Source organism: Lampetra fluviatilis, chromosome 49 (genome assembly GCF_964198595.1).
Source record: "Lampetra fluviatilis chromosome 49, kcLamFluv1.1, whole genome shotgun sequence".
Classification (NCBI taxonomy): domain Eukaryota; kingdom Metazoa; phylum Chordata; class Hyperoartia; order Petromyzontiformes; family Petromyzontidae; genus Lampetra; species Lampetra fluviatilis.
In genome coordinates this window covers 3,732,795-3,804,226 of record NC_136323.1, presented here as the reverse complement: position 1 = coordinate 3,804,226, position 71,432 = coordinate 3,732,795, and the positions used below count along the sequence as shown (strand labels likewise).

General features: G+C 54.5%; 4 protein-coding genes across 4 annotated transcripts in view; 3 read left to right on the top strand and 1 right to left on the bottom strand.

Annotated features, from left to right (window-relative positions):
• The first annotated feature begins 4,360 nt into the window (after positions 1-4,360).
• PPP6C (protein phosphatase 6 catalytic subunit) lies at positions 4,361-16,058 on the top strand. The gene is made up of 7 exons (XM_078877961.1): positions 4,361-4,498; positions 7,597-7,692; positions 8,134-8,199; positions 9,016-9,157; positions 11,859-11,938; positions 12,724-12,933; positions 13,827-16,058. Exons 1-7 carry the CDS (start codon positions 4,424-4,426, stop codon positions 14,073-14,075), a joined length of 918 nt encoding a protein of 305 aa, XP_078734087.1. The 5' UTR covers positions 4,361-4,423; the 3' UTR covers positions 14,076-16,058.
• Positions 16,059-23,657: 7,599 nt separating this feature from the next.
• Positions 23,658-37,888, top strand: LOC144948353 (ankyrin repeat domain-containing protein 22-like). Its single transcript, XM_078877781.1, has 6 exons — positions 23,658-23,918; positions 33,676-33,864; positions 35,606-35,710; positions 36,319-36,396; positions 36,765-36,863; positions 37,664-37,888. Exons 1-6 carry the CDS (start codon positions 23,898-23,900, stop codon positions 37,886-37,888), a joined length of 717 nt encoding a protein of 238 aa, XP_078733907.1. The 5' UTR covers positions 23,658-23,897.
• A 9,367-nt stretch (positions 37,889-47,255) lies between these two features.
• Positions 47,256-57,590, top strand: MRPL37 (mitochondrial ribosomal protein L37). Its single transcript, XM_078877960.1, has 7 exons — positions 47,256-48,207; positions 50,601-50,790; positions 51,906-52,021; positions 53,842-54,027; positions 54,799-54,953; positions 56,014-56,220; positions 56,946-57,590. Exons 1-7 carry the CDS (start codon positions 47,811-47,813, stop codon positions 57,021-57,023), a joined length of 1,329 nt encoding a protein of 442 aa, XP_078734086.1. The 5' UTR covers positions 47,256-47,810; the 3' UTR covers positions 57,024-57,590.
• Positions 57,591-60,861: 3,271 nt separating this feature from the next.
• Positions 60,862-71,432, bottom strand: part of LOC144948352 (uncharacterized) — a 17,254-nt gene continuing 6,683 nt past the window's right edge. Inside the window, exons 4-7 of the mRNA XM_078877780.1 lie at positions 69,595-69,790; positions 68,511-68,655; positions 68,039-68,123; positions 60,862-61,622 (exon numbers count right to left, since the gene is read on the bottom strand). Of these exons, the coding sequence (XP_078733906.1) occupies positions 61,208-61,622; positions 68,039-68,123; positions 68,511-68,655; positions 69,595-69,790 (841 nt within the window). The 3' untranslated portion in view covers positions 60,862-61,207. The remainder of the gene's footprint in view (positions 61,623-68,038; positions 68,124-68,510; positions 68,656-69,594; positions 69,791-71,432) is intronic.

Sequence of the window (71,432 nt, the reverse complement as noted above, 5' to 3'; positions counted from 1 at the left end):
CGCTGTCAGGAAATGAGTCTTTGTTGTGTAGAATGGTTGACTGAGCCTTTGTTATGTAGAGGTAGTGCGGCTGTTACCTCCGAAACGTCGTGATTTTTATTTTCTATTTTATTTTACTTTAATTAATTTTAATTTTTCACCTACGTAACTTTACCGAAAAAACCTAAGAATATGAATCCTTGCAGTCACGAAAGCTTCAAATCTAGAATTCGAACATGATTGTTATTCTTATCCGTTCGTTGTTGTTGTCTATTTAGCCGAACTCTCCCCACCCCTCCTCCCCCCACCACCACCACCTCGAAAGGATTCACGGAGAGGAATAGAAGGCACAGGGCTGACGGGCTACAATTGTAAATCACCCAGTGATGTCAGCGAGCAGCTTACGAAGTCCCTGCACGTGGATTGACCACGTGGTGGTGGTGGTGGTCTACCGCTCTGGGTGGCAGCAGCAGCAGTGAGGGTTGGTGGACCACACGCAGATGGGCTGTGAAACTCCTACGGGAGACTTTAACCTTGAACCCTATGATGTCCTGTAACATTGAACGCTATGGGAGACTTTCATATTGGATTAGCCATATTTGCTTGTTGTTGTACAGAGCTAACCTGATAACTTTAATCTACATTGTCTTATGGTTGTTATTGTTTGACTTGCATCCCACTGGGATTTTTGCACACAGCGTTGAACTGCGGTGCTTTTTCTGGAAGACTTTGCTGTTTTTCCAGGATGTTTCTGTTGCGCGTAGTCACTTTAACACATTGTCCTGCAGAGGGAGCTGGTAGGAACGGTGGATTGCTCGGTCAATGGCCAGGGTCAACGGCGGCGTGGTGTATTCCGAAAATATGTCCGACTGTGAGGGCGGGCACAAGCCGGCGTGAGTAGGTTAAACGTTGAGTTTTTATTAGGGCACCACGGGGTGACCAGCCCCTTCCCACCCAGCCCCTCCACACCCAGCCCCCACCCAGCCCCTCCCCACCCAGCCCCTCCCTGCACGACGGACACAATAATCCCCTGTGGGCTGGTGTAACCAGGAGGTTCCTACCAGTATGAACTGAAATGTTGAACCCCGTGACAGACTGTAACATTGAACGCTATGGGAGAATTTAACATTGAACGTTACCGATATCCCGTAACATATATCCAGTTACATATATCCTGTTACATAATTGTGGTAAAGCGTGCAAACAAATATGCTTTTGGTAATGTAAACGTCGTCCTTGAAACTCCCAGTCACTCGAATTAAGGTCGAGTCGACCTACAGGAGGCCGGTTCGGACATCACTCGCCACTGATGTTGGCCGTGAGCGACACTCGGGATCGGAGTCGCCGGGTTCCTATCGCAGTGCGCAAACTGCTGCGACGCCAAAGACAAAGATCCCCCAGGTAGCCTTGACAGACTGTTGGGGCAAGTGCTGTGAGCGAGTAGCACCTCATAAGGCGACCGGCACGGCACACGAGGGGGTAATCGGCCACCAGCACCACGCCCGGCCGCCTTTGTCTCCCCAGTGGGGATGTTACACACCGCACCAGGTACTCATTTGAGGCTGAGTCGACCTAGGGGGAGGCCCAGGACCGGTTTAAATAATCGTCGCTGGGTGTTGACCGCGAGCGGGAATCGAACTCGCGACGCCAGGTTCGTAGTGTAGCGTAGCGCTAACCGCTGCACCACCGCTCCCCACGACGCACTCACGCGTGGGGCTACACTGCCCCCTGTCGTGTGTTGTGTGTGGCGAGCATTGTACGTGCTCTGCGGAAGGGCCATTGCCCGAAACGTCACCGATTAAATATCTCTTCTTGGTTCTTTCGGTAAAGTCACGTAGAAGGGAAATAATCAAAAGAATAAAAATAAAACAGAAAAAAAATTATGTAAAATAAAAAAAATAAAAATAAGAAAAAATTTATTTTATGTTTTCTTATTTTATTATTTCCCTTCTACGTGACTTTACCGAAAGAACCAAGACGATGAATCCCTGCAGTCACGAAAGCTTTAAATCAAAGATTATATATCTATTTAAATGTATTGTGGTTTAGACTGCTTGCTTCTTATCCGCACCTGTGGTCTTGTCCAAGCTTGCATTTAGTGTTTTAAAACATGAGCAGGAATTAACTTATGCAATTCGTACTTAGGGGTCATCCATAAATGACGTCACGCGATTTTGGGCGATTTTGGACGATTTGTGACCCCCCCCCTCCTTCATCACACGACGTCACAAAAAATCAGCCCCCCCTCAAATATGACGTCACAAAGCTCTGCCCCCACCCCCAAAAAAAATATAAACTATTGTCATTGTAGTGCGTATTTAATGTGGCGTTGCACTCTGATGTTGTAGGAGAAAATATTTATTAAAAAGTCTATTTAATTAAGTAGAACGTGTTAAGTTGTGCATTTTGATGTGACGTCACATTTCTCACCCCCCCCTCCCCCGTCGTCACACATCGTCACAAATGTCTGACCCCCTCCCCAGGTGCGTGACGTCATTTATGGCCGGCCCCTTATATTGAGTACTTTATTTATGCTTATATGTGAATAGTATATTGCTTCCCCTTTTCTCTGCATTGCACAACTGTCGTTTGTTACTGTAACTTTCTGACCCGAAAAAGAGCTTCATTGCTCATCGGATTTCTCCAGCCTAAATTAAGATTCTGAGATATATAAAACCATTGCCTTATCTACTGTAGAAAATATATCACGACACTCTGATCCATATTAAGGAATATAAAACCCACTCCTAACCGCACTAGGGTATGTAAACCCCATTTCTATCTGCATGATGGTATGTGACCATCTTCTCTTATGCGCACTAGGTAATATAAAACCCCCCTACTCCTATCCGCACTAGGGAATATAAACCCACCTCCCATCCGCACTATGTAATATAACCCATACGCCTATCTGCATTATGGAATCCAACCTACTGCTCCTATCGGCACTAAGTAATATAAACCCTCGCTCCTATCCGCAATAGGGAATACAAATTCTAGATTTGAAGCTTTCGTGACTGCAAGGAATCATCTTCTTAGGTTTTTTCGGTAAAGTCACGTAGAAAGTAAAATAAAATAAAAACAAAAATCACGACGTTTCGGAGGCAACACAAGTCTCCGTCATCAGGTGGGACCGTCACAGCCAGATTAGCTGTATCAAGTGAGGCAATGATTCAAGATGTAATCCCTTAAAAGCGAGTTGAGGGGGGAGGGAGAGGGAGGGGGGAGCTCATCAGACTATGGTAGCCAATGAAAGGAACGTATCGGGAGGGAGGGGGGGCGAGGCCAAAAGGGTGGGCGATGGACGTGGAAGCGCTTGTGCGCAAGCGGCCAATTACTGCACACGCCAACACAATGGGCAGAGAGGAGGAGGGGAGGTCTAATACACATGATAGACAAAAGAACGAAAATGATTATGGGTACAAACTTAGGGGGAGCTCATCAGACTATGGTTCCATTCATTGGTTACCATAGTCTGATGAGCTCCCCCTAAGTTTGTACCCATAATCATTTTCGTTCTTTTTCGATTTAAAGCTTTCGTGACTGCAGGGATTCATCTTCTTGGTTCTTTCGGTAAAGTCACGTAGAAGGGAAGTGACTTTACCGAAAGAACCAAGAAGATTTCGTTCTTTTGTCTATCATGTGTATTAGACCTCCCCTCCTCCTCTCTGCCCATTGTGTTGGCGTGTGCAGTAATTGGCCGCTTGCGCACAAGCGCTTCCACGTCCATCGCCCACCCTTTTGGCCTCGCCCCCCCTCCCTCCCGATACGTTCCTTTCATTGGCTACCATAGTCTGATGAGCTCCCCCCTCCCTCTCCCTCCCCCCTCAACTCGCTTTTAAGGGATTACATCTTGAATCATTGCCTCACTTGATACAGCTAATCTGGCTGTGACGGTCCCACCTGATGACGGAGACTTGTGTTGCCTCCGAAACGTCGTGATTTTTGTTTTTATTTTATTTTACTTTCTACGTGACTTTACCGAAAAAACCTAAGAAGGGAATATAAACTCCCTACTCCTATCCGCACTGGGGAATATAAACTCCGCACTCCTATCCGCATTAGGCAATATAAACTCGCCACTCCTATCCGTACTGGGGAATATAAACCCCGTACTCCTATCCGCATTAGGCAATATAAGCTCCACACTCTTATCCGCACTGGGGAATACAATCCCCTCTTATCCACATTGGGGAATTTCACCCCATAATCCTATGTACATTATGGAATCCAACCTTTGCTCCCATCCGCACTAGGTAATATAACCTCCTACTCCTATCCGCACTACGTAATATAAACCGTCACTCTTATCCGCATTGGAAAAAATAAACCGCCACTCCTATCCGCACTGTGGAATATAAACCCCGCACTCTTATCCGCACTAGGGAATGCAACCCGGCAGCCGCGGCCTGTAGTCGGAGTAGTAGTAGGAGGAGGAGTGAAGATGGCGCCTCTGGACCTGGACAAGTACATCGACATCGCCAAGCAGTGCAAGTACCTGCCGGAGAACGACCTCAAGGTGAGAGGCGGCGGGTGGGACACGGAGAGGACACGCGGAGCGGGCAAGGAGACGCGAGCGTGTCCTCTCTGTCTGTGTGTGTGTGTCTCTGTGTGTTGTGGGGAGCGGTGGGGTAGAGGTTAGCGCGCCGCGCTACGAGCCGAGTTCGATTCCCGCTCACGGCCAACACCGGTGACCCCCTCTCCTCTAGGTTGACTCGGCCTCAAATGAGTACCCGGTGCGGTGTGTAAACATTCGCCGCGTTGGGGAGACAAAGGCGGCCGGGCGTGGTTGCTGGCCACCCCACCCCCTCGTGTGCCACAGTGCCGGTAGCCTTCATAGGTGCTGCTACTTGCTAACAGCACTTGCCCCGACAGTCTGCCACAGGCTACACGGGGGACCTTTGTCTTTGTGTGTGGGAGTTGGGGAGCGCGGCGAGCCGAGCTCGAGTGACGATTATCTTGAGGCGGTCCTGGGCCTCCCCTAGGTCGACTCGGCCTCAAATGAGTACGCGGTTGCGGTGTGTAAACATCGCCGGTGTGTAAACATCGCCGCTGTGTGGGGGGGGGGGAGACAAAGGCGGCCGGGCGTGGTGCTGCCCCCCCCCCTCTACGTGTGCCACAGTGCCGGCCTTCATAGGTGCAGCTACTCGCTAACAGCACTTGCCCCAACAGACTGTTGGAGGCTACACGGGGGGTCTTTGGCTTTACGTGTGAGAGATAAATATACTGTAGTCACTGGAGGAGATAAAGGTGGCCGATAGGGTTCGGTAGGTGGACCTGGTAGGGTTCGGTAGGTAGACCTGGTGGGGTTCGGTAGGTAGACCTGGTAGAGTTCGGTAGGTAGACCTGGTGGGGTTCGGTAGGTAGACCTGGTAGGGTTCGGTAGGTAGACCTGGTAGAGTTCGGTAGGTAGACCTGGTAGAGTTCGGTAGGTAGACCTGGTGGGGTTCGGTAGGTAGACCTGGTAGAGTTCGGTAGGTAGACCTGGTGGGGTTCGGTAGGTAGACCTGGTAGGGTTCGGTAGGTAGACCTGGTAGGGTTCGGTAGGTAGACCTGGTAGAGTTCGGTAGGTAGACCTGGTAGGGTTCGGTAGGTAGACCTGGTGGGGTTCGGTAGGTAGACCTGGTGGAGTTCGGTAGGTAGACCTGGTGGGGTTCGGTAGGTAGACCTGGTAGGGTTCGGTAGGTAGACCTGGTAGAGTTCGGTAGGTAGACCTGGTAGAGTTCGGTAGGTAGACCTGGTGGGGTTCGGTAGGTAGACCTGGTAGAGTTCGGTAGGTAGACCTGGTGGGGTTCGGTAGGTAGACCTGGTAGGGTTCGGTAGGTAGACCTGGTAGGGTTCGGTAGGTAGACCTGGTGGGGTTCGGTAGGTAGACCTGGTGGGGTGCGGTAGGTAGACCTGGTAGAGTTCGGTAGGTAGACCTGGTAGAGTTCGGTAGGTAGACCTGGTGGGGTTCGGTAGGTAGACCTGGTAGAGTTCGGTAGGTAGACCTGGTAGGGTTCGGTAGGTAGACCTGGTAGGGTTCGGTAGGTGGACCTGGTAGAGTTCGGTAGGTAGACCTGGTAGAGTTCGGTAGGTGGACCTGGTAGAGTTCGGTAGGTGGACCTGGTAGGGTTCGGTAGGTAGACCTGGTAGGGTTCGGTAGGTGGACCTGGTAGGGTTCGGTAGGTAGACCTGGTAGGGTTCGGTAGGTGGACCTGGTAGAGTTCGGTAGGTAGACCTGGTAGAGTTCGGTAGGTAGACCTGGTAGAGTTCGGTAGGTAGACCTGGTAGAGTTCGGTAGGTAGACCTGGTAGAGTTCGGTAGGTAGACCTGGTAGGGTTCGGTAGGTGGACCTGGTGGGGTTTGGTAGGTAGACCTGGTAGGGTTCGGTAGGTAGACCTGGTAGGGTTCGGTAGGTAGACCTGGTAGGGTTCGGTAGGTAGACCTGGTGGGGTTCGGTAGGTGGACCTGGTAGGGTTCGGTAGGTAGATCTGGTGGGGTGCGGTAGGTAGACCTGATAGGGTTCGGTAGGTGGACCTGGTAGGGTGCGGTAGGTAGACCTGGTGGGGTTTGGTAGGTAGACCTGGTGGGGTTCGGTAGGTGGACCTGGTAGGGTTCGGTAGGTAGATCTGGTGGGGTGCGGTAGGTAGACCTGGTAGGGTTCGGTAGGTAGACCTGGTAGGGTTCGATAGGTAGACCTGGTGGGGTTCGGTAGGTGGACCTGGTAGGGTTCGGTAGGTAGATCTGGTGGGGTGCGGTAGGTAGACCTGATAGGGTTCGGTAGGTGGACCTGGTAGGGTTCGGTAGGTGGACCTGGTAGGGTGCGGTAGGTAGACCTGGTGGGGTGTGGTAGGTAGGGCGGTACGAACCCGGCCACCCGAGTTCGATACCCGCTCAGGCCAACACCACCACCCGTGACGGATTATCTCAAACGATCCGGGGCCGACCTCAAATGAGCACCAACACCAGTAGTGATTATCTGAACCGGTCATGGGCCTTCCCTAGGTAGACTCAGCCTCAAATGAGTACCTGTGCGGTGTGTAAACATCGCCACTCGGGAGACAAAGGCGGCCGGGCGTGGTGCTGGCCGCACTCACCCCCTCGTGTGCCGTGCCGGTCTTCATAGGTGCTCGCTAACAGCAATTGCCCCCACAGTTTGTCTTTGTGTGTGTGTGACGCTGTGTGTGTGTGACGCTGTGTGTGTGTGACGCTGTGTGTGTGTGACGACGTGTGTGTGTGACGTTGTGTGTGTGTGTGTGAGACGCTGTGTGTGTGTGACGCTGTGTGTGTGTGACGCTGTGTGTGTGTGTGTGACGCTGTGTGTGTGTGACGCTCTGAGTGTGTGACGCTGTGTGTGTGTGTGTGTCGCAGCACCTCTGCGACTTTGTGTGTGACGCTGTGTGTGTGACGCTGTGTGTGTGTGACGCTGTGTGTGTGTGACGCTGTGTGTGTGTGATGCTGTGTGTTTGTGACGCTGTGTGTGTGTGTGACGCTGTGTGTGTGTGACGCTGTGTGTGTGTGACGCTGTGTGTGTGTGATGCTGTGTGTGCGTGTGTGTGAGGCTGTGTGTGTGTGTGACGCTGTGTGTGTGTGACGCTGTGTGTGTGACGCTGTGTGTGTGTGTGTGTGTCGCAGCGCCTCTGCGACTATGTGTGCGACCTCTTGCTGGAGGAGTCCAACGTGCAGCCCGTGTCCACTCCGGTCACGGTGTGCGGGGACATCCATGGACAGGTGCCTGCACGTCACGACGCGCCTCACGACACACGTCACATCACGACCCATGTGCACACTCACCGCAGTGTGAGGGGTCTCTTGCATCAAACCCACGCGCTGTGTGTGTGACTGTGTGTGGCTGTGTTGGTGGGGGGAGCGGTGGTGTAGCGGTTAGCGCGCCGCGCTACGAACCCGGCGATCCGAGTTCCATTCCCGCTCACGGCCAACACCGGTGACGATTTTCTGAACCGGTCCTGGGCCTCCCCTAGGTCGACTCAGCCTCAAATGAGTACCTGGTGTAATGTGTGAGCATCGTCACCAGGGAGACAAAGGCGGCCGGGTGTTGTGTTGGCCGTGCCGGTCTCTTCATAGGCACTAATCGCGAAAGTCTGCTGAGGCTGTCGTGGGGGATCTTTGTGTGTGTGTGCGACCCCTCCCCCCTCTCCTCTCCCCGTGTAGTTCTACGACCTGAAGGAGCTGTTCCGGACAGGGGGGGAGGTTCCCGACACCAACTACATCTTCATGGTGAGTCAATCGCGGTGGGGGGGGGGGGGGGAGTCAGCCCAGACCCCCCCGCGCCCTCCTCCCCCCAGCCCCCACCTCCCCCCAGCCCCCACCTCGCCGTGCCCACACCCAACATGGGCAGCACCCACAGCCGGAGCTCACGGACTCGGCCCACGGAGCTCGCAGGGATTGTTTTCCGTCGTAAGGAAACGGCCAGGGCGGACAGACAACAGGCCCGCAAACCCACGTCGAGAATACACGTTTTTTTGGGGTTAGATTGCGAAAATATATTTCCGCGATCGAACCCAGAAAAATCTGTATTATGGATGATATTGGTCGCGCAAAGCCTTCAAAACCCACGTCTGCCACGCAGCATTTTGGCCGTGCAGACGTCTTGACTCGTGTGTCTGGAGCTCACTTGCAGCACCTTGCTCCAACAGTCTGTTAAGGCTATACTGGGGGGGGAGGGGGGTAGATCTTTGTCTTCTGTGTGTACCTGCGTACGTATTTGCATGTATATCCGCGTTTGCGCGCGCATGTGTGTGTGTATCTGCTGGGGAGCGGTAGTGTAGCGGTTAGCGCGCTGCGCTACGAAGCCTGCGACCCGAGTTGGATTCCCGCTCACGGCCAACACCGCTGACGATTATCTGAACCGGTCCTGGGCCTCCCCTAGGTCGACCCGGCATCAAATGAGTACCCGGTGCGATGTGCAAACATTGCCGGGCGCGGTGTTGGCCCCCTCGTGTACCGTGCCGGCCTTCATAGGCGCTCGCTAACAGCCCTTGCCCCTACAGTCTGTCAAGGCTACACGGGGGATCTTTGTCCTTGTGCCTGCAGGGAGACTTTGTGGATCGAGGCTACTACAGTCTGGAGACGTTCACGTTCCTGCTGGCGCTCAAGGCGCGCTGGCCCGACCGCATCACCCTGCTGCGTGGGAACCACGAGTCCAGGCAGATCACGCAGGTCTACGGATTCTACGGTCAGTGTAGCCGCACACACTCACACACAGCGCCCCACTGACACACACACAGCGCCCCACTGACACACACACAGCGCCCCACTGACACACACACACGCAGCGCCCCACTAACACACACACACACACACGCAGCGCCCCACTGACACACACACACACGCAGCGCCCCACTGACACACACACACACGCAGCGCCCCACTAACACACACACAGCGCCCCACTAACACACACACAGTGCCCCACTAACACACAGCGCCCCACTAACACACACACACACAGCGCCCCACTAACACACAGCGCCCCACTGACACACACACACACACACGTCCCCCACTAACACACACACATAGCGCCCCACTAACACACACACAGCCCCCACTAACACACATACAGCGCCCCACTAACACACACACACACAGCGCCCCACTAACACACACACACACAGCGCCCCACTAACACACAGCGCCCCACTGACACACACACACACACATGGCCCCCACTAACACACACACAGCGCCCCACTAACACACACACAGCGCCCCACTAACACACACACACACAGCGCCCCACTAACACACACACACACAGCGCCCCACTAACACACACACACACACAGCGCCCCACTAACACACAGCGCCCCACTGATACACACACACACACGGCCCCCACTAACACACACACACACAGCGCCCACTAACACACACACGGCCCCCACTAACACACACACAGCGCCCCACTAACACACACACAGCGCCCCACTAACACACACGGCCCTACTAACACACACACAGCGCCCCACTAACACTCACACAGCGCCCCACTGACACACACACGGCCCTACTAACACACACACAGTACCCCACTAACACACAGCGCCCCACTAACACATGCACAGCGCCCCACTAACACACACACAGCGCCCCACTAACACACACACACAGCGCCCCACTGACACACACACGGCCCTACTAACACACACACAGCGCCCCACTAACACACACACAGCGCCCCACTAACACACACACGGCCCTACTAACACACACACAGCGCCCCACTAACACACTCACACAGCGCCCCACTGACACACACACGGCCCCACTAACACACACACAGCGCCCCACTAACACACACACACAGCGCCCCACTGACACACACACGGCCCTACTAACACACACACAGCGCCCCACTAACACACACACAGCGCCCCACTAACACACACACGGCCCTACTAACACACACACAGCGCCCCACTAACACACTCACACAGCGCCCCACTAACACACACACAGCGCCCCACTAACACACACACAGCGCCCTACTAACACACACACAGCGCCCCACTAACACACACACAGCGCCCCACTAACACACACACAGCGCCCCACTAACACACACACAGCGCCCCACTAACACACACACAGCGCCCCACTGACACACACACAGCGCCCCACTGACACACACACAGCGCCCTACTAACACACACACACACACAGCGCCCCACTAACACACACACAGCGCCCCACTAACACACACACAGCGCCCCACTAACACACACACAGCGCCCCACTAACACACACACAGCGCCCCACTAACACACACACAGCGCCCCACTAACACACACACAGCGCCCCACTGACACACACACAGCGCCCCACTGACACACACACAGCGCCCTACTAACACACACACACACACAGCGCCCCACTAACACACACACAGCGCCCCACTAACACACACACAGCGCCCCACTAACACACACACAGCGCCCCACTAACACACACACAGCGCCCCACTAACACACACACAGCGCTCCACTGACACACACACAGCGCCCCACTAACACACACACAGCGCCCCACTGACACACACACAGCGCCCCACTGACACACACACAGCGCCCCACTAACACAAACACGGCCCTACTAACACACACGCAGCGCCCCACTGACACATACGCAGCGCCCCACTGACACACAGCGCCCCACTGACACACACACAGCGCCCCACTGACACACACACAGCGCCCCACTGACACACACACAGCGCCCCACTGACACACACACAGCGCCCCACTAACACACACACAGCGCCCCACTAACACACACACACACACGGCCCCCACTAACACACACACAGCGCCCCACTAACACACACACATGGCTCCCCACTAACACACACACGGCGCCCCACTAACACACACACACAGCGCCCCACTAACACACACACAGCGCCCCACTAACACACACACAGCGCCCCACTAACACACACACAGCGCCCCACTAACACACACACAGCGCCCCACTAACACACACACAGCGCCCCACTAACACACACACACAGCGCCCCACTAACACACACACACAGCCCCCCACCAACACACACATGGCTCCCCACTAACACAAACACACAGCCCCCCACCAACACACAGTCTACCTAGGGGAGGGCCACCAGGACCGGTTTAAATATCCGTGCCGACCTTAATAGGTGCTACTGCTCGCTAACACTTGCCCCCACAGTCTTTGCGAGGCTACGCGGGGGATCTTTGTGTAAACATCGGCATGCGCACGGTGCCGGCCACACCCCCCCCCCCCCCCACCTCGTGCGCCGCGCCGGCCTTCTCCTCGCTAACGGCACTTGCCCCAGCAGCCTGTGTAGGCTACACGGGGAACCTTTGTCTGTGCGTGATCCCCGTGTCTCCACGCAGACGAGTGTCTCACCAAGTACGGCAACGCCAACGCGTGGCGCTACTGCACCAAGGTGTTCGACATGCTCACCGTGGCCGCGGTGAGTGCCCCGCTACCCACCCGCCTACTCACCTACCCACCTACCCACTCACTCACTCACCTACTCACCCACTCACCCACTCACCTACCGACCCACTCACCTACCGACCCACTCACCTACCCACCCACTCACTTATTCACTCACCCACTCACCTACCCACTCACTCACTCACCTACTCACCCACTCACCCACTCACCTAACCACCTACCCACCCACTCACCTACCCACCCACTCACCCATTCACCTACCGACCCACCCACCCACCCACTCGCCCACCCACCTACCCACCTACCCACCCACTCACCTACCCACCCACTCACCTACCCACCCACTCACCTACCGACCCACGCACCTACAGACCAACTCACCTGCTAACCCACTCGCCTACCGACCCATTCACCCCCCAACCAGTCCGTTGTCAGAAGCTGCCCCGGCAGCGCCGGCGGTGGCGGCGGTGAAGGGTGGCGGCGAGTGGTGGTGGTGGTGATGGTTGGCGAGTGGTGGTGGTGACGGTTGGCGGTGGGTGGTGGTGGTGGTGGTGGTGAAGGGTGGCGGCGAGTGGTGGTGGTGGTGGTGGTGGTTGGTGGGTGGTGGTGGTGGTGGTGACGGTTGGCGGTGGGTGGTGGTGGTGGTGGTGAAGGGTGGCGGCGAGTGGTGGTGGTGGTGATGGTTGGCGAGTGGTGGTGGTGGTGGTGACGGTTGGCGAGTGGTGGTGGTGGTGGTGACGGTTGGCGGCGGGTGGTGGTGGTGAACCTTTGCCTGTGTGCGCGGCGCGCCGCCCGCAGCTCATCGACGAGCAGGTGCTGTGTGTGCACGGGGGCCTCTCGCCCGACATCAAGACCCTGGACCAGATCCGCACCATCGAGCGCAACATCGAGATCCCGCACAAGGGCGCCTTCTGCGACCTCGTGTGGTCCGACCCCGAGGACGTGGACACGTGGGCCATCAGCCCCCGCGGCGCCGGCTGGCTGTTCGGGGCCAAGGTCACCAACGAGGTGAGTCGAGGAAGGGGGGGAGGGGAGGAGGAGGTGGTGAGTTGAGGGAGGAGTTAGGAGGAGGTTGGAGGTAGAGGGGATAGGAGGTGAGTCAAGGAGGGAGGAGGAAGGGAGGTAGGGGTAGGAGGAGGAGGTAGGAGGAGGAGGAGGTGAGTCGAGGTCGAGGGAGGGGAGTGTGTGGAGGTGGAGCGGGCGACTCGCTGTTAAAGGGAATCTACCCGAGCCTCTGCCGTACGCGATCCACTCCTCGCTGTCACAGGGAGGGAGTGTAGTGGGTAGCGAGCGCCACGCTACGAACCCGTCTGCCCGAGTTCGATTCCCGCTCACTGCCAACACCAGTAGCGATGATCTGAATCGGTCCTAGGAAAGCAAAGGCGGCCGGGTGTGGTGCCAGCCACCCTGCCCCTTGATTTGAAGTTTTCGTGACTGCAGGGATCCATACTAAATATGTATTTTCTACCTACGTGACTTGACCGAAAGAACCAAAGAGTATGGAACCCTACCCCTTGTTTGCCGCGCTCGCTAACAGCACTTGCCGCAGACCTCTCTCTTGTTAGAGGCGACACGGGTGGGTGACCTTTGTCTTTGTGTCTGCTCCAACCCACCCACCCACAAACCATCCACAACCCACAAACAACCCACCAATAACCCACCCACGTGCCAACCCACCCACGCACCCACCCACCCACGCACCCACCCACCCACGCACCCACCCACCCACGCACTTGCCAACCCACGCACCCACCCACGCACGCGCCCACCCACCCACGCCCCTACCCACGCAACCACCCACGCACGCCCCCACCCACCCTTGCCCGCACCCACCCACCCTTGCCCCCACCCACCCACACCCCCACCTCCACCCGCCCACCCTTGCCCCCACCCGCCCACAGTTCGTTCACATCAACAACCTGAAGCTCATCTGCCGTGCCCACCAGCTGGTGCACGAGGGCTACAAGTTCATGTTCGACGAGAAGCTCGTCACCGTTTGGTCGGCGCCCAACTACTGCTACCGCTGCGGCAACATCGCCTCCATCATGGTGTTCCCGGACGCCAGCACGCGGGAGCCGCGGCTGTTTCGCGCCGTGCCGGACTCGGAGCGCGTTATCCCGCCCCGCACCACCACGCCGTACTTCCTGTGATCGATCGCGCGGTGGTGGTGGTGGCGACGGCGGTGGTGGCGGTGGCGGTGGCGGCGGAGCGTGATGTTGATGGCGATGGTGGTGGTTTTGTTGGTGGTGGAGGAGGAGGGTGATGTTGGTGGTGGTGATGGTGTTGATGTGGTGGTGGTGAAGGTGGCGGTGCTCGCCTGGCCACAACCACCACAATGTCACACCGTGTTTAAGTTGTACCACACCAAGTCAGACCGCACCAAGCCTCGCCGCACCAGGCACACCACTCTCAATTGCACACCTTACTATCTCTTTCACGCTGCCCCCACTATTTAATGCCAGCCTGCTCAACACCGCACCATCAGCACCCACACCACCACCCTGCTCAACACCACACCATCACCAGATCATCAGCACCACACCACCACCCTGCTCAACACCACACCAACACCAGAGACCCGTAGACTCGCACAGAGACCCGTAGACTCGCACAGAGACCCGTAGACTCGCACAGAGACCCATAGACTCACACAGAGACCCATAGACTCGCACAGAAACCCGTAGACTCACACAGAGACCCACATACTCACACAGAGACCCATAGACAAAGGGAGACCCATAGACTCACACAGAGACCCACAGACTCACACAGAGACCCGTAGACTCGCACAGAGACCCATAGACTCACACAGAGACCCACAGACTCACACAGAGACCCACAGACTCACACAGAGACCCGTAGACTCGCACAGAGACCCGTAGACTCACAGACTCGCATAGAGACCCATCGCCTCAGAGATCTACACACTCACACAGAGACCCATAGACTCGCACAGAGACTCGCATAGAGACCCACATAAGTAGAGATACACACACAGACTCGTAGACTTGCATCAACACGGCCGTAATTTAACGGGGTTATCAAGTCCCGTGCGAGTGGGTGGCCTCAACCCGGTCACCACTGAGGCCGCAAGAATCCCCTGACGTTGTATTTGGTTCCGTGCCCGATTGAATGCGAACATCTCAGCTCTTGAGAATTCAAACCTTGTCCGTTCAGCGACTTGGTGACGTGACGAGCACCACTCTCGGTGCCACGGCGTGGTGGGGAAGGTCCTCTGGCACCCCCCCGCCCCTACTCGTGTGTGGGTGGGTGCATGTGTGTGTGTGTATCTGTGCGTGTGTCCGTGCGTGTGTATGTGTGTGTGTGTGCGTGCGTGTGTGTGTGTGGGGGCGCGTGTGTGTGTGTGCATGTATGTGTGTGTGTGTGGGCCACCCAGAGTGTCGCTCGGAATAATGGAGGGATCTCGGAGGCAGCTCTGTGATGTCCGCTTGCCTCCACGACGTCGCCTGACGCGGCGGAGGAGGATGGGGAGGGGGGCCGGGCAGCCGACGCCCCAGAATTCAGAACGGATTCCTCCTCCTCCTCCGCGCTGTCTTGACGTAACGCCGGTTCGCGCAAATCGGGATGAACTTGGGGAGATTTTTGGTGGCGGTGGCAGTGACGGTGGTGGGGGGTAAAGATTGGAAGAAAATACGAATCTATAAACGGTGTTTCCGGGTCAAATGTGGTTGTGGAACACGGGTCGTCGAGAAGTGGCGTTTGGCCCACGATCGATCTGTGGGTTCGGTCGTCGTCATCGATGATGATGATGATGCTAGCCCGTCGATGATGACAACAACAACTCTGCGATAACTCCTCGTCGATGATTCTAACGCGTCGTCGATGATAATGTCATTGACGATAACCCCTCGTCGGTAATGCTAACTGGGTCGTCGATGATAACGTCATCGATGATGACATCTCGTCGATGATTACGTCATTGATGACAACTCGTCGATAATTACGTCATTGATGACAACTCGTCGATAATTACGTCATTGATGATAACTCGTCGATGATTACGTCGCCAATAACTCGCATTCCCGTGCTTGTCCCCCTCCCCCGCACCCACCCAGCACATGTTTTAAACATTTTGTTAATTAAAACGAAAATAAAGACCATATTTAAATTACGGTCGGGGTCATGGTGTTGTCGCCGGGGGAGTTGCACGTGCTGCCGATCTCGATGCCAGAGGCTTCCACGACAATTCCACATTCAGGTGGCCAAGCAACGGGAACGGCGACAATGAGGACATGGGAGTCTTTCGATTTAAAGCTTTCGTGACTGCAGGGATTCATCTTGGTTCTTTTGGTAAAGTCACGTAGAAGGGACATAATAAAATAATAAAAATGTAATTCTTCTCACGACGTTTCGGCCACAATGCAAGCAGCCGTCCTCAGGTGAAGAAGAACAGATCTGTCGAGATGACAAAGTCTTTTTAAAATCCTTTATATTAAGTTCGCTTGCTTGCTTAGGACCGTGCAAATCTTTCGGTCGTTTTTTAACCCACTTCCCGTGATCCAATCGAGCTTACATTTTCCACACAGACTCGTTGTGCGTGACAATTAATGTTCCAAAATTTTACACTTTTTAGGACAAAAATATTATATTTAATTAGCAATTGCTTAATGGTGCAATGCAATCATCTGACCCATAGGTGGCAGCCATCTCAAGCCAGAGCACGAGAGGACTCTAGCCGCCACGCATATAAAGGATTTACAGTGAAAAACTTAGTTTTTACGGGTTATACTTGTTTATTATTTCCATTCTACGTGACTTTACCGAAAGAACCAAGAAGACGTGGGAGTCGTCGTGCATCGTCTCGTCGTCGTTGCCGCCGTGATGTCTTCTGCCCGGTGCGATGTGCAGGAAACGTTGCCACTGGGGGGGAGACAAAGGCGGCCGGGCGCGATGTTGGCCACCCAGCCCGTAGTGTGGCTCACGGCACCGGCCTTCGTAGGCGCTCGCCTGTAGGGGGAGACCTTCGTTTCTGAATGAACGAGAGTGGAGTGTCTCACCTCCGTGTGCGTCACAGAATCTGAATGTTGAATTCTGGAGGAATCCAATGAGCTATGAAGCTCTTTCACAGTAGGGGGTCGGGTACAGTGCCGGATTATCCTCGTAGCACAAGTAGCTACATATGTATTCTAGATTTGAAGCTTTCGTGACTGCAAGGATTCATACTCTCAGGATTTTTCGGTAAAGTCACGTAGGTAAAAAATAAAATTAAAAGTTAATAAAAGAAATAATGAAAATAAAATAATAAATCACGACGTTTCGGAGGCAACACAAGTCTCCGTCATCAGGTGGGACCGTCACAGCTAAAATTACTGCACTTGATGCAGTAATTTTATTTCCATTATTTTATTAACTTTTAATTTTATTTTTTACCTACGTGACTTTACCGAAAAAACCTGAGAGTAGAGCTACATATGCTACTGGCCCCGCACTTTTAAGGGCCCCGCGCTAAATGCTTTCAAGCTATCAATTCCGGTTCGGTGATTCTGCACTTGCTCTATTACTATAGTACTATACCGCCTTCGACTTTTACGACCGACTGGGTTGTTTAAGGTTATCGCTTTGTCGTATTACCTGGCTGTATAGCAAATGAAAATAATACAATTTCTTAGTAAAAAATGTCTGTTTTAAAATTAGTTTTTTAGTTAGGGCCCCTTTATTACGACATATGCTACAGGCCCCGCACTGGGGGGGGGGGAGGGCAAGATCCGGTCTCTGCGTCTGTCCCCGTTGCGAAGGCTTCTTCCGTTCCTGCGGCTGATGATGTCGACGCAAGAGGCGACGACGACTACGATGTCACATTCGGGTGGTGGTGGTGGTGGTGGTTAAGCCAGATCATCGCGTCGGGACCAGCGCTGGGTCATCTTCGTCACCGCCACGATGTCTCCTGCGTGTTTGTGGATCGGCGCATTGCGTCGTTATACGTTGTAAAGGTCCCAGTGCTACTGATTTCTCTCTCTCTCTCTCGTGACCGGTGACGATGCATCTTCGATGCCGGAACAGCGTGCTGGTGATGGCAAGGCCATGGGGCACGCAGCAGAAGTCTAGCAGCCTCCTACTACCGTTATTGAGCTGATCTGGCCCCTGGCCTTCCAATCACTCCGGCCCCAATGGAACGATTTTATCTCGAAGGGTCCCTGTAGCAAGCACCTGTGACGGGAAGTCATGAGAAAGCCATCTGACTCATCAGCCTCGCATGCATCCCTCCACCGATGTTCATCTTTGGTTCGGGTGTGAGTCACCACCCCCACCACCGTCCCTCGCCTCCTGTTGATGGGGAGGCGAGCCCAAGGTAGCCTGGGACTCGCGGCTTCCCGTATCTCACCACCAAGACCCCACGCCTCCCCCTGTCATTATTTAGTTCAGAAGGAGAGCCACTCCCTGTCTGACGGTTTCCTGCCACGAGTGGAGGACTGTCCACTCCCTCGTAATGACTGGTGCTAGAACCGGTTCACCGGACATTCCGTATGCCAGAGAGATCCTGGTAATACCGCTCAGCTCCAGCTCGTCACCACGGTGATTGTGCCAGGCTAGGTGCACTTTGAGCCCGTCGCATGAACTGTGGATGGCTCGCTGGCAGGACAGACCCAGGTGCCACGGGTTGACTGGGATGGCAGATGCACCACTTGTAGTGCAAACACATGCAAAGACAAAGATCCCCCGTATAGCCTGCGATTGTAGGGACAAGTGCTGTTAGCAAACAACTATAAAGGCCGGAATGGTACACGAGGGGGTGGGTGGCCAGCACCACGCCCGACCGCCTTTGTCTCCCCAGTGGCGATGTTTACAGACCGCACCAGGTACTCATTTGAGGCTGAGTCGCCGTAGGGGAGGCCCAGGACCGGTTCAGATAATTGTCACCGGTGTTGGCCGTGAGCGGGAATCGAACCCGGGTCGCCGGGTTCATAGCGCAGCTCGCTAACCGCTGCACTACCGCCAACACACACAACAACAAGCGCCATTCGCCACTAGGTGGCGGTGACGTCACCACGACGCTTGTGCCAGGCCATGTGCACCTTGAGGCTATCACGTGAAGTGTCGAACGCCCGCTGGCAGGAGGTCACGGGGCAGACCCAGCAGGTGCCACGGGTCGACTGACCGAGATGACCGAGATGACTGGCTGATGCACCACCTGTGCCCCCTACTGTGCCAACATGCACACACACACACACTCGTACTAACTCACACACACTCGTACTAACACACACACACTCGTACTAACTCACACACACACTCGTACTAACACACACACACTCGTACTAACACACACACACTCGTACTAACTCACACACACTCGTACTAACACACACACACTCGTACTAACACACACACACTCGTACTAACACACACACACTCGTACTAACTCACACACACTCGTACTAACTCACACACACTCGTACTAACACACACACACTCGTACTAACACACACACACTCGTACTAACACACACACACTCGTACTAACTCACACACACTCGTACTAACACACACACTCGTACTAACACACACACACTCGTACTAACTCACACACACTCGTACTAACACACACACACTCGTACTAACTCACACACACTCGTACTAACTCACACACACTCGTACTAACACACACACACACTCGTACTAACTCACACACACTCGTACTAACACACACACACTCGTACTAACTCACACACACTCGTACTAACTCACACACACTCGTACCAACTCACACACACTCGTACTAACTCACACTCGTACTAACACACACACTCGTACTAACACACACACACTCGTACCAACTCACACACACTCGTACTAACTCACACACACTCGTACTAACTCACACACACTCGTACTAACTCACACACACTCGTACTAACTCACACACACTCGTACTAACTCACACACACTCGTACTAACACACACACACTCGTACCAACTCACACACACTCGTACTAACTCACACACACTCGTACTAACTCACACACACTCGTACTAACTCACACACACTCGTACTAACTCACACACACTCGTACTAACTCACACTCGTACTAACTCACACACACTCGTACTAACTCACACACACACACTCGTACTAACTCACACACACTCGTACTAACTCACACACACTCGTACTAACTCACACTCGTACTAACTCACACACACTCGTACTAACACACACACACTCGTACTAACTCACACTCGTACTAACTCACACACACTCGTACTAACTCACACACACACTCTCGTACTAACTCACACACACTCGTACTAACTCACACACACTCGTACTAACTCACACACACACTCTCGTACTAACTCACACACACTCGTACTAACTCACACTCGTACTAACTCACACACACTCGTACTAACTCACACACACTCGTACTAACTCACACACACTCGTACTAACTCACACACACTCGTACTAACACACACACACTCGTACTAACACACACACACTCGTACTAACTCACACACACTCGTACTAACTCACACACACTCGTACTAACTCACACACACTCGTACTAACTCACACACACTCGTACTAACACACACACACTCGTACTAACACACACACACTCGTACTAACACACACACACTCGTACTAACTCACACACACCCGTACTAACTCACACACACTCGTACTAACTCACACACACTCGTACCAACTCACACACACTCGTACTAACTCACACACACTCGTACTAACTCACACGCACTCGTACTAACTCACACACACTCGTACTAACTCACACACACTCGTACTAACTCACACACACTCGTACTAACACACACACACTCGTACTAACACACACACACTCGTACTAACACATACACACACTCGTACTAACTCACACACACTCGTACTAACTCACACACACTCGTACTAACTCACACACACTCGTACTAACACACACACACTCGTACTAACTCACACACACTCGTACTAACTCACACACACTCGTACTAACACACACACACTCGTACTAACTCACACACACTCGTACTAACTCACACACACTCGTACTAACTCACACACACTCGTACTAACTCACACACACTCGTACTAACACACACACACTCGTACTAACTCACACACACTCGTACTAACTCACACACACTCGTACTAACTCACACACACTCGTACTAACTCACACACACTCGTACTAACTCACACACACTCGTACTAACACACACACACTCGTACTAACACACACACACTCGTACTAACTCACACACACTCGTACTAACTCACACACACTCGTACTAACTCACACACACTCGTACTAACTCACACACACTCGTACTAACTCACACACACTCGTACTAACACACACACACTCGTACTAACTCACACACACTCGTACTAACTCACACTCGTACTAACACACACACACTCGTACTAACTCACACACACTCGTACTAACTCACACACACTCGTACTAACTCACACACACTCGTACTAACTCACACACTCGTACTAACACACACACACTCGTACTAACTCACACACACTCGTACTAACTCACACACACTCGTACTAACTCACACACACTCGTACTAACTCACACACTCGTACTAACACACACACACTCGTACTAACACACACACACTCGTACTAACTCACACACACTCGTACTAACTCACACACACTCGTACTAACTCACACACACTCGTACTAACACACACACACTCGTACTAACTCACACACACTCGTACTAACTCACACACACTCGTACTAACACACACACACTCGTACTAACACACACACACTCGTACTAACTCACACACACTCGTACTAACTCACACACACTCGTACTAACTCACACACACTCGTACTAACTCACACACACTCGTACCAACTCACACACACTCGTACTAACTCACACACACTCGTACTAACTCACACACACTCGTACTAACACACACACACTCGTACTAACTCACACACACTCGTACTAACACACACACACTCGTACTAACACACACACACTCGTACTAACACACACACACTCGTACTAACTCACACACACTCGTACTAACACACACACACTCGTACTAACTCACACACACTCGTACTAACTCACACACACTCGTACTAACACACACACACTCGTACTAACACACACACACTCGTACTAACTCACACACACTCGTACTAACTCACACACACTCGTACTAACTCACACACACTCGTACTAACTCACACACACTCGTACTAACTCACACACACTCGTACTAACTCACACACACTCGTACTAACACACACACACTCGTACTAACTCACACACACTCGTACTAACTCACACACACTCGTACTAACACACACACACTCGTACTAACACACACACACTCGTACTAACTCACACACACTCGTACTAACTCACACACACTCGTACTAACACACACACACTCGTACTAACTCACACACACTCGTACTAACTCACACACACTCGTACTAACTCACACACACTCGGTGGATCGTAGGCAGGCCCAGCCACAGGAGTTTGATGGAACAATGTAAGTTGTCACTGACGTGCCCGTGTTTATGGGATCGTCCATAAATGACGTCACGCACCTGGGGGGGGGGGGGTGGGGTGAGACATTTGTGACGATGTGTGACGAGGGGGAGTGGGGTTTGAGAAATGTGACGTCACATCGCAATGCGCAACTTTAAATAAATATAGACACGTTTAATAAATGTTTTCTCCTACAACATCAGAGTGCAGCGCCACATTAAATACGCACTACAATGACAATAGTTCAAAGCGATTTGAAGCATGTTTTATTTTTTTGGGGGGGGGGGGCAGAGCTTTGTGACGTCATATTTGAGGGGTGGGGGGGGGGTCTGACTTTTTGTGACGCCGTGTGACGAAGGGGGGGGGGAGAGGTCAAAAATCGTCCAAAATCGCGTGACGTCATTTATGGACGGCCCCTAATTTGTGTTGTCGATTATTTGCCTTCGAAAATAAACGTGTCCGTGTCTCGCGGCACCCAGAAAGGGCATCTCGCACCCCCAGGGTCAGGGCCTCTGCGCTCGAGGGGAGGGGCTGGTGACTTGCCTCGCCCACGTGGTAAAGAAACTCACTCACCTGCGTGACGTCACAAAGGTGTGGCGCTGCTCGGCCCCGGCGGCTGCTGATTGGTTCGTGTGGCTGCTGTGGGCGGGGCCGCGGTCATGGCGGGTGGGGGAGGAGCCCGGTGGGGTGGGGGCTGGGGGCAGTGGGGAGGGGCTGGGGGGGGAGGGGCTGGGGGGAGTGGGGAGGGGCCGGTGGGAGTGGGGGGAGGGGCTGGGTGGAGTGGGAGGAGGGGCTGGGGGGGAGTGGGGGGAGGGGCCGGGGAGAGTGGGGGGAGGGGCTGGGGGGAGTAGGGGGAGGGGCCGGGGAGAGGGGACGGGGAGAGTGGGGGGAGGGGCTGGGGGGAGTAGGGGGAGGGGCTGGGGGGAGGGGACGGGGAGAGTGGGGGGAGGGGCCGGGGGGAGTGGGGGGAGGGGCCGGGGAGAGGGGACGGGGAGAGTAGGGGGAGGGGCTGGGGGGAGTGGGGGGAGGGGCCGGGGGGAGGGGCTGGGGGGAGTGGCTTGGGGGAGTAGGGGGAGGGGCCGGAGGAGTAGTGGGGGGGAGGGGCTGGGGGGAGTGGGGGGAGGGGCCGATGGGAGTGGGGGGAGGGGCCAGGGGAGTGGGGGAGTGGGGGGGAGGGGCCGGTGGGAGTAGGGGGAGGGGATGGGGGGAGGGGCTGGGGGGGATTGGTGGATGCGGGAGAGAGTAGTCAGTCACTCTGTGGTCGCCGTCGCTGCTGTCAACATCACCACCAACCATCAGCACCACCAACAACCACCACCAACAACAACCACCAGCAGCACCACCACCACCAACAACCATCAGCACCACCAACACACCACCACCAACAACAACCACCAGCACCACCAACAACCATCAGCACCACCAACATCACCAGCAAACAACCATCGTGATGGGAATACGATACTCAGAGGTATGGATGGTGATGGAGGGGACTGGCGTGATGGGAGAGGGGGTGTGGTGGGTGACGTCGCCGCGTTACCTGTGGGATCACGTGAGCTGTGTGCCATGAAGAAGGGTCATTGCCCGAAACGTCGACTTATGCTTTACCCCCCCTTCCCCCCCCCCCTTTAAGGCCGAAGTGTTATTAGCAAATGCGATGAGCTTTGGGTACGCGTGTATGTTGTGTGCGTGTTGTGTGCGTGTTATATGTATGTTGTATGTATGTTGTATGTATGTTGTATGTATGTTGTATGCGTGTTGTGTGCGTGTTGTATGTATGTTGTAAGCATGTTGTATGTATGTTGTATGCGTGTTGTATGCATGATGTATGTATGTTGTATGTATGTTGTATGTATGTTGTGTGCGTGTTGTATGTATGTTGTATGCGTGTTGTAAGCATGTTGTATGTATGTTGTATGCGTGTCGTGTGTGTGTTGTATGTATGTTGTAAGCATGTTGTATGCATGTTGTATGTTGAACTTCACTTTCGCACCGTACGTAGCCGACCGCGCCAATCGGAGGTGCGGTGACGAGGTTTTTGGTGATGGGTTCGGGTTTTACAAATCATATTCTGTGGTTTTATACACATCACGTGATAGACACACTCAGACACACAGGCGCATGCATGGCGTAGATACGTCTTCGTGTCTGTGTGTGTGGCCGGGCGTGGTACTCGCTAACAGCACTTGCCCCTACAGTCTGTGCAGGCTATACGGGGGCATCTTTCTCTTTGTATATGTGTGCAGTACTCCCCGAGGTCGACTCGGCCTTAAGTGAGTCATCCGGTGCGGTGTGTAAAGATCAGCAGTGGGGAGACAAAGGCGGCCGGGCGTGGTGCTCGCCACCCACCCATCTTTTTGTGCTGCTCGCTCGCAGCACTTGCCCCAACCGTCGATTAAGGCTACACGGGGGATCTTTGTAACTGTGTACATATATATTGAATGTATGTTTAACTTCTTTCGCACCGTACGTAGCCAACCGTGATCATTTAAATGGAATACTGTACACGCCAATAGCGGTCGCAGGCTTGGAAGGCCATTTTCCCCTGGCATACGAACGTGGAGTTTACACTACCGCTCCCCACAACACACACACACAGACACAAACACACAGACACACACACAGACAAACACACAGACACAAACACACAGACACAAACACACAGACACAAACACACAGACACAAACAGACAGACACAAACAGACAGACAGACACACACACAGACACACAGACACAAACAGACAGACACACACACAGACACAAATACACAGACAGACACAGACAGACACATACAGACACACACAGGCACACACACAGACAGACACACACAGACACAAACACACAGACACAAACACACAGACACAAACAGACACACACAGACACAAACACACACAGACACACACACAGACACAAATACACAGACAGACACAGACAGACACATACAGACACACACACAGACACACAGACAGACACACACAGACAGACACACACACAGACAAAAACACACAGACACAAACAGACACACACCGACACAAACAGACAGACAGACACACAGACACAAACAGACAGACACACACACAGACACAAACAGACACACAGACACAAACACACGCTCAGCTTATATAGCTCCAGCAGTATAAAATATGCAGACCACATGGAGTATTGGTCACATGAAGAGGCGAGGGTTAGCGTCAGGGGTAAGGGTTCGACTCGGGGTCCCCTCACCTCCGTTTAGCGACGCACGGCGCGATGTTAACTACCTCGCCTGGTATACAGGAGGTCGTGGGTTCGATCCCGACCCTGACAACGCCTGCTGCTGCTGTATATTTGGAGTTTGCGTGTCTCTCTCTCTCTCTCATCATCATCACGGTGGCTAGGAGATGTTAACTACCTCGCCTGGTATACAGGAGGTTGTGGGTTCGATCCCGACCCTGACGCCTGCTGCTGTATATTTGGAGTTTGCGTGTCTCTCTCTCTCATCGTCATCATCACGGTGGCTATGAGATGTTAACTACCTCACAGGGTATACAGGAGGTGGCGGGTTCGATCCCGACCCTGACAACGCCTGATGTATGTTTGGAGTTTGTGTGTGTCTCTCATCATTATCACGGTGGCTATGATATGCTGACTACCTCGACTGGTATGCAGGAGGTCGTGGGTTCGATCCCGACCCTGACAACGCCTGATGTATATTTGGAGTTTGCGTGTCTCTCTCTCATCATCATCATCACGGTGGCTAGGAGATGTTAACTACCTCGCCTGGTATGCAAGAGGTCGTGGGTTCGATCCCGACCCTGACAACGCCTGCTGCTGCTGTATATTTGGAGTTTGCGTCTCTCTCTCTCTCATCATCATCACGGTGGCTAGGAGATGTTAACTACCTCGCCTGGTATACAGGAGGTCGTGGGTTCGATCCCGACCCTGACGCCTGCTGCTGTATATTTGGAGTTTGCGTGTCTCTCTCTCTCATCATCACGGTGGCTAGGGAGATGTTAACTACCTCGCCTGGTATACAGGAGGTCGTGGGTTCGATCCCGACCCTGACAACGCCTGTTGCTGCTGTATATTTGGAGTTTGCGTGTCTCTCTCTCTCTCTCATCATCATCACGGTGGCTAGGAGATGTTAACTACCTCGCCTGGTATGCAGGAGGTCGTGGGTTCGATCCCGACCCTAACTACGCCTGCTGCTGCTGTATATTTGCAGTTTGCGTGTCTCTCTCTGTCTCTCTCCCCGTGGTCGCGTGGATTTTTCTCGGGGTCCTCCGGTTTTCCCTCCACATTTTAGAATCAACGTCGCGCGTTTACACTGTTTGGCTGCTGCTGCAGCACATTTCCACGTGGTGAGCCACTTTCGTTGAGCAGTCATCCATGGCCCAGGTCGCTTCTGCAAAAGAGCAACGGAACAGCTCAGCGGGCCTTATAAAATAAATAATAAAAACTCTTTGGTTCTTTCGCTAAAGTCACGTATAGGTAGAAATAAAATAACATAAATCACGACGTTTCGAACGCAACACAAGCGCCCGTCTTCAGGCGAAAATCGCGGCAGACGCGATGTCTGCCGTTTTATTTTATTTTCTACCCACGTGACTTTACCGAAAGAACCAGAGAGTGTGGATTCCTGCGGTCACGAAAGCTTCAAATCAATTTAAAAAAAATAGTTTAGTTCAAATGCTGGTGTCGTCATCTCTCTCTCTCTTCATTCAAATCTCTCCCCACCCCGCCCCCACCGGCCCCCTCTTTGTCGGCACTCTCCCTTATCGCGAGTCAACTCTGGGTACCAGCGTGAGACCCCCCCCACCCCACCACCCCATCAGATCCCACAGGCACTGGGCTACGAAGGGTAAATAACAAAAACATCGGTCTCTGTGTGAGTCTATGGGTCTCTGTGTGGTGAGTCTATGGGTCTCTGTGTGAGTCTATGGGTCTCTGTGTGGTGAGTCTATGGGTCTCTGTGTGGTGAGTCTATGGGTCTCTGTGTGAGTCTATGGGTCTCTGTGTGAGTCTATGGGTCTCTGTGTGGTGAGTCTGTGGCTCTCTGTGTGGTGAGTCTATGGGTCTCTGTGTGGTGAGTCTATGGGTCTCTGTGTGGTGAGTCTATGGGTCTCTGTGTGGTGAGTCTATGGGTCTCTGTGTGGTGAGTCTATGGGTATCTGTGTGATGAGTCTGGGTATCTGTGTGGTGAGTCTATGGCTCTCTATGTGGTGAGTCTATGGGTCTCTGTGTGATGAGTCTATGGGTCTCTGTGTGGTGAGTCTATGGGTCTCTGTGTGGTGAGTCTGGGTATCTGTGTGGTGAGTCTGGGTATCTGTGTGGTGAGTCTATGGGTCTCTGTGTGGTGAGTCTATGGGTCTCTGTGTGGTGAGTCTGGGTATCTGTGTGGTGAGTCTGTTGCTCTCTGTGTGATGAGTCTATGGGTCTCTGTGTGAGTCTATGGGTCTCTGTGTGATGAGTCTATGGGTCTCTGTGTGGTGAGTCTATGGGTCTCTGTGTGAGTCTATGGGTATCTGTGTGGTGAGTCTATGGGTCTCTGTGTGGTGAGTCTATGGGTCTCTGTGTGAGTCTATGGGTCTCTGTGTGATGAGTCTATGGGTCTCTGTGTGATGAGTCTATGGGTCTCTGTGTGGTGAGTCTGTGTCTCTCTGTGTTGTGAGTCTGTGGGTCTCTGTGTTTCCCTGTGTTGTGAGTCTGTGGCTCTCTGCGTGGTGAGTCTATGGGTCTCTATGAGTGAGTCTGTGGCTCTCTGCGTGGTGAGTTTATGGGTCTCTATGAGTGAGTCTATGGGTCTCTATGAGTGAGTCTGTGACTCTCTGCGTGGTGAGTCTATGGGTCTCTATGAGTGAGTCTGTGGCTCTTTGCGTGGTGAATCTATGGGTCTCTATGAGTGAGTCTGTGGCTCTCTGCGTGGTGAGTTTATGGGTCTCTGAGTGAGTCTATGGGTCTCTATGAGTGAGTCTGTGACTCTCTGCGTGGTGAGTCTATGGGTCTCTATGAGTGAGTCTGTGGCTCTCTGCGTGGTGAGTTTATGGGTCTCTGAGTGAGTCTATGGGTCTCTATGAGTGAGTCTGTGACTCTCTGCGTGGTGAGTCTATGGGTCTCTATGAGTGAGTCTGTGGCTCTCTGCGTGGTGAGTCTATGGGTCTCTATGAGTGAGTCTGTGGCTCTCTGCGTGATAATCGCTGTGCTTGAGCTCAGTGTCCTCAACGTGACACCGCCATTATGGACTCCCTGAGTCACCCAACCACAACCCCCCGTCATGATTTCGTCATTGGGACTCAAACTCGCTGTCAACATCTCTCCCCCCCACTCGTACCCCCCCCCCACTCGCCCCCCCCAATCGCCCCCCCCCCCCCACTCGCCCCCCCCTCGCCCCCCCCCCACTCGTCCCCCTCCCCACTCGTCCCCCCCCCTTGCCCCCCCCCCCACTCGCCCCCCCCTCTCGCCCCCCCCACTCGCCCCCCCTCTCGCCCCCCCACTCGCCCCCCCACTCGCCCCCCCTCTCGCCCCCCCACTCCGCCCTCTTGTTTCCCCAGCCTGGTGGAGTGAGGCTGTTTGTGGTGTTCGGGAAATTGCAACACAACGACGAGGGCGGACGAGACGCGGGGAAGACGCAGGGAGACACAGGGATACACTGGGAGACACGGGGAGACGCGGGGAGACACGGGGAGACGTGGGGAGACACTGGGAGACACGGGGGGACGCGGGGAGACACTGGGAGACACTGGGAGACACGGGGAGACGTGGGGAGACACTGGGAGACACTGGGAGACACGGGGAGACACTGGGAGACACGGGGGGACACGTGAATACGTGGGGAGACACTGGGAGACACGGGGAGACACGGGGAGACACTGGGAGACACGGAGAGACGTGGGGAGACGCGGGGAGACGTGGGGAGACACTGGGAGATACGGGGAGACACTGGGAGACACGGGGATACACTGGGAGACACGGGGAGACACTGGGGGACGTGGGGAGACACTGGGAGACACTGGGAGACACGGGGAGACGCGGGGAGACGCTGGGAGACACTGGGAGACGTAGGGAGACGCGGGGAGACGCGGTGAAACACGGGTAGACACATGGAGACACGGGGAGACACTGGGAGACGTGGGGAGACACTGGGAGACACGGGGGACGCGGGGAGACACGGGGAGACACTGGGAGACGCGGGGAGACACGGGGAGACGTGGGGAGATACGGGGAGACGTGAGGAGACACGTGGAGACACTGGGAGACACGGAGAGACACTGGGGGACGTGAGAAGACACGGGGAGACGCGGGGAGACACCGTGAGCCATGGGACAGGACGGGGTGTGACAGAAACAGGAGGGGAGACATGAGGGCAGTGCATCGACAAGGAAGCCCGTGCACTATTGTCACCACCGCCACCACCACGTGTCACCACCACCACGTGTCACCACCACCACGTGTCACCACCACCACGTGTCACCACCACCACGTGTCACCACCACCACGTGTCACCACCACCACGTGTCACCACCACCACGTGTCACCACCACCACGTGTCACCACCACCACGTGTCACCACCACCACGTGTCACCACCACCACGTGTCACCACCACCACGTGTCACCACCACCACACGTGAGATATTGTATTTAGACTACAGTCTTCTCTTCTCCGGTGTCTCCACTGCTCTCTCACCTCCCCCAACCACACGTCACACGAGGCCGCCAGATTCCTCGCGACGTGGCTGACCTAGATTGTGGATGCCACTGTCACCCAGCTCTCCCTGTCATTACAGAGCACGCGCGTCTCTCTCTCCCCTCTCCACCACTCCCCCAGCTCTCCCTGTCATTACAGAGCGTGTGTGCCTTTCTCTGGCAGTGGTGGTGTTGGCAGTGGTGATGGTGGTGTTGGCGGTGTTGGTGTTGGCAGTGGTGGCAGTGGTGGTGTTGGCGGTGTTGGTGTTGGCAGTGGTGGTGTTGGTGGTGTTGGCAGTGGTGGTGTTGGTGGTGTTGGCAGTGGTGGTGTTGGTGGTGGTGTTGGTGGTGGTAGTGGTGTTGGTGGTGTTGGCAGTGGCGGTGGTGGTGTTGGCAGTGGTGGTGGTGTTGGCAGTGGTGGTGGTGGTGTTGGCAGTGGTGGTGGCAGTGGTGGTGTTGGCAATGGTGTTGGCAGTGGTAGTGGTGTTGGTGTTGGTGGTAGTGGTGGTGGCGTTGGTGGTGTTGGCAATGGTGTTGGCGGTGGTGGTAGTGGTGGTGGTGGTGTTGGCAGTGGTGGTGTTGGCAGTGGTGATGAGGCTACACGGGGGATCTTTGTCTTTGTGTGTACGTGTGTGTGTGTACGTGTGTGTGTGTACGTGTGTGTGTGTACGTGTGTGTGTGTACGTGTGTGTGTTTGCGGTAGTGGGGAGCGGTAGTGTAGCGGTTAGCGCGCTGCGCCACGAACCCGGCGACACGGGTTCGATTCCCGCTCACGGCCAACACCAGTGACGATTATCTGAACCGGTCCTGGGCCTCCCCTAGGTCGACTCAGCCTCAAATGAGTACCCAGTGCGGTGTGTAAACATCGCCGCTAGGGAGACAAAGGCGGTCGGGCGTGGTGCTGGCCACCCACCCCCTCGTGTACCGTTCTGGCCTTCATAGGTGCTCGCTAACAGCACTTGCCCCTACAGTCTGTTAAGGCTATACGGGGGATCTTTGTCTTTATCTTTGTGTTTGCGGTAATGCAGCCGTTAGGTCGCTGTAAACTGGCGCCAGCTCACCGGGAGGTGGGCGACACCTGTACAGCCACAGACGTGGAGCGGTGGGCACCCGGCTGGGATTACTCACCCGGGGACCCCTTTTAACAACAACAATCTACCACCAATGTTACAAGATTGTTATTGTGAAGAGGTGGACGGGGTCAGGGTTGTGGAGGAGGTGACCCCTGTGACCCCGTGAGCCCACACTGGAGCCGCGACGGCCTCCGATCAGTGGCGTCGTCCCTGCCGTGGCGGATGGACAAGGCACATTGACGTCACAACACCATTGCAATGCACGGCCTTGTGACGACATTGTAGGGGGTGATCATTCACTGGTCAACAACGACAACAAAAAAATTCTGGCCTGGACTTTTGCAGCTGTTTTAGACTAATTTCAGTGCCGATTCCAAATCTGATCTCAGATTTGCTCTATCACATCTCTTTTTTATGCTATCGGCATACCCCATTTTCATTGATTTTACCCGAAATTAACTCTGTCACTTATGATTGCAAGTTGTTGCGAGTCAGTGACTGCTTTAGTGTTAAAATATGGTGCTGAATTTTTATGATAGTGTGTTTATAATATAATTTTATGTAGATATCCACATTTATTTAATATTTTTATTCTGCAGTTTTTATTGAAAATGCTATATTTGATATCTCAAAACCTGATGTGATAGACAAAAACTGATGCCAGATTTGGAATCAGCACCCCAAAATGGCCTAATGACGATGATGCTGCCTATGACCACGCCGCCAATGATGATGATGATGGCGATAATGTGAATCATCGCGAAACGCTTGCACATCCGCCGTGGCAAATCTCTCCGCGGACTCACCAGGGGCACACGTGCACCCCAAGGCGGGGTTCCCTTCCGTCTGGTTCATCCACATTCCGACCCGTCTTTGTATCTCCCGTTTCCAGTGCCAGCGAAACAGGCACAAGCACATACCACCACCCCCCCCACTATCTCTGGCTCTCTCCATCAACGGCGCATCGCACACATCGTGGTTGGCCATGGGGGGTTTAAGACCACGCAGGAATGCATCGACTCGCGTCAACTATTCAAGGTACGGAGAGGTGCAGGCACAGCCCCTGCAAGTGCCTTCCTCGAGGCCACTGCTAGCCGCAGGTGTGCACCACCGGGAGGGAGCTGTGGTGTCGTGTCGTTTGGCCTACTCTTCCACACTCCCCAGGGCAGAGACGAGAGCCACGCTTTACCCCGCCGCACGCGACTTGCCGATCGCAGGCGATTCATTTAGTCGGCGAGATGTTAACTACCTCGCCTGGTCTACAGGAGGTCGTGGGTTCGATCCTAACCCTGACACCTGCTGCGTGTCTCTCTCTCATCATCATCACGGTGGCTAGGAGATGTTAACTACCTCACCTGGTATACAGGAAGTCGTGGGTTCGATCCTAACCCTGACACCTGCTGCGTGTCTCTCTCATCATCATCACGGTGGCTAGGAGATGTTAACTACATCGCCTGGTGTACCGGACGTCGTGGGTTCGATCCCGACCCTGACGCCTGCTGCTGTATATTTGGAGTTTGCGTGTCTCGCTCTCTCATCATCATCATCACCATGGTGGCTAGGAGATGTTAACTACCTCGCCTGGTCTACAGGAGGTCGTGGGTTCGATCCCGACCATGACGCCTGCTGTATATTTGGACTTTGCGTGTCTCTCTCTCTCTCCGTGGCCGCGTGGATTTCTCCTCTGGCTCCTCTGATGTATTTTATTTAGTAATCGACGTCACGCCTTTCGAGTATTTGGCTGCTATGAATGTGCACGCGATGACGGTGAGCCCACTCCGCTCAGCTATTGTCTGTGATAAGCCAGGTCGCCTCTGAAAAAGAACTACGTTGCAGATCAGCGGGGCCTCAACAAAACACGTTAAATTAACGCTGCTACTGCTTTTGCTGCTGTTGCAATGAGCCTCCCTGCGTAGGTAATTGCGCCATCATGCCCCATGGCTCCCCATCCATCCATCCGTGCGTGCGTGATGGGACAGTGTGCGGAGAGTTCCCGCCGTACCCTTTCAACGTCGTAAATCTTCCTTGATGATGACGATGTTTCCGATGGCGATGGTGATGTTGACGATGTTGACGATGACGATGATGGTAATGGTGATGTTGATGGTGGTAACGTTGATGTTGTAGCCGCTGTGCGAGGCGGCCTACAACGGCGACGAGCTGCTCGTCTCGTGGCTGCTGGACCAGTGATGTCGATGTTGACGATGTTGATGACGACGTTGATGGTAATGGTGATGTTGACGATGATGTTGATGTTGACGATGTTGATGGTGATGTTGACGATGACGATGATGATGTTGATGATGATGTTGATGGTAACGTCGATGTAGTAGCCGCTGTACGAGGCAGCCTACAAGGGCAACGCTCTGCTCGTGTCGTGGCTGCTAGACCAGTGATGTTGATGTTGACGGTGATGTTGATGATGATGTTGATGGTGATGTTGATGATGATGTTGATGGTAATGTTGATGGTGATGATGTTGATGTTGTAGCCGCTGTGCGAGGCCGCCTACAAGGGCGACGAGCTGCTCGTGTCGTGGCTGCTGGACCGCGACCCCTCGCGGATCGACGGCCGCGACCCCAACGGCGACTCGTCGCTGCTGGCCGCGTGCCGCGGGGGCCACCCCCCCGTCGCGCGCCTCCTGCTCAAGCGCGGCGGGGACATCGGAGCCACCACCAAGGTAGCGTCGTCCTCATCACCGTCGTCGTCACCGTCGTCACCGTCGTCGTCGTCATCATCACCGTGGTCGTCACCGTCGTCGTCATCGTCGTCGTCACCATCGTCGTCATCACCGTCGTCATCACCGTCGTCATCATCATCGTCGTCGTCACCGTCGTCGTCATCGCCGTCGTCATCGCCGTCATCATCATCGTCGTCATCACCGTCGTCATCACCGTCGTCATCATCGTCGTCGTCGTCACCGTCGTCGTCATCACCGTCGTCATCACCATCGTCAACATCGTCGTCAACATCATCGTCAACATCGTCGCCATCTTCAACATCATCGTCATTATTACCATCATCGTCAACATCGTTGTCAACATCATCACCATCATCGTCAACATCATCGTCAACATCGTCGCCATCTTCAACATCATCATCAACATCACCGTCGTCAACATCATCATCATCATCATCGTCAACATTGTCGCCATCTTCAACATCATCGTCAACATCATCATCACGTCAACATTGTCGCCATCTTCAACATCACTGTCATCATCACCATCGTCAACATCACCGTCATCATCACCATCGTCAACATCACCATCATCGTCAACATCACCATCATCGTCAACATCGTCGCCATCTTCAACATCTCGTTATAAAGCTTTCGTGACTGCAGGGATTCATCTTCTTGGTTCTTTCGGTAAAGTCACGTAGAAGGGAAGTAATACAATAATAAAAATAAAACATTTACTTCCCTTCTACGTAACTTTACCGAAAGAACCAAGAAGATCTTCAACATCATCGTCAACATCATCGTCAACATCGTCGCCATCTTCAACATCATCATCATCATCATCGTCAACATTGTCGCCATCTTCAACATCATCGTCAACATCATCACCATCATCGTCAACATCGTCGCCATCTTCAACATCATCGTCAACATCACCATCGTCAACATCATCATCACCATCATCGTCTACATTGTCGCCATCTCCAACATCATCGTCATCGCCACCATTGTCAACATCATCATCACCATCATCGTCAACATCGCCACTATTGTCAACATCATCGTCATCGTCACCATCGTCAACATCATCGTCAACATTGCCACCATTGTCAACATCGTCATCGTCACCATCGTCACCATCGTCAACATCGTCATCATCATCACCATCACCATCATTGTCATCATCGTCATCATCGTCATCACCATCGCCATCATCATTGTCATCATCGTCATCATCGTCATCACCATTGTCATCATCACCAGCATCTTCATCATCTACATCGCCACCATCATCATTATCTACATCGACACCATCATCACAATCGTCATCATTAACCTCTACATCGACACCATCATCATCACCTCCATCATCACCATCAACCTCTACATTGACATCATTATCACCATCACGATCTTCATCATCTACACAATCATCACCATCATCATCTCTCTCATTGTGGGGAGCGGTGGCCTAGCGGTTAGCACGCCGCGCTATTAATCTGGCGACCCGAGTTCGATTCCCGCTCACGGCCAACACCCAGTGACGATTATCTGAACCGATCCTGAGCCTCCCCTAGGTCGACTCAGCCTCAACTGAGTACCCGGTGCGGGGTGTGTAAGGCGGCCGGGCTTGGCGCAGGCCACCCACCCCTTCGCCCGCTGCTGCTCGCTAGCAGCACTTGCCCCAGCACTCCGTGGAGGCTACACGGGGCGCCTTTGCTGTCTGTGCGTGGTGCAGAGTGGCCGCTCGTGTCTCCACGTGGCGGTGAGGCGGAGATTCTCGTGGCTGGACGCGCTGCTCATCGTACTGCTCATGCCTGTGCTCATCGGCTACTGGATCATGGTGACGACCCCCGCTGGGACACCCCCTGGGACACCCCCTGGGACACCCCCTGGGACCCCTACAAGACTCCATTGGGACCCCCACTGGGCTCCCATATCACCCCCATGGAGACCTCCCCGTGGGATTCTCTATGGGACCATTATATAGGACCCTGTGGGATCCCAATGGGATATGTATGGGACTCCTATGGGATCTCTACAGGGCCATTTCGGACCGCTATGGAACTCCTGTGGGACACTCTATGGGACCCCAATGAGACCTCTAATGGGATAATTGTGGGACACCTATGGGATACCTATGGGATCCCTTTGAGACCCCGGGCAATGGGTGAGCGAGAGGGTGAGCGAGTGGGTGAGTGAGTGGGTGAGTGAGCGAGTGGTGAGTGAGTGAGTGGGTGAGCAAGTGGGTGAGTGAGTGGCCAGCGAGTGGGTGAGCGAGTGGGCGAGCGAGTGAGCGAGTGGGTGAACGAGTGGGTGAGCGAGGGGTGAGCGAGAGGGTGAGCGAGTGGGTGAGCGAGTGGGCGAGCGGGTGGGTGAGTGAGTGGGCGAGCGAGTGGGTGAGCGAGCGGGGTGAGCGAGTGGTGAGCGCTGCGTCTCCGTGGTGAGTAGGTGCAGAAGCGCCGCTTCAACGAGGATCTCGTGAAGCTGCTCCTGGAGGCCGGAAGTGACGTCAACGCAGTGGACAAAGTGAGCGCTCACCACTCCTCACCACTCCTCACTCACCACTCCTCACTCACCACTCCTCACTCACCACTCCTCACCACCCCTCGACTCACTACTTCCCCGCCCCTCCGATTGGCACGGTACGGCTACGTACGGCGCGAAAGACGTTCAACGTACATACTCCTCACGATGTAAAGCTCTCGTGACTGCAGGGATTCATCTTCTTGGTTCTTTCGGTAAAGTCACGTAGAAGGGAAATACGACTACTTACTCACCACTCTCACCACCCCTCCCACCTCCCCTCTCCTCCCTTAACTCCTCCTCCCCGCCCCCCTCCCCCCCTTCCTCCCCCTCCCGCCCTCCCCTCCCCCCCTCCCCCCGCCCCCCGGTAGAGTGGCAACACGGCGCTGCACTACGCCTGCTCGCTGCACAACCACGGAGTGGGGAAACTGCTGCTCACGGCCAACGCCAGCGTCTCCATCCAGAACAAGGTGGCACCACCGCCATCATCGTCATCACCAACATCGTCATCACCACCGCCAACGTCGTCATCATCACCGCCAACATCGTCATCACCACCGCTATCACCACCATCATCTCTCACCATCACTGTCACCACCGCCATCACCAGCATCATCTCTCACCATCACCACCACTATCATCATCACCACCACCACCATCATCTCTCACCATCACCACCATCACCACCACCATCATCACCACCACCATCATCACCACCACCATCATATCTGAGCATCACTGCCGCCACCATCATCATCACCACCGCCATCATTAGCATCACCACCATCATCGTCATCACCACCATCATCACCACCATCGTCACCACCACCACCATCATCACCACCACCACCATCGTCACTACCACCATCATCCTCACCACCACCATCACCAGCATCACCACCATCATCATCACCACCACCATCATATCTGAGCATCACTGCCGCCACCATCATCATCACCACCGCCATCATTAGCATCACCACCATCATCGTCATCACCACCATCATCACCACCATCATCACCACCATCGTCACCACCACCACCATCATCACCACCACCACCATCGTCACCACCACCATCATCCTCACCACCACCATCACCAGCATCACCATCACCAGCATCACCACCACCACTTACACGACATTGAAGGCGACGCACGGCCTCAGCCACTGGTCGTGGCCCCACGCCGACAGCGCCGTCACGCCGCTTCTCCGTGCCCCCCCCACCCCCCACCCCCCCCCCGCCCCCCCCCACCCCCCCCCGCGTGCAGGAGGGCCTCACCGCGGTCGACCTGGCGGCCGCCGGCAACTTCTCCAAGCTGCTGCCGCTGCTGCGTCAGCACCAGGAGCGGCGGCGCACCGAGGAGCTGGCGGCCAGCGCCGTGCGCGCCGGCCTGCGCGCTCGGAGCGCCTCCTCCTCCACCTCCTCCTCCACCTCGTCGCTCCACCACGACGGCGATGACGAGGAGGGGGCCGAGCGGAGGCGGGACGAGTGAGGGGTGGAGGAGAGGTGGACCGTGCCAGGGGGTGCGGTCACGTGGGGGGGGTGTGGGGGGGTGTGGTCACGTGGGGGGGGGGGGGGGGGGGGGGGGGGGGGTGCGGTCACGTGGGGGGGGGGGGGGGTGGTCACGTGGGGGGGGGGGTGCGGTCACGTGGGGGGGGGGGGGGCACACGTAACGCGCTGGGGGTGATTGGGGTTCTAGGCTGAAATTCTCGCCGCGGAATTCGCCGTCGCTAGCCTGGGGCGACAAGACTGTAACAGCAACTTTAAAGGTCTCCGCTAATTATATTTGTAGCAGGTCAGGGTCCAGCTGGGCTGTAGTTGCTCTTTTTCAGAAGCGCAATCACAAACGATAGCTCCAACCCAAGTGGGCTCATCATCATCAACATCATCATCATCAACATCATCATCATCGTCGTCGTCGTCGTCGTCATCATCATCATCGTGTGGACATATCAGCCAAACACTCGAGACGCGCGACGTCGATTCTAAATGTGGAGGGGAGAAACCGGAGGACCCGGAGGAAAATCCACGCGACCACAGGGAGAGAGACAGAGAGACACGCAAACTCCAAATATACAGCAGCAGGCGTCAGGGTCGGGGATCGAACCCACGACCTCCTGCACACCAGGCGAGGTAGTGAACATCTAGCCAGCGTAGACTGGGCCATGTCACCGAGTAGCCACAGCCACGGCACGCTATCGTGGACGTAGCGTGCCGGGTGTGGTAATCTCCTTGCTGGGTGTCGCGAGGTGGACGTGGCGACTAGGAGCAGGGCGCGGGCTCGCAGCAAGAGGGAAGGTTGATGGTGCACGTGGCGTGCCGGTAAGCACAGACCCCCGTAGAGGCCACAGGACACCGGGGGACGGATTGCGTGAAGCCACGACCCCCGGGCCCGAACGGCGATGACTTGCGGCCTTGGCCACAGCCACCGAGACACCCCGAGCAGCTATCGCAGACGATAAGACATCGTGACACAGTGTGAAATGAGCAGCTCTCAAATTTTTTTTTATGATAAATAAATAAATAGACCTTCATCGCCACCTCGGTTGGCGCTGTTCGGTAACGAAAGCGGACTCCGACGGAATCACCAATCTTGCTGATATTAGCCAATCAAATGAAAGCAGGGCGTGTCACATCATAACTCGATCCATCGCTCGATTGGCAATCACTCGGACACAGGCGATTAACCCGCAAGATCGCGATTAACCCGGTGTTTGTTTTAATGTTTGCTTATTGTGGATGGACTGAGCGGGAATCGATACAATCCCATCTTGCTTAACGATCCACAGTGACCGCATATGGGCCAATCTCTCGTCGGGTGTACGATTTGATCGCGTCACAGCGCCACGTATTTTCCTTGTGCCCGAAGCCTCGTCCACTTCACTCGTGCCAAAGCAACGGGGGGTGGTGGTGTGGTGGTGTGGTGGTGTGGTGGTGTGGTGTTGTGGTGATGTGGTGCGTGCGGTACTCATAGCGGTAAGCGCTACGCTGCGCTACGAACCTGGCGACCCCGGCTTCGATTCCCGCTCTCACGGTCAACACCGGAGACGATTATCTGAACCAGTCCTTGGTCTCTCCTAGGTCAACTCAGCCTCAAATGAGTACCTGGTGCGGTGTGTAAACTTCGCCACGAGGGAGACAAAGGCGGCCGGGCGTGGTATTGGCCACCCACCCCTTCGTGTGCCGTGCCGGCCTTCGTAGGAGCTGCTCGCTAACAGCCCTTGGTACTTTGGATACGGGCCACTCTTTGCGTTAAATTATTGTCTCGTAAAATATATATTTTTTTTGTCCTCCCACTTTGAAATAAAAAAAAGAGACAAACGTCGTGCTCTCGCGCCGTGGTTGAAAGGTGCAAGACGCAACTCCGATCATCGCACACGGAGGGAGGCTGATCGTCAGACGGGCGTCGCGTGCATCCTGTACCGCCTGGACACCTGCAGGGCTTTGGAATTGTAGAATTGTAGCGGACACACTGCTCACCAACACACACTGCTCACCAACACACTCTGCTCACCAACACACACTGCTCACCAACACACTCTGCTCACCAACACACACTGCTCACCAACACACTCTGCTCACCAACACACTCTGCTCACCAACACACTCTGCTCACCAACACACTCTGCTCACCAACACACACTGCTCACCAACACACACTGCTCACCAACACACACTGCTCACCAACACACTCTGCTCACCAACACACACTGCTCACCAACACACACTGCTCACCAACACACACTGCTCACCAACACACTCTGCTCACCAACACACTCTGCTCACCAACACACACTGCTCACCAACACACACTGCTCACCAGCACACTCTGCTCACCAGCACACTCTGCTCACCAACACACACTGCTCACCAACACACACTGCTCACCAACACACTCTGCTCACCAACACACTCTGCTCACCAACACACTCTGCTCACCAACACACACTGCTCACCAACACACACTGCTCACCAACACACACTGCTCACCAACACACTCTGCTCACCAACACACTCTGCTCACCAACACACTCTGCTCACCAACACACTCTGCTCACCAACACACACTGCTCACCAACACACTCTGCTCACCAACACACACTGCTCACCAACACACTCTGCTCACCAACACACTCTGCTCACCAACACACTCTGCTCACCAACACACTGCTCACCAACACACACTGCTCACCAACACACACTGCTCACCAACACACTCTGCTCACCAACACACACTGCTCACCAACACACTCTGCTCACCAACACACTCTGCTCACCAACACACACTGCTCACCAACACACTCTGCTCACCAACACACTCTGCTCACCAACACACTCTGCTCACCAACACACTCTGCTCACCAACACGCTCTGCTCACCAACACACTCTGCGCACCAACACACTCTGCTCACCAACACACACTGCTCACCAACACGCTCTGCTCACCAACACACTCTGCGCACCAACACACTCTGCTCACCAACACACACTGCTCACCAACACACTCTGCTCACCAACACACACTGCTCACCAACACGCTCTGCTCACCAACACACTCTGCTCACCAACACACTCTGCTCACCAACACACACTGCTCACCAACACGCTCTGCTCACCAACACACTCTGCGCACCAACACACTCTGCTCACCAACACACACTGCTCACCAACACACACTGCTCACCAACACACTCTGCGCACCAACACACTCTGCTCACCAACACACACTGCTCACCAACACACTCTGCTCACCAACACACTCTGCTCACCAACACACTTTGCTCACCAACACACTCTGCTCACCAACACACACTGCTCACCAACACACTCTGCTCACCAACACACTCTGCTCACCAACACACACTGCTCACCAACACACTGCTCACCAACACACTCTGCTCACCAACACACTCTGCTCACCAACACACACTGCTCACCAACACACTCTGCTCACCAACACACACTGCTCACCAACACACACTGCTCACCAACACACTGCTCACCAACACACTCTGCTCACCAACACACTCTGCTCACCAACACACTCTGCTCACCAACACACACTGCTCACCAACACACACTGCTCACCAACACACACTGCTCACCAACACACTCTGCTCACCAACACACACTGCTCACCAACACACACTGCTCACCAACACACTCTGCTCACCAACACACACTGCTCACCAACACACACTGCTCACCAACACACACTGCTCACCAACACACACTGCTCACCAACACACTCTGCTCACCAACACACTCTGCTCACCAACACACTCTGCTCACCAACACACACTGCTCACCAACACACACTGCTCACCAACACACTCTGCTCACCAACACACTCTGCGCACCAACACACTCTGCTCACCAACACACACTGCTCACCAACACACTCTGCTCACCAACACACTCTGCTCACCAACACACTTTGCTCACCAACACACTCTGCTCACCAACACACACTGCTCACCAACACACTCTGCTCACCAACACACTCTGCTCACCAACACACACTGCTCACCAACACACTGCTCACCAACACACTCTGCTCACCAACACACTCTGCTCACCAACACACACTGCTCACCAACACACTCTGCTCACCAACACACACTGCTCACCAACACACACTGCTCACCAACACACTGCTCACCAACACACTCTGCTCACCAACACACTCTGCTCACCAACACACTCTGCTCACCAACACACACTGCTCACCAACACACACTGCTCACCAACACACACTGCTCACCAACACACTCTGCTCACCAACACACACTGCTCACCAACACACACTGCTCACCAACACACTCTGCTCACCAACACACACTGCTCACCAACACACACTGCTCACCAACACACACTGCTCACCAACACACACTGCTCACCAACACACTCTGCTCACCAACACACTCTGCTCACCAACACACTCTGCTCACCAACACACACTGCTCACCAACACACACTGCTCACCAACACACTCTGCTCACCAACACACTCTGCTCACCAACACACACTGCTCACCAACACACTCTGCTCACCAACACACACTGCTCACCAACACACTCTGCTCACCAACACACACTGCTCACCAACACACACTGCTCACCAACACACACTGCTCACCAACACACACTGCTCACCAACACACTCTGCTCACCAACACACACTGCTCACCAACACACTCTGCTCACCAACACACACTGCTCACCAACACACTCTGCTCACCAACACACTCTGCTCACCAACACACTCTGCTCACCAACACACACTGCTCACCAACACACTCTGCTCACCAACACACTCTGCTCACCAACACACTCTGCTCACCAACACACACTGCTCACCAACACACTCTGCTCACCAACACACGCGGAGGCAGGCAAGGGGATGCAGATCGTCGATTCCACCTTCGTCAGCCCTGCAATTTCCTGCTCGCCAAACCGCCGGCAGAAGGACCTCCACTCGAATTAGGGGGGGCTTCTTCTGTCGATTTGAAGCTTTCGTGACTGCAAGGATTCGTACTCTTAGGTTGTCTCCGTTAAAGTCACGTAGGTGAAACATAAAATTTCAATTAATAAAAGTTAAAATTATTTTAGCAAAAAAAAGAAAAATTATTTTACCTTTTATTAAAAATAAATAATAAAATTAATAAAAGTGAAATAATTTTAGTAAAAATATTAAAAGTAAAATTATTTTACTTTTATTAAAAATAAAATTAATAAAAGCAAACTAATTTTAGCAAAATTATTAAAAGTAAAATTATTTTACTTTTATTAAAAATAAAATTAATAAAAGTAAAATAATTTTAGTAAAATAATTAAAAGTAAAATTATTTTACTTTCATTAATTTTAATTTTATTTCTTACCCACGTGACTTCACCGAAAAAACCTAAGAGTATGGGGCTTCTATAGTTGTATTTGGCCTACTCTTCCGCGCTCGGTCGTTGAAGTTATTTGATGCGGCTGGACGGAGGAGCGGGTGATGTCTCCATCCGTACAGGGAGCCCAGTGCCAATGTGGAGATCTGCTGCTGGCCACGAGGAGAGGGCCTCAGCGGAGAGAGATGTTCGTCTTCTTGGTTCTTTCGGTAAAGTCACGTAGAAGGGAAATAATAAAATAATAAAAAAGAAACCATAATAAAATAATTATCACGACGTTTCTTTCGGTAAAGTCACGTAGAAGGGAAATAATAAAAATAAAACATAATAAAATAATTTTCACGACGTTTCGGCCACAATGCAAGCAGCTGTCCTCAGGTGAAGAACAGGTCTGGCTTGCGTTGTGGCCGAAACGTCGCGAGAATTAGTTTATTATTTTAATATGTTTATTTTTATTATTTTATCATTTTTATCTTTATTATTTTATTACTTCCATTCTACGTGACTTTACCGAAAGAACCAAGAAGATGAATCCCTGCAGTCACGAAAGCTTTCCCCAGCCCCGCCATCTCCGTTGATGGAGCGCAGGCCACAGTGGCACACCGTGTCAACCCGTACGAATTACTCCGTATTCTTGAACAGGGAAATTGAGTTTTAAAAATAATTGTCTATTTGTTTGTGTTTCTCCCTTGTGATGGGACTTTGTAAGATGAAAGTTGAGATTTTTAAGGGCCACGGGGTGACTGATAAAGCCTGAATTGGTCTGTAATGAGGTTAGGCACTGATAAGGGGTTTACAGGTGTGTAGAAGTGTAGTGTATAGTGTAGTGTATAGCAGAGGTGGGACAAAGTCATTGTTATGCAAGTCCAAGTCGAGTCGCAAGTCATCAAATTCATGACTCGAGTCTGACTCGAGTCCAAGTCACATGACTCGAGTCCACACCTCTGGTGTATAGTGTAATGTATATTGTAGTGTATAGCGGAGTGTGTAGTATATAGTGTAATGTGTAGTGTAGTGTATAGTGTAGTGTGTAGTGTAGTGTATAGTGAGCATGTGGGTGGGTGAGTGAGCATGTGGGTGAGTGAGCATGTGGGTGAGTGAGTGGGCATGTGGGTGAGTGGGCATGTGGGTGGGTGAGTGAGAATGTTGAGCATGTGGGTGGGTGAGTGAGCATGTGGGTGGGTGAGTGAGTATGTGGGTGGGTGAGTGAGCATGTGGGTGGGTGAGTGAGCATGTAGGTGAGTGAGTGGGCATGTGGGTGGGTGAGTGAGTATGTGGGTGGGTGAGTGAGCATGTGGGTGGGTGAGTGAGCATGTGGGTGAGTGAGTGGGCATGTGGGTGAGTGAGTGGGCATGTGGGTGGGTGAGTGAGTATGTGGGTGGGTGAGTGAGCATGTGGGTGAGTGAGCATGTGGGTGGGTGAGTGAGCATGTGGGTGGGTGAGTGAGCATGTGGGTGAGTGAGTGGGCATGTGGGTGAGTGAGCATGTGGGTGAGTGAGTGAGCATGTGGGTGAGTGAGCATGTGGGTGGGTGAGTGAGTATGTGGGTGGGTGAGTGAGCATGTGGGTGAGTGAGCATGTGGGTGGGTGAGTGAGCATGTGGGTGGGTGAGTATGTGGGTGGGTGAGTGAGCATGTGGGTGAGTGAGCATGTGGGTGGGTGAGTGAGCATGTGGGTGAGTGAGCATGTGGGTGGGTGAGTGAGCATGTGGGTGGGTGAGTGAGTATGTGGGTGAGTGAGTGGGCATGTGGGTGGGTGAGTGAGAATGTTGAGCATGTGGGTGGGTGAGTGAGCATGTGAGTGAGTGAGCGAGCATGTGGGTGGGTGAGTGAGCATGTGGGTGAGTGAGCATGTGGGTGAGTGAGCATGTGGGTGGGTGAGTGAGAATGTTGAGCAAGTGGGTGGGTGAGTGAGCATGTGAGTGAGTGAGCATGTGGGTGGGTGAGTGAGCATGTGGGTGGGTGAGTGAGCATGTGGGTGAGTGAGTGGGCATGTGGGTGGGTGAGTGAGAATGTTGAGCATGTGGGTGGGTGAGCATGTGGGTGGGTGGGTGAGCATGTGGGTGAGTGAGCATGTGGGTGGGTGTGAGCATGTGGGTGAGTGAGCATGTGGGTGGGTGAGTGAGCATGTGGGTGGGTGAGTGAGCATGTGGGTGGGTGGGTGAGTGAGCATGTGGGTGGGTGAGTGAGCATGTGGGTGGGTGGGTGGGTGAGTGAGCATGTGGGTGGGTGGGTGGGTGAGCATGTGGGTGAGTGAGTGAGCATGTGGCTGAGTGAGTGAGCATGTGGGTGGGTGGGTGAGTGAGCATGTGAGTGAGTGAGCATGTGGGTGGGTGAGTGAGCATGTGGGTGAGTGAGCATGTGATGTGGGTGAGTGAGCATGTGGGTGGGTGAGTGAGCATGTGGGTGGGTGAGTGAGCATGTGGGTGAGTGAGTGGGCATGTGGGTGGGTGAGTGGGTGAGCATGTGAGTGGGTGAGTGGGCATGTGGGTGGGTGAGTGGGTGAGCATGTGAGTGGGTGAGTGGGTGAGCATGTGAGTGGGTGAGTGAGCATGTGGGTGGGTGAGCATGTGGGTGAGTGAGAGCGTGAGTTTGTGCGTGTGTATGGGCGGGTGAGTGGGTGATTTGATGGTTCCGCCTGTGTCTTTTCGGAGGAAGAAATGCCAAAGTGAGGGAGTCGTGAGGTCTTTGGGTCTCGAACGGGGAGATGTTCAAACCCCAAATTCGAGGCTTGCAGTCTGCGTGTGTCGCCGATCTGCAACTGCCCTTGAAGCTGTTTGGCCTCCAACAGAGGCAGCCAGCCTCATGATTATTCAACGTCTGGCTACTGTGCTGACTAATGCGTCCCATAGTTGTACTACTACTACTCCCCTCTGCACATACTAAATAACAATTACAAAGATCCAGCGGTGGCCGTGAGCGGGAATCGAACTCGGCTCGCCTGGTTCGTAGCGCAGCCGCGGCGCAAACCGCTGCGCCACCGCTCCCCAAAGAAAAAGATCCCCCGTATAGCCTGCGACAGACTGTAGGGGCAAGTGCTGTTAGCGAGTAGAATCTATGAAGGCCGGCACTGTGGCACACGAGGGGGTGGGTGGCCAAACACCAACCCCGGCCGCCTTTGTCTCCCTGAGTGGCGATGCTTACTACACATTGTACGAGGTACTCATTTGAGGCCGAGTCGACCTAGGGGGGGGGGGAGCGGCTCAGACAATCGTCGCCGCTGTTGGCCGTGAGCGGGAATCGAACTCGGCTCGCCCAGGGGCTCGCAGCCGCGGCGCTAACCGCAGCGCCACCGCTCCTCGCACTCAGCCAGCGACAGTCGCTATGGTGACAGCCCTGTTCGCGTCACTTTCTGAGCGCGTGTTACAAACTCGCAGCCATATTGGTCAGGGGGGGAGCGCGTGAAGCGCCGCCCCGCCTCCTATTCGTCGCCGCTCGGTGACGTCGACGCGCACACCCCCCCCCCCGCCCGGCCCCTCCCCCGGGGCCCCATTCACAACCGCAGCCGCCTTTCCCCTATCCAACATGGCCGCCTACCCAATGTGGCCACCTACCCAACATGGTCGCCTTAATCTAAGTTGTCTTGTGGTTGTTGTTGTTGTTTGACTTGCATCCCACTGAGATTTTTGCACACAGTGTTGGTGTACGGTGCTTTTTCTGCAATATTTTGCTGTCTTTTCTTGGATTTTCTGTTTGCACATAGTCACTTTAAGATGTATTCTTGTTCATGTTTTTGTTTTCTGTTTGTTGCGGTTGCACCCGATTCAAGCGCCGAATGGCTCACAGGGCTATACCAAATAAATTAACTTGAACCGCCTTTCCCCTACCCAACATGGCCACCTACCCAACATGGCCACCTACCCAACATGGCCGCCTACCCAATATTGCTACCTACCCAACATGGCCGCCTACACAATATGGCCACCTACCCAACATGGCCGCCTTTCCCCTACCCAACATGGCCGCCGGGCGAACTCGCCGACCTCCACTGCCCTCCAGCGGCAGCAGCGTCTCGCCGGAAGCCACGTGGAGGAGTCTCTCCCGGGCGCGAGGCGGCCGACTCAGCGGAGACGCGGGGCAGCGCCCTGCCCGCCTTTGTATCTCTCTCCCTGACAGAGCCCCCCCCCCTCCCCCCTTTATAGCAGAGATACCCCCTCGTACCAGGACCCGCGTCTCCACCCTCAAGACCGTTCTCCATCTGCCCCCCTCCCAACACCCTCCACCACCACAACCACCACCTCTCTCCACCACCACCTCTCTCCACCACCACCACCTCTCTCCACCACCACCACCTCTCTCCACCACCACCACCTTTCTCCACCACCACCAACTCTCTCCACCACCACCACCACCACCTCTCTCCACCACCACCACCTCTCTCCACCACCACCACCTCTCTCCACCACCACCACCTCTCTCCACCACCACCACCTCTCTCCACCACCACCAACTCTCTCCACCACCACCCCTGGTGCTCACCCCCCACCACCTCCACCACCACCTCTCCACCACCACCACCACAATGCTCCGATCCCTCACCCGCCCGGGCACAGCCCTGACCACCCTCCCACCATCCCGTCTCTCTCCCCTCGCCCCTCACCCTCCTCCCCCGCTCGCCCCTCACCCCGCGGTGTCGTCCCCTCGCCTCTTCTCGGCCTCGTCCTCCTCCCGTGGCCGCCGCGCCGACATCACGCGGCGTTGGCTCCCCCAGGCGCCCTCCATCCCCGGCTTGGAGCGCGTCTCGTATCGCGGCCGCGAACACTTCGTGCCGGGACTCGCTCACCCGCCCCGCGAGAGCTGGGAGCGGGGCTGGCTCGCGCCTCGACAAGGGGGGAGGCTCGCAACGTCGGACACGGCGGCGGGGGAGCAGCAGGAGCAGCAGGCGTTCGTGTTTCACCCGCGGACGCAGCTGGTGGAAGGTGAGTTGACACGTGCTGTGGTGGAGTGTGATGGTGTAATGGTGGTGTGGTAGTGTGTAGTGTGGTGTGGTGGTGGTGTAATGGTGGTGTGGTGGTGCTGTGTAGTGTATAGTGGTGGTGTGTAGTGGTGTGTAGGGGTGGAGTGGTGGTGGTGGAGTGGTGGTGGTGGAGTGGTGGTGGTGGAGTGGTGGTGGTGGAGTGGTGGTGGTGGTGGTGGTGGAGTGGTGGTGGTGGTGGAGTGGTGGTGGTGGTGGAGTGGTGGTGTACAGTGGTGTGTAGTGTACAGTGGTGTACAGTGGTGTGTAGTGGTGTGTAGTGGTGTACAGTGGTGGTGTGGTGTGTAGGGGTGTGTAGGGGTGTAGTGTATAGTGGTGTACAGTGGTGTGTAGTGGTGTACAGTGGTGGTGTGGTGTGTAGGGGTGAAGTGTATAGTGGTGTGTAGTGTGTGGTGGTTTAGTGGTGGTGTAGTGGTGTGTAGTGGTGGTGTAGTGTGTAGTGGTGTGTAATGGTGTGGTATATAGTGGTGTGTACTTGAGCGTGTCACGTCGAACATCTGTATTCGTTTCACGAAGTAAAGCGACAAAGTGACTTGGCCGACTTGCTAGCGGGTCAAGCGGGCCAATGTGTGATGAGCAGCTGATCATTGCACGTAGAGGGATCTGTAGAAGGTGCTTCAACAACACATCCCTCCTGCGGAGGGAGCTGGTAGGAACGTTGGGTTGCTCGGTCAATGGCCTGCAGGGTCAACGGCGGCGTGGTGTATTCCGCAAATATGCCCGACTGTGAGGGCGGGCACAAGCCGGCGTGAGTTGGTTAAACGTTGAGTTTTATAAGGGCACCACGGGGTGAACAGCCCCTCCCCACCCAGCCCCACCCCCCACCCAGCCCCACCCCACCCACCCCCCAGCCAGCCCCACCCCCCACCCAGCCCCACCCCTCCCACCCCCCACCCAGCCCCACCCTCCCCACCCAGCCCCTCCCCACCCTCCCCACCCAGCCGATCCCCACCCAGTCCCTCCCCACCCTCCCCACCCAGCCCCTCCCCACCCAGCCCCTCCCCACCCTCCCCTCCCCACCCAGCCCCTCCCTCCCCACCCAGCCCCTCCCTGCACGATGGACGGACGGACACAATAATCCCCTGTGGGCTGGTGTAACCAGGAGGCTCCTACCAGAAAAATGTGAACACTTTTCTGAGAATTTGCAACAATTCCACAACAAATGTTTGTGACTCCGAGCTCTGGAGACCACCTGGAGAAGATTCCAGACATTGTCTCAACAATGATGGCGAACAAATGGGAGACTCTTTGACTTTTTAAAGTTATAAACATTTAGTTTAACACGTAGCAGGCTTTCGCGACCAATATTATTCATAATCAACGTTTTTGGGTGAGATCGCGTTATTTATAAATGTGTCGTAACCCTCCACCACCCAACACGGCCAATCAGCAAAAAAATTGCCCGATGATGCCTGAAGCAATTACCAGCGAAACGTCGCACTACTCAAAAATGTGTAAATGTTGTGGTTTCACGCTTCAACACACCGGTGGGCTAAAGCAATGAACTATTTTGTCTTTTGTCAACGTGACACTTTTTTTTGCTGAATGGCCGTGTCGGGTGGTGGAGGGTTACGACACATTTATAAATAACGCGATCTCACCCAAAAAACGTTGTAAAGGCACGTAGCCTTTCCCACCTGATGACGGACGCTTGTGTTGCGCCCGAAACGTCGTGGTTTATTTTATTTTCTACCCTACATCACTTTACCGAAAGAACCAAAGACTATGGTTCAAATCAAGACTATCAACATGACATTTGTTATCATGTTGCAGTGTCTTATCCGTTCTTTTCCCATTAAAAAACGATAGTCCCATATAAGTGTCCGAAAAACTTTTGACGCACCCCTGTATATTGTACGCATCATATATGGCAAGCACCGATCAGAACCCGTCGGCATACCGCGGCCCACCATGTCACGTCGGTTAAAGCCATGGCACGTGGAGGTAGGGGCCTGTCCCGTGAGTGATCCACCACCACCACCACCTCCTGCCGTCGGTGGGAACTCGCAGAGTTCGACTGCTGCTACTGCTGCTACTGCTGCTACTGCGAGCCTTCATTGTGTCTACTTGCCGCGTGTCGGATCGCCGTGCAAGTAAAAAAAATGTGCGTTGTCGTAAACCCTCCGGAGTCCCACCCGACACAGGCAATTTGTTAAGTTGACACGTGATGAGCAAACGCTGCGAGATGTCATCTCCTGCCTCCCCATGCGATCATCATGCTACTGGCCACACCATCGCCCCGTGCGCCGTGCCGGCCTTCATACGCGATGCTCGCTAACAGCACTTGCCCCAGAAGTCTGTTTTAAGGGGGGGTGCTCCTTTGTCTTTGTGTTGCAGGCGAGCGCCAGGCGCTGTGGCTCACCAAGTCGGTGTTGAGGCCGGGCCTGCCCCCGTCCCTCCAGGCCCTGGTCGCGGTCGCCAAGGCTGAGGCCGAAGCCGGGGACCTCTCGGCCCGGGCCCTGCGGGCTGTGGAGCACGCTCGCCTGTGGGACCTCGGGGAAACGCGGCCGCCTCGACAACGCTTCTGGTCAGCGTGCCGCTCCGGTGTCGTGTTTAGTAGCACGATGTTCAGGGCCCCGATGTTCAGGAGCTAAGACGTTCAAGAAATTCATGTTCCGGTGATAGATGTTCGGGTGGTAGATGTTGAGGTGGTAGATGTTCGGGTGGTAGATGTTGAGGTGGTAGATGTTGAGGTGGGAGATGTTGAGGTGGTAGATGTTGAGGTGGTAGATGTTGAGGTGGTAGATGTTGAGGTGATAGATGTTGAGGTGGTAGATGTTGAGGTGGTAGATGTTGATGTGGTAGATGTTGAGGTGATAGATGTTGAGGTGGTAGATGTGGATGCGGTAGATGTTGATGTGGTAGATGTTGATGTGGTAGATGTTGAGGTGGTAGATGTGGATGTTGAGGTGATAGATGTTGAGGTGGTAGATGTTGAGGTGGTAGATGTTGAGGTGGTAGATGTTGAGGTGGTAGATGTTGAGGTGGTAGATGTGGATGTTGAGGTGGTAGATGTTGAGGTGATAGATGTTGAGGTGGTAGATGTTGAGGTGATAGATGTTGAGGTGGTAGATGTTGAGGTGGTAGATGTTGAGGTGGTAGATGTTGAGGTGGGAGATGTTGAGGTGGGAGATGTTGAGGTGGTAGATGTTGAGGTGATAGATGTTGAGGTGGTAGATGTTGAGGTGGTAGATGTTGAGGTGGTAGATGTTGAGGTGGTAGATGTTGAGGTGGTAGATGTTGAGGTGGTAGATGTTGAGGTGGTAGATGTTGAGGTGGTAGATGTTGAGGTGGTAGATGTTGAGGTGGTAGATGTTGAGGTGGTAGATGTTCAGCAGCTAGACGTTCAAGAGATTAATGTTCAGGGCCTCGACGTTCAGGAGTTCGTGTCGCTGTTCCTCCTCCGTAGAAGTTGCGCAGACCACAGGGGGTTGACTGTCGACTAACACTGTGCCGTGTGTGGTGTGCACGTGTGGTGCGGTGTGTGAACATCACCGCTAGGGAGACAAAGGCGGTCGGGTGTGGTGCTGGCCACCCACCCCCTCGTGTGCCGTTGCGGCCTTCATAGGTGCTCGCTAACAGCACTTGCCCCAACAGTCTGTTAAGGCTACACAGGGTATCTTTGTCTTTGGTGTGGCGCAGCGAGGTGTTGTGGCGAGACCTCATGACCGTGTGCCACTCCCTGGCTCCACGCTACCCGGGCATCCTGGAGCGCAGTCTGGTGGAGGGAGCCAAGATCGGTGTGTCTTGGCAGAGGGGTACATACACACACACGTACACACACTCACACGTACACACTCACACGTACACACACTCACACGTACACACTCACACACGTACACACACTCACACGTACACAGACTCATACACGTACACACACTCATACACGTACACACTCACACGTACACACACTCACACGTACACACTCACACGTACACACACTCACACGTACACACACTCACACGTACACACACTCACACGTACACACACTCACACGTACACACACTCACACGTACACACACTCACACGTACACACACTCACACGTACACACTCACACGTACACACACTCATACACGTACACACACTCACACGTACACACACTCACACGTACACACACTCACACGTACACACACTCATACACGTACACACACTCACACGTACACTCACTCACACGTACACACACTCACACGTACACAGTCACACGTACACAGTCACACGTACACACACTCACACGTACACACACTCATACACGTACACACTCACACGTACACACACTCACACGTACACAGTCACACGTACACAGTCACACGTACACACACTCACACGTACACACACTCACACGTACACACTCACACGTACACACACTCACACGTACACAGACTCATACACGTACACACACTCATACACGTACACACTCACACGTACACACTCACACGTACACACACTCATACACGTACACACACTCACACGTACACACACTCACACGTACACACACTCATACACGTACACACTCACACGTACACACACTCACACGTACACACACTCACACGTACACACACTCACACGTACACACACTCACACGTACACACACTCACACGTACACAGTCACACGTACACACACTCACACGTACACACACTCACACGTACACACAGTCACACGTACACAGTCACACGTACACACACTCACACGTACACACACTCACACGTACACACACTCACACGTACACACTCACACGTACACACACTCACACGTACACACTCACACGTACACACACTCACACACTCACACGTACACAGACTCACACGTACACACTCACACACTCACACGGACACACACTCACAGACTCACACGTACACACTCACACGTACACACACACACACTCACACGGACACACTCACAGACTCACACGTACACACACACTCACGCTTACACACACACACACTCACACGTACACACACTCACACACTCACACACACTCACACGTACACACACATACACACACTCATACACGTACACACACACTCACACGTACACACACACACTCATACGTACACACACATACACACACACACACTTATACACGTACACACACTCACACGTACACACACACACTGACTCACAGGTACACACACACTCACACACACACTCACACGTACACACACACTCACTCACGCACGCTATCACACGCACTCACACCCACACACACGCACTCTCACTCACTCACATGCGCTCACTCACACGCACTCACTCACACAATCTCTCACACACATTGACACGTACAGGCGCACGCACACACTCACTGTCACGTACACTCAGACTCGTATATTGTTGAAGTTAAAGCCGTGAAGACGTCTCTTTAGATATTTATGTTGTTGACGATGTTGTTGACGTTGTTGTTGACGTTGTTGCTGACGTTGCTGACGTTGTTGTTGACGATGTTGTTGACGTTGTTGCTGACGTTGTTGACGATGTTGTTGACGTTGTTGTTGACGATGTTGCTGACGACGATGTTGCTGACATTGTTGTTGACGTTGTTGTTGACGTTGTTGTTGACGTTGCCCGTGCCGCGTGCGCAGGCCCCGAATGTGTCCACGCGCGGGGCCCGCACGGCGCGGTGCTGGTGGGCCGGGCGCCGCTGGGCCGCATCGCCTCCCCGGAGGAGACGGAGTCGGCAAGCGCCGAGCCGCTGCCCGATTTCTCCCCCATCTCCCCGCTCATCGACCTCCAGCGCGTCCACGTCACCCACACGGCCACCACCACGGGTAGCCGCTCACCCGCTCGCTCGCTCACCCAGTCGCTCGCTCACCCACTCGCTCGCTCGCTCACCCACTCACCCACCCGCTCGCTCACCTGCTCGCCAGCACGGGTAGCCGCTCACCCGCTCGCTCGCTCACCCAGTCGCTCGCTCACCCACTCGCTCGCTCGCTCACCCACTCACCCACCCGCTCGCTCACCTGCTCGCCAGCACGGGTAGCCGCTCACCTGCTCGCTCGCTCACCCAGTCGCTCGCTCACCCAGTCGCTCGCTCACCCAGTCGCTCGCCCGCATGTTAAACCCGCTCGCTCACTCAGTCGCTCACCCGCTCGCTCACCCGCTCGCTCACCTGCTCGCCAGCACGGGTAGCCACTCACCCGCTCGCTCGCTCACCCAGTCGCTCGCTCACCCAGTCGCTCGCTCTCCCAGTCCCTCACCCGCATGTTAAACCTGCTTGCTCACCCAGTCGCTCACCCGCTCGCTCACCCGCTCGCTCACCCGCTCGCCAGCACGGGCAGCCGCTTACTCGCTCACTCACCAGTCACTCACCAGTCACTCACCAACATGGATGGCTGCTCACTCACTCGGCCGATGCTCGCTCACCGCCACGGGCAGTCGCTCACCCGGTTGCTCGCTCACCAGACGCTCGCTCGCTCGCATTACAGGGAGCCACTTGGGTGTGTGTGTACCCCCTGTGTGTGCGTGTGTGTGTACCCGCCATGTGTGTGTGTGTACCCCCTGTGTGTGCGCGTACCCCCCCCCCCCCCCCCCCCGTGTAGGGATTCGAGAGGGGTTCCCGTATCCCCACGCTCACACGCTGTTCCTCCTCGAGGGACTGGATGAATGCTGCCGGCTCTCCGCATCGCAGCTGCGCGCCAAGATGCTCGTCTTCAGCTTCGCGCACGCGCTGGCCCAGGCACGCGCACTCTACGGGGTACGTACACGTGTGTGTGTGCGCGTGTGTGCGCATGTGTGTGTACACATGCACGTGTACACGTGTGTGTACACGTGTGTTTGTGGAAACGTGCGTGGTGCTGGCCACCCACCCCCCCTCGTGTCGGCCGTCGTAGGTGCTCGCGAACAACACTTGCCCCAACAGTCGTTAAAGGCTATACGGGGGATCTTTGTCTTGTACACGTGTGTACACAAAAGGTGGCAGTACAGACATTTTTTTATTAGAAAAATAAATCATATCGCCATTGCGTACCTAAGCAGAAACGCTTACCAAATAAGGGATAAAGATTATACAATCGTTTTTGCTATATTTATTTTTTGTACAGTAGAAGCTCCTCACTCTTTAGAAATATATTCCTCAACAGGTTTGATTTTTTGGTGTTGCCCAAATGACAAAGAAACATTTTAATTCAAAAATCACGCAATTGCAAAATATTTAAAAAACCGTTGTCATATTTTCCTGCGTCATCAATGGTAAGTGGCATTTTGACAAAGGAATCTCACCTGCTGCTTTAGTTTTTGATAACCGATGTGTTACATTCCTGCAGCTTAGCTTTTAATTAATTGATCACCTGGGGCTGGTATGGGTTGAAAAACGACCTTACTTTGTAGCTGATGAAAAACAATCCTTATTGGTATTTTGTACTGCCCCCCTAGGCGTTCACGTGTGTGTGTGTACGTAGGGAGCAGTAGTGTAGCGGTTAGCGCTACTAAACCTGGCGACCCGGGTTCGATTCCCGCTCACGGCCAACACCGGTGACGATTATTTCAACCGCTCCTGGGCCTCCCCTAGGTCGACTCAGCCTCAAATGAATACCTGGTGTGGTAAACATCGCCACTGGGGAGACAAAGGCGGCCGGGCGTGGTGCTGACCACCCACCCCCTCGTGTGCCGTGCTCGCTAACAGCACTTGCCCCAAGCCTGTTGTTTATATGCATGTCAGCGTGCCGTCAACCATTTCACAACCACAAATGTAACAACCTCTTTCCCCACGGGTCTCATTCTCTCTCTGCGTCGCCCTCCGTTCTCCCCTCCGCCAGGAGGCGCCGCTGCGCTCGCTGCCCGTGCCCCTGGTGGTGCAGAGCGTGGCCACCAACGGACGAGTCTTCCACTTCTCCGCGCTGCAGCTCAACACGACGGAGCTGCGGGGCGGCGACGGCCCCCGCAACGCGGCGTGGACGCTGGGGGACCAGCCGCTGTACCACTTCGCCAAGACGCGGCCACTCGTGCACAAGCGCCTCGTGCAGGTGGGGGGGGGGGGGCTGGAGGGGGGGGGAAGAGTAGGGGGGGGGAAAGAGTAGGGGGGGAAGAGTAGGAAAGGAGGGGGTGGAGAGTAGGGGAGGGGGGGGGAGGAGAGGTAGGAAAAGGGGGGGGGGAGTAGGGAAGGGAGGGGGGGGGAAAGAGTAGGGAAGGGAGGGGGGGGAGTAGGAAAAGGGGGGGGGGAGAGTAGGAAAAGGGGGGGGGGGGGGAGAGTAGGAAAGGGGGGGGGGGAGGTAGGAAAGGGGGGGGGGGAGGTAGGAAAAGGGGGGGGGGAGAGTAGGAAAGGGGGGGGGGGAGGTAGGAAAAGGGGGGGGGGAGAGTAGGAAAAGGGGGGGGGGAGAGTAGGAAAGGGGGAAGAGTAGGAAAAGGGGGGGGGGGAGAGTAGGGAAGGGGGGGGGAGGTAGGGAAGGGGGGGGGGGGAGAGTAGGGGGGGGGGGGAGGTAGGAAAAGGGGGGGGGGGGAGAGTAGGAAAAGGGGGGGGGAGAGTAGGAAAGGGGGAAGAGTAGGAAAAGGGGGGGGGGGGAGAGTAGGGAAGGGGGGGGGGGAGGTAGGGAAGGGGGGGGGGGGGAGAGTAGGGGGGGGGGGAGGTAGGAAAAGGGGGGGGGGAGAGTAGGGAAGGGGGGGGGGAGGTAGGAAAGGGGGGGGGGGAGGTGTTCTTGAGTGTTGCTGTGCTTTGGCTGATGTCCCCTCTCCCCACTGCCCCCCCCCCCAGGTTCCAGTGGGGGTCTCAGGTTTCAACCCCAGCACCTTCTACACCTTCCTTGCCTTCTTCCTCAACGGAGCCCTGTGACAGACTCACTCAGCTACTCACCCACTCACCCACTCACCCACTCAACTACTCACCCACTCACTCAACTACTCACTCACCCACTCACTCAACTACTCACCCACTCACCCACTCAAATTCTCACTCACCCACTCAAATTCTCACTCACCCACTCAAATTCTCACTCACCCACTCAAATTCTCACTCACCCACTCACTCAACTACTCGCTCACCCACCCCACTCGTAGACTTCCGTTTTTGGCCGCTGTGATTCCAGCTTCTTGCACCGCCCGGCCTCTGCAGGGCCCCTTCCCAGGGTCTCTCCAACACCCCTCCCCACCCAGTCCCTCCCAGGCCTCCCGTGCAAGCGAGGCAGCGTTGTGTACCGTGCCTGGTTGGGTTCATTCCATCTCGTGGCTAAATAAAGGATGCGTACACACATGCAGCCTTGCCCAGTGAAGCCGCGTGTGCCTCTGCTTCCCCGAGGCTTGCACTCTGTGTGTGCACTGTGTGAGCGTGCCTGCCATGGAGAGGGGATGACCCGTGGCCTGGGCATCTCCTAGGTCGACTCGGCCTCAAATGAGTACTGCCAACTTTTACCCACTTTAATCATGGGCAGTGACTAGAACCTGGCTAGGAACCCAGGTTCTCGGTGTCTCTTACGAATCTCCCCAACTACAGACCCGGGGATTGAACCCAGTTTCAACGACCTCGCTTGGTATACAGATCGTGGGTTCGACCCCGACGCCTGCTGCTGTATATTTGGAGTTTGCGTCTCTCTCTCTCTCTCTCCCCGTGGTCGCGTGGATTTTTTCCTCCGGGTCCTCTGGTTTATCACTTCCACATTTAGAATCAACATCGCCACGCGTCTTTAGAGGATTTGGCCGCTGCTGCTGTCGCTGCTGTAAACTTCCACACGACAACGATGATAATGACGACGACGACGATGATGACGACGACGACGATGATGACGACGACGACCCCACTTTCGTTGAGCCGTCATTCGTGACCCAGGTTCGTTTCTGGACAGAGAGAAGCTGCATCAGCTCAGTGAGCCTTACCTGCTCTCAGATTTTAGTTTTTTTCTAAACCATCGTTTCGTCTTCACAGTTTTTTAAGTGACCCGGTCCCCGCTCACCCCCCAGCCCAGAACCCCGAGGACGCGATCCCTGACGGTGGCCACGAGAGGGAGACTCACGCCCCCGGCTCCAGGCCGCGGCGATCGGTGTCGGAGCGAGCGAGCGCAGAATCGTGGTAGTTGCCGAACGTCGCTGGTTTGGTGGTGCTTGCAGCTGGTGTTATTGGTTGCTGCTGGTGGTGGGTGGGTGGTGGTAGTGGGTGGGTGGTGGTGGGTGGGTGGTGGTGGGTGGGTGGTAGTGGGTGGTGGGTGGGTGGTAGTGGGTGGTGGTGGGTGGGTGGTGGTGGGTGGGTGGTGGTGGGTGGTGGTTGTGGCTGGTGGTTGTGGGTGGGCGGTGGTTGATGTTGATAATTGGTGGTAGGTTGGTGTCGATGGTGGTGGTGGTGCTTGTTGGTAGGAGTGGTGATTTATTGATGGTCTCGGCCCAGTTAACGTGCACGAAAATCCATCAGATCGAGGCGTTTTGACCATACAACACCACTCTGGTCAGCCCGAGTAAACTATACGACAGGTCAACAACGTTTCCAACAGACAACCACCCCCCCTGCCCCCGTGTGTTGAGGGTGCGTCTGTTCATTTGGTAGTGGTGCCGTGCGTGCTGCGGTGTGGCGGAACAGAGCAGTCGAATTGCCTTGATCACGTGGGAGAGAATGAGGGGGGAGCGCTGGCGCTAGTAGTTAGCACGCCACGCTACGAACCTGGCCACCCGAGTTCGACTCCCGCTCACGGCCAACACTTGTGGCGATTATCTGGACTGGTACTGGGCTTCCCCTAGGTCGACTCAGCCTCAAATGAGTACCTGGTGCGGTGTGTAAACATCACCACTAGGGAGACAAAGGCGGTCGGGCGTGGTGCTGGCCACCCACCCCCTCGTGTACCGTTGCGGCCTTCATAGGTGCTCGCTAACAGCACATGCCCCTACAGTCTGATAAGGCTATATGGGGGATCTTTGTCTTTTGTGTATGTGCGTGTGTACGCGTGTGGTAGTGGGGAGGGGTAGTGTAGCGCGCCGCGCTACGAACCTGGCCGCCCGAGTTCGACTCCCGCTCACTGCCAACACCGGTGGCGATAATCTGGACCGGTACTGGGCCTCCCCTAGGTCTACTCGGCTTCTAAACGAGTTACCTCAGTGCTGTGGGTAAAAATATCGCCACGTGGCGCCGGTCGGCCACCCCCTCGCCTCGCTAACGGTGCCCGCCCATGTGTACGAACTCACAGTGCGCCTGGCACAGGCACCGTGGCTACATCACCGTGTCTTCGTGTGCGAATCAGTGCCGGATTACCCTAGTAGCACAAGTAGCTACATAATGCTACAGGGCCCCGCACTTTCAAGGGCCCCGCGCTAAATGCTTTCAAGCTATCAATTCCGGTTCGGTGACTCTGCACTTGCTCTATTACTATAGTACTATACCGCCTTCAACTTTCATGAACGACTAGGTGTTTAGCGATTTGTCGTATTATCTGGCTGTATAGCAAATGCAAAAATACAATTGTTTTACTGTGCAAGTTAAACATTTGTCTTTTAATATTTACGCGTTTTAAAAAAATGTAGGGCCCCTTGAAAACATGCTACAGGCCCCACACACTAGCTTAATCCGGCACTGGTGCGTGTGGCGTGTACTGCTGCCCGGCACGTGCTGCCATGTGGGAGGGAGCCGCTCTCACGAATCCCCGGCGACCAGAGCTTCAACGGACCCCGCGGCGTCGATCGGCTTGACGTGCCGCGCCAGAGTTGCCGAACCGGTGACCTCCGCCGCGAGTGGCCGCGAGCACCGTAGGCCCGTATCGCCGCGGCGACGGCGGCGCATGGCGGCGCGCGGCACGACGGCCTCCCCCCCCAAACCGCGAGAGATCCCAGATGCGGCAGACGACCGCAGACCGAACGCGCCGGCCGCGTCCGTACCGAAGCGATGTCGCGTCTCGAGACGTTCCGACTTAACTAGGCGGCAAGGAACGTTAACGAGCCGTTGTGAGACGCCATGACGTCGCCCCCGACAACGTCGCCCCGACAACGTCGCCCCGACAACGTCGCCCCGACAACGTCGCCCCGACAACATCACCCCTGACAACGTCGCCCCCACGTCACCACAACGTCGCCCCGACAACGTCGCCCCGACAACGTCGCCCCGACAACGTCGCCCCGACAACGTCGCCCCGACAACGTCGCCCCGACAACGTCGCCCCGACGTCGCCCCTGACGTCGCCACGACGATAACGTGCGGGGCGTCGCCCCATCGCTCCGTCCAAGCGATGGCGTCAACCTGTCGTCAAGTTAATTGCGGTGCCGATTGTTGCTGGCCGCTTGACGTTTTAAAAATAAAAATTCCCAGACCCTTTTGTGCTTTGGCCAACCGTGTTGTAAAAACAGGAACAACACCAGGACGATACCAACAACAACGCAACACCAACACCAACACAACAACACAACAACTCCACACGCGCACGTGTATCGTGCCGAGCTCCAGGTGACACCGTCCCCGGCCATCCCTCCGCCCTTCACCCCCAACCCGCCGGTGTGATTGGCTCCGAGCGTCGGGTGGTGGAGGGTCTTGGCGACACAGACCTGCAGGCGCGGTGGGAGAGAGGGCGGCGTGCACGCCGCTGTTGAGGAATTTCTGTTCGTGGTGAGGTTTTTTTTTTCTGCGCATGGAGAGGAGACTGGAGAGAGGGGGGGGGGGGGCTATGAGGGGGGGGGGGGCAGGTGGTGGCGGGCGATGCTCTAAGCTCTGCACGGATGGATTCAAGAATTCACACCTCGCAGCAACACGCACCTGGCAAGCACTGCCACGTGGTGGTGGTCACCCATCCGAGTTCAGCGGGCTCAGACCTGCTTTTCTTGCGAGGGCGGGCGGGCATTGGGGGGTGACCAGACCTGGGAGGCTAAGCAGGTTCGTGCCTGGGCCCGTGCTCGATACGTAGGGGGCGGTGGGGGGGGGGGTAGGAGGCGAGATTTTGATCGTCGTTTGATCCAAGTGCTCGTCGTTTGATCGATGAATGCGCCGCAAGCGTCAAGTCTCCTCCACCGACATCACCACCACCGACATCACCGACATCACCGCCGCCACCGCCATCACTGCCCGCTGGCCGCTCGGTCCAGCAGCTCGTATCGCCGGCGCAGCTCCCCGACGCGCCCTTGCCCCAGGGCGGCCGTGCCGGCTTGCGCCGAGGGGGACGCGGAGAGGAGGGGTCCGCCGGGCTGCGATGCCGGGCGTGCCGAGCGCGCCGAGCGTGCCGAGCGCGCCGGGAGCGCCGGGAGCGCCGAGCGTGCCGGGGGGGGGCAGCTGAGCCGCGCCGCGTCCCCCCGAACGAGCAGCAGCGGCGAGGGCGGAGGGGTAGACGCGGACGCCGCCGTTGCCGCGGCGACGTCGGTGAGGAGCGACGGCAGCGAGCCGCCGTGCTGGTTGCCGCACGACGCCGTCGTGGCCGCCCGGCGCCGCGGGGAGGGAGACGAGGTGGACGAGGTGGACGAGGTGGTGGAGGTGGAGCTGTGGAGACGGGGGGTGGGGGGAGAGAGCGGAGAGGTCACGGGGCCGGTGGACATCGGAGAGACTGTTCTGGCGTCTGGCTAAAAGTGTTGTCCGGTTGTGTGTGTTATGGTGTGTGTTGTGTGTGTTGTGTGTGTGTTGTGTGTGTATGTGTGGTGTCTGTGTGGTGTGTGTGGTGTGTGTGTGTTGTGTGTGTGTTGTGTGTGTGTGCTGTGTTGTGTGTGTGTGTTGTTTGTTGTGTGTGTGGTGTGTATGTGTGTTGTGTGTGTTGTGTGTGTTTGTTGTGTGTGTTTGTTGTGTGTGTGTGTTGTGTGTGTGTTGTTCCTGTGTTGTCCAGTTATTAAAACAAAAACTTTTAAACTAAAACTATATGTTTGTATTGTACCAGGTAAGGCCCACTGAGCTATATCGCTCTTCGTCAGAAGTGCCCTGGCCACAAGCGGTAGCTCAACAAAGTGGCTGATCGTGTAGAAATTTTAATCGGCCAAATACTCAAGAACGGAGAACCTCGAGAAAAATCCCGTGACCACGGGGATTTATACAGGCGGCAGGGTCGGCATCGAATCCAACGACCTGCACACCAGGCGAGGTAGTTAACATCTCAGTTGCACGTGTGCGTTGTTAGAGTGTGCGTTGTTAGAGTGTGCGTTGTTAGAGTGTGCGTTGTTAGAGTGTGCGTTGTTAGAGTGTGCGTTGTTAGAGTGTGTGTTGTTAGAGTGTGCGTTGTTAGAGTGTGCGTTGTTAGAGTGTGTGTTGTTAGAGTGTGCGTTGTTAGAGTGTGCGTTGTTAGAGTGTGTGTTGTTAGAGTGTGTGTTGTTAGAGTGTGTGTTGTTAGAGTGTGCGTTGTTAGAGTGTGCGTTGTTAGAGTGTGTGTTGTTAGAGTGTGCGTTGTTAGAGTGTGCGTTGTTAGAGTGTGTGTTGTTAGAGTGTGCGTTGTTAGAGTGTGTGTTGTTAGAGTGTGTGTTGTTAGAGTGTGCGTTGTTAGAGTGTGTGTTGTTAGAGTGTGCGTTGTTAGAGTGTGCGTTGTTAGAGTGTGCGTTGTTAGAGTGTGTGTTGTTAGAGTGTGCGTTGTTAGAGTGTGCGTTGTTAGAGTGTGTGTTGTTAGAGTGTGCGTTGTTAGAGTGTGTGTTGTTAGAGTGTGCGTTGTTAGAGTGTGTGTTGTTAGAGTGTGTGTTGTTAGAGTGTGTGTTGTTAGAGTGTGCGTTGTTAGAGTGTGTGTTGTTAGAGTGTGTGTTGTTAGAGTGTGCGTTGTTAGAGTGTGTGTTGTTAGAGTGTGCGTTGTTAGAGTGTGCGTTGTTAGAGTGTGTGTTGTTAGAGTGTGCGTTGTTAGAGTGTGTGTTGTTAGAGTGTGCGTTGTTAGAGCGTACGTTGTTAGAGTGTGCGTTGTTAGAGTGTGCGTTGTTAGAGTGTGCGTTGTTAGAGTGTGCGTTGTTAGAGTGTGTGTTGTTAGAGTGTGTGTTGTTAGAGTGTGTGTTGTTAGAGTGTGCGTTGTTAGAGTGTGCGTTGTTAGAGTGTGCGTTGTTAGAGTGTGCGTTGTTAGAGTGTGTGTTGTTAGAGTGTGCGTTGTTAGAGTGTGCGTTGTTAGAGTGTGCGTTGTTAGAGTGTGCGTTGTTAGAGTGTGCGTTGTTAGAGTGTGCGTTGTTAGAGTGTGTGTTGTTAGAGTGTGCGTTGTTAGAGTGTGCGTTGTTAGAGTGTGCGTTGTTAGAGTGTGCGTTGTTAGAGTGTGCGTTGTTAGAGTGTGCGTTGTTAGAGTGTGCGTTGTTAGAGTGTGCGTTGTTAGAGTGTGCGTTGTTAGAGCGTACGTTGTTAGAGTGTGTGTTGTTAGAGTGTGCGTTGTTAGAGTGTGCGTTGTTAGAGTGTGCGTTGTTAGAGTGTGCGTTGTTAGAGTGTGTGTTGTTAGAGTGTGCGTTGTTAGAGTGTGCGTTGTTAGAGTGTGCGTTGTTAGAGTGTGCGTTGTTAGAGTGTGCGTTGTTAGAGTGTGCGTTGTTAGAGCGTGCGTTGTTAGAGCGTACGTTGTTAGAGTGTGCGTTGTTAGAGTGTGCGTTGTTAGAGTGTGCGTTGTTAGAGTGTGCGTTGTTAGAGTGTGCGTTGTTAGAGTGTGTGTTGTTAGAGCGTACGTTGTTAGAGTGTGCGTTGTTAGAGCGTGTGTTGTTAGAGTGTGCGTTGTTAGAGCGTGCGTTGTTAGAGTGTGCGTTGTTAGAGCGTGTGTTGTTAGAGTGTGTGTTGTTAGAGCGTACGTTGTTAGAGTGTGCGTTGTTAGAGCGTGTGTTGTTAGAGTGTGCGTTGTTAGAGCGTGTGTTGTTAGAGTGTGCGTTGTTAGAGCGTACGTTGTTAGAGTGTGCGTTGTTAGAGCGTGTGTTGTTAGAGCGTGTGTTGTTAGAGCGTACGTTGTTAGAGTGTGCGTTGTTAGAGTGTGCGTTGTTAGAGCGTGTGTTGTTAGAGCGTGTGTTGTTAGAGCGTACGTTGTTAGAGTGTGCGTTGTTAGAGCGTGCGTTGTTAGAGTGTGCGTTGTTAGAGCGTGTGTTGTTAGAGTGTGCGTTGTTAGAGTGTGTGTTGTTAGAGCGTGTGTTGTTAGAGTGTGCGTTGTTAGAGCGTACGTTGTTAGAGCGTGTGTTGTTAGAGCGTGCGTTGTTAGAGCGTACGTTGTTAGAGCGTGTGTTGTTAGAGCGTACGTTGTTAGAGTGTGCGTTGTTAGAGCGTGCGTTGTTAGAGCGTACGTTGTTAGAGCGTGTGTTGTTAGAGCGTACGTTGTTAGAGTGTGCGTTGTTAGAGCGTACGTTGTTAGAGTGTGCGTTGTTAGAGCGTGCGTTGTTAGAGCGTACGTTGTTAGAGCGTGTGTTGTTAGAGCGTACGTTGTTAGAGCGTGCGTTGTTAGAGCGTACGTTGTTAGAGTGTGCGTTGTTAGAGCGTGCGTTGTTAGAGTGTGTGTTGTTAGAGCGTGTGTTGTTAGAGCGTGCGTTGTTAGAGTGTGCGTTGTTAGAGCGTGTGTTGTTAGAGTGTGCGTTGTTAGAGCGTGTGTTGTTAGAGCGTGTGTTGTTAGAGCGTGCGTTGTTAGAGTGTGCGTTGTTAGAGCGTGTGTTGTTAGAGCGTGTGTTGTTAGAGCGTGCGTTGTTAGAGTGTGCGTTGTTAGAGTGTGCGTTGTTAGAGTGTGCGTTGTTAGAGCGTGTGTTGTTAGAGCGTGTGTTGTTAGAGCGTGCGTTGTTAGAGTGTGCGTTGTTAGAGCGTGTGTTGTTAGAGTGTGTGTTGTTAGAGCGTACGTTGTTAGAGTGTGCGTTGTTAGAGCGTACGTTGTTAGAGTGTGCGTTGTTAGAGCGTGTGTTGTTAGAGTGTGTGTTGTTAGAGTGTGCGTTGTTAGAGCGTACGTTGTTAGAGTGTGCGTTGTTAGAGTGTGCGTTGTTAGAGTGTGTGTTGTTAGAGTGTGCGTTGTTAGAGCGTGTGTTGTTAGAGTGTGCGTTGTTAGAGTGTGCGTTGTTAGAGTGTGCGTTGTTAGAGTGTGCGTTGTTAGAGTGTGCGTTGTTAGAGTGTGCGTTGTTAGAGTGTGCGTTGTTAGAGTGTGCGTTGTTAGAGTGTGCGTTGTTAGAGTGTGCGTTGTTAGAGTGTGTGTTGTTAGAGTGTGTGTTGTTAGAGTGTGCGTTGTTAGAGTGTGCGTTGTTAGAGTGTGCGTTGTTAGAGTGTGTGTTGTTAGAGTGTGCGTTGTTAGAGTGTGCGTTGTTAGAGTGTGTGTTGTTAGAGTGTGCGTTGTTAGAGTGTGCGTTGTTAGAGTGTGCGTTGTTAGAGTGTGCGTTGTTAGAGTGTGCGTTGTTAGAGTGTGCGTTGTTAGAGTGTGCGTTGTTAGAGTGTGCGTTGTTAGAGTGTGCGTTGTTAGAGTGTGCGTTGTTAGAGTGTGTGTTGTTAGAGTGTGCGTTGTTAGAGTGTGCGTTGTTAGAGTGTGTGTTGTTAGAGCGTACGTTGTTAGAGTGTGTGTTGTTAGAGTGTGCGTTGTTAGAGTGTGCGTTGTTAGAGTGTGTGTTGTTAGAGTGTGTGTTGTTAGAGTGTGCGTTGTTAGAGTGTGCGTTGTTAGAGTGTGTGTTGTTAGAGCGTACGTTGTTAGAGTGTGTGTTGTTAGAGTGTGCGTTGTTAGAGTGTGCGTTGTTAGAGTGTACGTTGTTAGAGTGTGTGTTGTTAGAGTGTGCGTTGTTAGAGTGTGCGTTGTTAGAGTGTGCGTTGTTAGAGTGTGCGTTGTTAGAGTGTGCGTTGTTAGAGTGTGCGTTGTTAGAGTGTGCGTTGTTAGAGTGTGCGTTGTTAGAGTGTACGTTGTTAGAGTGTGCGTTGTTAGAGTGTGCGTTGTTAGAGTGTGCGTTGTTAGAGTGTACGTTGTTAGAGTGTGTGTTGTTAGAGTGTGCGTTGTTAGAGTGTGTGTTGTTAGAGTGTGCGTTGTTAGAGTGTGCGTTGTTAGAGTGTGTGTTGTTAGAGTGTACGTTGTTAGAGTGTGCGTTGTTAGAGTGTGCGTTGTTAGAGTGTGCGTTGTTAGAGTGTACGTTGTTAGAGCGTGCGTTGTTAGAGTGTGCGTTGTTAGAGTGTGCGTTGTTAGAGTGTGCGTTGTTAGAGTGTGCGTTGTTAGAGTGTGCGTTGTTAGAGTGTGCGTTGTTAGAGTGTACGTTGTTAGAGTGTGCGTTGTTAGAGTGTGCGTTGTTAGAGTGTGCGTTGTTAGAGTGTACGTTGTTAGAGTGTGTGTTGTTAGAGTGTGCGTTGTTAGAGTGTGCGTTGTTAGAGTGTGCGTTGTTAGAGTGTACGTTGTTAGAGTGTGTGTTGTTAGAGTGTGCGTTGTTAGAGCGTGTGTTGTTAGAGTGTACGTTGTTAGAGTGTGCGTTGTTAGAGTGTGCGTTGTTAGAGCGTACGTTGTTAGAGTGTGTGTTGTTAGAGTGTGCGTTGTTAGAGTGTGCGTTGTTAGAGTGTGTGTTGTTAGAGCGTACGTTGTTAGAGTGTGCGTTGTTAGAGTGTACGTTGTTAGAGTGTGTGTTGTTAGAGTGTGCGTTGTTAGAGTGTGCGTTGTTAGAGTGTGTGTTGTTAGAGTGTGCGTTGTTAGAGTGTGTGTTGTTAGAGTGTGCGTTGTTAGAGTGTGCGTTGTTAGAGTGTGCGTTGTTAGAGTGTACGTTGTTAGAGTGTGTGTTGTTAGAGTGTGCGTTGTTAGAGCGTGTGTTGTTAGAGTGTACGTTGTTAGAGTGTGCGTTGTTAGAGTGTGCGTTGTTAGAGCGTACGTTGTTAGAGTGTGCGTTGTTAGAGTGTGCGTTGTTAGAGTGTGCGTTGTTAGAGTGTGTGTTGTTAGAGCGTACGTTGTTAGAGTGTGCGTTGTTAGAGTGTGTGTTGTTAGAGTGTGCGTTGTTAGAGTGTGTGTTGTTAGAGTGTGCGTTGTTAGAGTGTGCGTTGTTAGAGCGTACGTTGTTAGAGTGTGCGTTGTTAGAGTGTGCGTTGTTAGAGTGTGCGTTGTTAGAGTGTGCGTTGTTAGAGTGTGCGTTGTTAGAGTGTGCGTTGTTAGAGTGTGCGTTGTTAGAGTGTGCGTTGTTAGAGTGTGCGTTGTTAGAGTGTGCGTTGTTAGAGTGTGTGTTGTTAGAGTGTGCGTTGTTAGAGTGTGTGTTGTTAGAGTGTGCGTTGTTAGAGTGTGCGTTGTTAGAGCGTACGTTGTTAGAGTGTGTGTTGTTAGAGTGTGTGTTGTTAGAGTGTGCGTTGTTAGAGTGTGCGTTGTTAGAGTGTGCGTTGTTAGAGTGTGCGTTGTTAGAGTGTGCGTTGTTAGAGCGTACGTTGTTAGAGTGTGTGTTGTTAGAGTGTGCGTTGTTAGAGTGTGTGTTGTTAGAGTGTGCGTTGTTAGAGTGTGCGTTGTTAGAGCGTACGTTGTTAGAGTGTGTGTTGTTAGAGTGTGCGTTGTTAGAGTGTGCGTTGTTAGAGTGTGCGTTGTTAGAGTGTGCGTTGTTAGAGTGTGCGTTGTTAGAGTGTGCGTTGTTAGAGTGTGCGTTGTTAGAGTGTGTGTTGTTAGAGTGTGCGTTGTTAGAGTGTGCGTTGTTAGAGTGTGTGTTGTTAGAGCGTGCGTTGTTAGAGTGTGCGTTGTTAGAGTGTGCGTTGTTAGAGTGTGCGTTGTTAGAGTGTGCGTTGTTAGAGTGTGCGTTGTTAGAGTGTGCGTTGTTAGAGTGTGTGTTGTTAGAGTGTGTGTTGTTAGAGCGTGCGTTGTTAGAGTGTGCGTTGTTAGAGTGTGCGTTGTTAGAGTGTGCGTTGTTAGAGTGTGCGTTGTTAGAGTGTGCGTTGTTAGAGCGTGCGTTGTTAGAGTGTGCGTTGTTAGAGCGTGCGTTGTTAGATTGTGCGTTGTCTGGGTTGTACGGCTGTAGTCCGGCTGTACGAGCGTAGCGAGGCGAGTGTGAGCCTCGGTCGGTGTCGTGGGCTTCCACCTGAGATGTGAGGTGTCCACCTCTTCCTCCTCCTCCTCGTCCTCGTCCTCGCTCTGCAGGGCTCCTCCACCCCTCACCTCCTCACCTGGATGGCGACGCACCCACGCACGCACGGGGATGTCCATGGCTACACTCGGGAACGACGCACACCGCCCCCCCCCCCTCCTCATCCCCCCCTCCTCGTCCCCCCGCGTCTCCCACCTCCCCCCCCCCCCCTCACCCTCCCCCCCCTCCTCAAAGACGGTGGTCACCGCACCGTCGCACACTTTCAGATGCGCTGCTCCTGCGGCCGTCTGGAACGCTCTTTTCCTTCCGATACTAGCAAGCCCCTGGGGGCCGCGCACCTTTTTAAATCATCGAGATTGTAAACTCATTACTTCAGAACTCGCACGGTCGGCTACGTTTCAACGTACACACAAGTCGCCCGGTAGCGATGAAGCCGCCCTCCCCCCCCCCCCCCCCCCAGTCTCACCTCCTTGTCCCCCCCGCATCTCCGAGGGGGGCGGCGGTGTTGCCGAGCGGAAGAAGTGGCCGTTGCCGGGGCCCGGTTGCCGTGGCGACGACGGGAGGCAGATCCCCAGCACCGCCATGTCGTCACGGCCACCACACAGGGACGTCTACGGGGGTGAGAGGGCGGGGGGGGCGGGGGGTGAGACACCAGAAACGGAAAAGGGGGGGTTCAGGTGGGTTCTGGATCTGCATGACGATTGTCATGCCGATTGCACAATGGTGATGGCGATGATGGTGATGATGGTGATGATGGTGATGATGGTGGATGGTGATGATGGTGATGATGGTGGATGGTGATCTTGGTTGATGGTGATGATGGTGGATGGTGATCTTGGTTGATGGTGATGATGGTGGATGGTGATGATGGTGGATGGCGATGATGGTGATGATGATGGTGGATGGCGATGATGGTGGATGGTTATCTTGGTTGATGGTAATGATGACGGGCCATAACACGAATGACAGCCGATGACAGCCGATAATTCCTTGGATCAATTCGCGACCCACCAACCCTCGCATCCAAAGCACTGAACCCAAATACAGACGACCCCCACTCACAAAGACAAAAACCACCCGTATAGCCTTAACAGACTGTTGGGGCAAGTGCTGTTAGCGAGCAGCACCTATGAAGGCCGGCACGGCACACGAGGGGGTGGGGGTGGCCAGCACCACGCCCGGCCGCCTTTGTCTCCCCAGCGGCGATGTTTTTACACACCGCTACACCAGCTACTCATTCGAGGCTGAGCAGACCTAGAGCGGAGGAGGCCCAGGACCACGGTTCAAATCACCGGCGTTGGCCGTGAGCGGCAATCGAACCCGGGTCGCCGGGGTTCGTGGCGTTAACCGTTGCGCCGCCGCTCCCCGACTCACCTGCTAACTCCTCCACTCCTCGCGGTGCTAACCACTGCGCCACCGCTCCCCCGACTCACCTGCTAGCTCCTCCACTCCTCGCGGCGCTAACCGCTGCACCGCCGCTCCCCCGACTCACCTGCTAACTCTTCCACTCCTCGCGGCGCTAACCGCTGCGCCACCGCTCCCCGACTCACCTGCGAACTCTTCCACTCCTCCTGCCCGGCTCCGAGGAGGTCGTCGAGGCTGCGGGAGGCCGTCAAGGGGCGCGGCTCCAGCGACGGCTCCAGCGACGCGTCCAGCGAGGCGAGGATCTCCGACAAGAGATCCATCTCCTCCTCCTGGGGGCCCGCGCTCAGCGGGGGGCTCCCGGGCCCCCCCCCCCTCGACCACCTCGGACGCCAAGGGCCTCCGCGAGCTGACCCCGAGTCGGCGTGGGGGGGGGGGGGCGAGGTCAGAGGTCACCGGTGATGTCGTTCGTTAGCGAGGAGCAGCGGTGATGTTTACGCTCTTTGCACCGGGCGCTCGTTACGAGGCCGAGTGGGACCGGTCCCGATAATCGCCGCCGCCACCACCGGCGTTGGTGATGGCGGCCGCGAGCGGGGATCGAACTGGGGTCGTTCTCCGCCGCGCTAACCGCTGCGCCACTGCTCCCCGCTCACTCGCACGGCGCGTGCGTGCGTCACGCAGCACTAACGAGCCGCGCGCTCGTTAACGCTGCACCATCCCTACCGCCCCCCCTCCCCCTCTCTACCTGGGTGGGGGGGGGGGAGATCGGAGACACCTGGGGATGCGAGCGGCCGTTACCACGGCGACAGGCGTGGTCGTTAGTCCGTGGGGGTGGGGGCCGGGGGGGGTGGGGGTGGGGCGAGTGGTGGATTGGAGCCCGGCGAGGTGATTACAGTGATTAGTGAAAGCGGAGAGCGAGCAAGGGCTGAGCCGTCAGTCCAACGCGGCGCTCCCCTCCCCATCTGCCACACAGGGCGTGAGTGGAGACCCACCCCGTCACGTGACACGGCCCACCCCGTCACGTGACACGGCCCACCCCCCACGAGAGGGCCCCGTCACGTGACCACCCCCCCCCCCCGTCACCCATCGCGGCTTCCAACTCAGCGGCCGCCCTGGTTAACGCTGCACCTTTGAAGAAGAGGTTAATTGTTCAAGATGGACTTTACCCAGGAAAGAAACTTCTTCTGATGATCATCATCACCATCAATGATCATCAATGGTCATTCAATCATCTTCAGTTATCGCAGCCCACAGCATCGACTATTTTCGTCGCCGTATTTGAAAATGACACCGCAAATACATTGACGGGTAAAGCCACGGCAGCAGCAGCAGCGCCCGCTGTGAGCGTCAGCAGGCTGTGTGCGTCTGTCAGAGGTCGCAAACGGGTTTTGATTCCTTACCCGTACCCGTACCCGGCCGCACCAGGGTCGCAAACGGGTACCCGTACCCGGCCGTACCCGTACCCTACCCGTACCCAGCCGGGTACGGGTAGGGTACGGGTATCTGGTACCTGATTGCGACCTCTGGGATGAAGCCATGTTGCAGGCGCGGGTGGGTTGATTCTAGGAACTTGAATTGTGAGAAGAGACAAAACGTTGGGAAATGAGTGACAAACGGTGACTCACCAGTGACTCACGGCCTACCCGTACCCGTACCCGGCCGCACCAGGGTCGCAAACGGGTATCGGGTACCTGATTGCGACCTCTGGGATGAAGCCATGTTGCAGGCGCGGGTGGGTTGATTCTAGGAACTTGAATTGTGAGAAGAGACAAGACGTTGGGAAATGAGTGACAAACAGTTACTCACCAGTGACTCACGGCCTACCTGTACCCGTACCCGGCCGCACCAGGGTCGCAAACGGGTACCCGTACGCGTACCCAGCCGGGTACGGGTAGCCGGGTATCGGGTAGGGTACGGGTATCGGGTACCCGGTTGCGACCTCTGGCGTCTGTCTGAAAGCAGCGGTAGCAGCAGGGCCTAGCCTCGTGGCGACGGCACTGCTACAGCCACCGTCAACACCACTGCC

What these genes read in the sequence shown, in the direction of transcription:
- PPP6C (XM_078877961.1), top strand. Translation starts at nt 4,424, where the DNA reads ATGGCGCCTCTGGACCTGGACAAGTACATCGACATCGCCAAGCAGTGC. An exon ending in GCAGGTCTACGGATTCTACG is followed by an intron (nt 9,158 to 11,858) that starts GTCAGTGTAGCC and finishes GTCTCCACGCAG; the next exon opens with ACGAGTGTCTCACCAAGTAC. An exon ending in GGGCCAAGGTCACCAACGAG is followed by an intron (nt 12,934 to 13,826) that starts GTGAGTCGAGGA and finishes ACCCGCCCACAG; the next exon opens with TTCGTTCACATCAACAACCT.
- LOC144948353 (XM_078877781.1), top strand. Translation starts at nt 23,898, where the DNA reads ATGGGAATACGATACTCAGAG. An exon ending in TGGGAATACGATACTCAGAG is followed by an intron (nt 23,919 to 33,675) that starts GTATGGATGGTG and finishes TTGATGTTGTAG; the next exon opens with CCGCTGTGCGAGGCCGCCTA. An exon ending in TCATCGGCTACTGGATCATG is followed by an intron (nt 35,711 to 36,318) that starts GTGACGACCCCC and finishes CGTGGTGAGTAG; the next exon opens with GTGCAGAAGCGCCGCTTCAA.
- MRPL37 (XM_078877960.1), top strand. Translation starts at nt 47,811, where the DNA reads ATGCTCCGATCCCTCACCCGCCCGGGCACAGCCCTGACCACCCTCCCA. An exon ending in CCACACGGCCACCACCACGG is followed by an intron (nt 54,028 to 54,798) that starts GTAGCCGCTCAC and finishes CCCCCCGTGTAG; the next exon opens with GGATTCGAGAGGGGTTCCCG. An exon ending in TGCACAAGCGCCTCGTGCAG is followed by an intron (nt 56,221 to 56,945) that starts GTGGGGGGGGGG and finishes CCCCCCCCCCAG; the next exon opens with GTTCCAGTGGGGGTCTCAGG.